The 72089-nt window shown below is 38.0% G+C and overlaps 1 pseudogene; it reads left to right on the forward strand.

The window, feature by feature from the left end:
• The first annotated feature begins 24522 nt into the window (after positions 1 to 24522).
• On the forward strand, positions 24523 to 33723 carry LOC132597525 (WD repeat domain phosphoinositide-interacting protein 3 pseudogene; annotated as a pseudogene).
• Positions 33724 to 72089: the final 38366 nt, after the last annotated feature.

The following is a 72089-nucleotide window of genomic DNA, read 5'->3' on the forward strand; positions in this document are numbered from 1 at the left end:
TATAATTCAATTCTTTTTTTATATTAATTTTTATTGGAGTATAGTTGCTTTACAATGTTATGTTAGTTTCTGCTGTACAGCAAAGTGAATCAGTTATACGTATACATACATCCACTTTTTTTAAATTTCCTTCCCATTTATGTCACCACATAGCATTGAGTAGAGTTCTCTGTGCCGTACAGTAGGTTCTCATTTGTTATCAGTTTTATACATAGTAGTGTATATATGTCAATCCCAGTCTCCCAGTTCATCCCACCCCTCCTTCCCCACCTTGGTAACCATAAGTTTGTTCTCCACATCTGTGACTCTATTTCTGCTTTGCAAATAAGTTCATCTGTACCATATAATTCAATTCTTCATCATTATAAAGCTAACTTGGATAATATTATGATATCAAGGAGTGGGAAATAAAGCCAGAGATGGAAATTCTACTTATTTCAAGTATAAAAAAACTAATGCAATAATTTGGCCTCAGTGTGGCATGTAGGGGTTCAAGGTCAGAGGCAGTAGATGATAAATGTTTACTGGGGGAATGCAAGTCACATAGGAATGAATTTACATTAACTCTAATTCCAGTTATGGAATGTTTGACCTGAAATGCCGCTCCTCTGATGAGAGTCAGTGCTTCTCCTTTGGTTAAGATGGAAGGAAATGAAACTCATTGAGTTACAAAGGTCCAGGAATAGCAGTGATCGCTCAAAATAAACATTAAATGCTAGTTCAAATATTTGTAGGTAACGGGGATTGAAATTGAAAGCACACTTGGTTAATTATCTAGGGTCTTAAATCCTGAGTTTTATCACACCTAATAAATGAGACTTGAATGAATTGAAAGTCTAATATGACAGCTCCTAAAATCTTACCTTCAAAACAATCGTCAATGTTAAACATCAGGGAAGTTAAATTGAGGCTTGGAGTTGCTTCTCCCTACATAGCTTTTCATAGTCTGACAATTTTCTCCCACTGAATTGACCTTGGTAAAAATTTATTTGCTCATAATTCTGGCTTCTTGATTTCCATATATTCTTTCATCAAGTATTTATTAAACATCTTTTATGTATCAGATAATGAGCTAGGTTCCTGGAATACAGAACTAAGGCCAGTTCCTGACCTTTGGGGAGTCAGAAGTCAGGGATGCATCTACATTAATAGGAAAATGTCCTTAATAGTGGCATAAACAGCTAATTATGGAGAAGAAGAGGGACTGGTGGAAGACTAGAGGGCCAGAGAATATAACTCTAGTGAAAAAAAGATTTAATGTGTATAACCTTTATCAATGAAAAAAATGATTAACACTGAAAGTCTCTTTTGATAATTTCAGGAACCATGTGAAATAGGTATTCATCTGCTTTTGCAAATGAAGAATCTGAGCCTGAAGGAAGATTAGCAACTTACTCAGGATTTTACAGGCAAGTGGGGACTCAAATGAGAAACCGGGTTTTATAACACTAGAATTCCAGGCCTTCCGCCTAACTACCCATGACCCATGACTATTCTAAGTAATAACATATCCAGGAGTAACATTTTAGGATACTTCAGAATCCTTATCCATTAGCTATGAACGTGGTCCTGCTGAAGGATATATCACCTGACTGATTGATTTGGTGTGTTTGGGTGATGTAATAATTTAGACAGGTCCCTCTCACCACCTTGCTTTTCTTTGTTTATCTCTCTGAAAGCTAGTCATTTGTTAAAAAATAACCACCTTCCAATACTCAGATAAAGATAGCTGAGTGCTTGGATTCCACTGCTAGAATTTTAAAGTAAGCTTAGTATGTTATTTAAGGTTTATTTATAAGGCATGCCTCTACCATGTACAAAATGGTACATTGGGGCTTGTGTGAAAAAACAACATTTCTGATAACCTAGTTGCCCGGGACTACCCCAAATGAACTAAATCAGAATCCCTGGTAGTTGGACCCAAGCATCAGTAGTTGTTAAACCTCCCCAGGTAATTTTAGTGTGCATATGGACAGGATGACTGACTCGAATGTAATGTAAAATGGCTACTGCAAAGACAACAGCTAATTGCTAGTCACTGCTTAGCCTAAGCCAAGCAACATGCTAAACTCTTCAATGGGATGGTCTCATTTTCACAACAATCCAATGAGGAGAGTGGTATTGTTACCCATTATCTCCATTTTTTTACATGAGAGAAATGAGGCTTTCTCAGGGGCTCGTTAGTGTGTCCAAGGTCAGTGGTGAACCCCAAATTTCTGATTCCAGATTCCAGGTCCTAGCCACTAGACTATACTGACTTCCTATAATAAAGCTAAAGAGAAGAGAGATGCTTTTGAGGACTCTTTTCTAAAAATTAAATTTGGAGACAGTTGGGGTAAATTTAGTTCAATACTTGAGCACATTATTCTTTGTCCAGTGAAGAAAAGAGAATGAGTAGAGAAAGATGAAAAATTATTTCCAAATGAATTAATATCCCTTGTTTTACTTCCTTTGAAATTGAGAGAAGTGTTTTGATGCAGACCTGTGGATTAAAAGATATACCTAAGCAGCCTGTGAGGTTAGCATAGCCCACAGCTAGTATCTGGAAGGAGGCCTCTGTAGCAGATACCAAGGCAGATACACAGGAGAGCATCTGGTGCCAGGAGAGGGGGCAGCATCTTGTAGAGCGTGGTGATGACATATTTAAGATCATTTAAAAATCAAAACGGAGTAACTATGGTTCAGGCATCCAAAATGGAGCTGGGTGGCCATTGTGGATGTGGTTTCAGACACATTCCTGCATCACTGAGAACTTGAATTTTTTCTGAACTGTATCAGACTCAAGAATACCACCAGCCAGTTTTCAAAACAATATCTGCTAGCAGCTGCTAGCTGCATCCTGTAGTTTCAAAGTTTCCTCTACCCTTTGCAACTATGTAACCATTTTAGAGGCCAACCAATCCTTGCTTAACAAGCAATCTTGCCAACTCCAATCCTAATTCTTGACAAATAATTTACATAACCTTGTAGGTGTTTTTGCCTTTATAAGCTTCCCTTATTTTGTAGTCTGATGGAACACAATTCAAGTGCTTCTTGAATCTGTGTCTCCCAGGCTGCAATCCTAACAAACTGCAATCAGGTCTCTCTTTCTGAAATTTTGGTTAATGATAGAGTAGGTGTATTCAATGGGGTTCTGGAATGTCAGAAAAGTATGAGACCTGAGTTGCAGAGCCATGCACATCTCCAAGTTTCATATGCTGAGGAATTATCAATGCATAAATGTAGACTGCCTGCTTAATGTTTGTTTTATATGAGGCCCTATAGCATATTGGTCACCATATATACATAGCATAGAACCTGAGCTAGGTTCAAATCTTGCCACTAAAATGGAGTATTAATATTAATATTATAGGGTTATTGTGAGAATTACAAAATACAGTGTGTGAAATATATGTTTGGTTTTAATCCCCATTTCTGACATGCAGTTCCTAAAACACTTGGAATTTCCTAAGTGGTAAGAACAATGAAGGTGTCTTTCATTAGGTTGATAAGGTGATTTTTGGAACTCCCCTAAAGACAGGAGCTGGTTGCCAGGAGAACTAATGTGTGATTAGTAATGTGTGATTAGAGTGTTGAAACTTTCAATCCCTCCCCCCCCCCGACCTCAAGGGAGGGGAGAAGGGCTAGAGATTGAGTCAATCAGCAATGGCCAGTGATTTGATCAGTCATGGCTGTGTAACGAAGCCTCCATAAAAACCCAACAGGAGGGGTTCTGGAGAGCTCCTGGGTTGGTGAATATCTGGAGATTTGGGGTGAGTGGCATGCTCCAAGAGGGCTTGGAAGCTCAGCACCATTTTCCCATACTTTGTCCTATGCATCATTTCCATCTGGCTGTTCCTGAGTTGTATCCTTTTATAAGAAACTGGTGCTCTAGTAAGTAAAATCTTTCTGTGAGTTCTGTGACCTGCTCTAGGAAGTTAATCAAAATCAAGAAAGTGGTCATGGGGACCTCTGATTTATAGCAGTCTGTCAGAATTACAGGTAACAACCTGGACTTGTGACTGACCTCTGAAGTTGGGTAGGAAAGGGGGGACATTCTTGTAGAAATGAGCCCTTGTTACCAAAACTGAACTTGAGTTCACTTGCCTGAAGTGCAGCAAAACCAATCTACTGTCATCAGGTTGTAGTGAAGGAAAGTACAGCATTTATTTGCACATTGCCAAGCAAGGAGACTGGACAGCTAATGCTCAGGAGATCCAAACTCCCTGATGACTTACATGCAAGGGTTTTTAAAGGCAACATCAGGGGCAAGTGTCACAGGGTACATGATCAGCACATGGACATTCTTCTGATTGGTTGGTGGTGAGGTAACAAGGTGATGTTTTGGGAATCTTAATCATCAATCTGGTTCCTACCAGTCTGGCATCTATGTGCTTATGGTTAGCAGTTTTTGTTTAGTGGGAGTCCTGGTTTCTGTAAAACAACTCAAGGATATGAATCATGTTATTATCTATATCCCTTTAGGAGGAACTAGGAGTCCGTGACTCTATTGTTCAAGCTATTATTACTTTTCTTGCTTAATTGCTTTTCCTTTGTTTCTGCATTTTTTCATGTCTCTAGTCGTTACCAGTTTGAGAAAGCCCTAGGATACTAAAGCTTTTTCTACAGATGAGAAGTGGGGACATGGAGAGTCTTGTACCTGGGAGGGCCCTGCAGGGTCCTGCTTGGTTTAACCCTTAACCTGTGAGACCTGATGCTCTCTCCATGTAGATAGTGTCAGAATTGAGTTGAATTGTAGGACACCCAGCTAGTGTTTAAGAATTGTTTATTGGTTGGTTTGGGGAAACCACCCCCCTCAAAGTGGAATTAGGTCCAGAACCCTTTTTATACTGTGTATCTGTAATATATAAGAATATAGTAATCTTAGATATTAGGCCTAAGATATAGTAAGTCTCAATATAGTTTGGTTGTTATTCCTTCTATTATTATTCCATTAAATGAAAAATCAACATAACTAATAATAATAGAATAATTTCCTGTATTTTAGTCAAACCCAGAATTTCTGAGAAAGGAGGGGAGAGATGTATCACTTGACAGTTTTCTTTGGAAAAAAATCAGGAAATTCAGGGAAAATTGCATGAGTATAGATACTACAACTAGACATAATAAGTGTGAGGAGCAGAGTTTAGCGGTTAAGAGAACAGGTGCTGAAGTCACATGATCTACCAGTTATTAGCTTTGTGAGCTTGAACAAATGACTTGATGTCTCTGAACTTCAAATGCATTATCTTTAAAGTGGGAGTAATAATATCAAATAATTTAGAATTAAATGCATTAGTATTTGTAAAGGTATGAGAACAGTGTCTAATATAGTTAGGATATAAGAGTGTATTGAACAAAATAAATATGATATAGAGATGCAAGCTTGTCAGTATGCTTCAAGGGAAGATGTGGTTAATTCTGAACTTTTGATAGAAGTGGCATTTTAGGTAGCCTTGCATATTATTACTGTAAGGTTTTTGCCTTGTACTACAGTGTTTGGTGAGTTAGGATGACCTTTTTGGATGTTTCCTATTGCCTATACTAGACGTAAGCCTAAATGACCTCCAATAAAAATGGTAAGGGACCTTGTCTCTATGACAAAGACAAGTCCAGAGCTAAATACATGATAGAAATAAACATAAGCCAACTAGAAATCATTTGCCATTTGACTGAAGAGGAGAGTATTTACCTTCCCCTGCCAACCAGTGCTCATGTCACTAACCCAGGCTCTTTCAGGACAGGAAAACTTGGCATTCTTATTCTTCCAGCTTTGTGGAAGGAAAGGAGATTCTACAGAGATACAGAGTCTCATGGCCCAGGTACTATGGTCGACTGTGTATCCTAATTCATTCTTAGGGAAACAGTGACAATGGGATACAGAGGGGAGCCTGAGCAGGCTGTAGAGCTCAACTTTCCTCTACTTTTGATTCTTGCTTTTTACTCGTCTTACCAGCTTAGTTCCAGTGGTTAGCTAGAGACATTGTTGAAACACTTAGGAGAGGAAAAAGATCAGTGGATTATCAGAAAACACCTTCTTACACCTTCATGTGGCTCCATTATTTTTAACAAGTCACATGCAGTCACACTGTTGGGAAGTCTGGGCAACTAATTTGGGCAATGCGAATGCAGTGACGAGGGCAAAACAGATGTGGGTCCTGCTCTCAGGGAGCGACTGAATAAATTAGACTTCATATTGTGCTGGAGTCAAATCAGAGAGGAGTTTCAAAAAACAAGACTGCTGCAGAAGAACAAAATTGTCTCAGTCGAAAAAGAGATTTCACCACATAATAAATAATAATGAATTAATAAAAACAAGATTAGCAAGATCACTTTACAAAGTCAGAGAGGAAATTTAAATTTTAATACAAATATAATTTTAAGTGAAGAAATATAACTTCTAATCAGATATGCTTGACAAAATTAAGTGTTTAAACTCTTACATTTAAAACATGCAATCAGACATTCATACTTCTCAGAAAGTCTTATTTTGTTGTAGTAATTATTGATAAATACAGAAAAGATCTCTTAACATTGACAAGAAACAAATCATGCACAATATCATCTTTCAAAAAGCAATTTTCCATCTGGCTAGCATCTTCATTTGTATTCCTGTGGTTGTAAGATGTATATATTCTTGTTCCTTCAATTTCCTGTCTTGCTGAAAAAGAAAATTTCAACAGAGTGTTTGTATTCAAGTACATGTGTCCATAAATATGATTTAACCCACATTTTTGCAACTAAGGTATGTCAATGTAATTAAAATTTCCTAATTTTTATTTCCACAAAGTTTATAGTCTGGCAGGGACCAGTTAGACTGGCAGACCATCCCCTTAGGCCATCATGAAAATCCCTTTAGATATTGTCCCCCAAAACCTCTAATATGGGTCAGTACAGGAATTAATTGAGTGACACCCCAAGAGCATACTCTATATTAGAATAAATTATCCAAGTTTCTATTTCCCCTTCTCCTACCTATTCACCAGACAAGCTTATACAAGGTGTGTCAGCTAATAGCAGAGCCCAAATAACACAAAGCCACCAATTTAAAATCCCCCAATTTTGCAACCAAATTTGTACATTTTAACAATATTAACCCTTCATGTTATTATATAAACCTCTTTTTACCACAGGGAAATTTGATAGCTGAAATGAAATCTTGTCTCCCTTTTTACAGATAAATTAAAGTCCTAGCTTATGTCTGAAAGCATTTTCTCTCTTGCATTTTCTTCTTATTTTACTGAGGTTCAGTCAAAGGAGAGCTCACTTAGATGTCTTGGCAGAAAAATAGGATTTCTTCTTCATTAGTAATGCCCTGATGAAGGCCTACATTCTCCTACTGGATGTAGTAGATGTCCAGACATGGATGTCTTCCAACTAGAAAACTTTCCTATGTTCTTGTGAAGTTCCAGAGGAACCACAAGACACATAGGAACATTATAGCACCAGTCCCACACTTTCTCCACAAATACTCAGGACCCATGTGGCATTGGAAGCCCCTAAAATCCAAGCAGATTCCCACAAATAAAAGCATTTTCCAAGAAAAAGCGATGTCTTTAAAACACAAAAGATGTTACAAGACAGAACTACATTCTATTACAAATAAAAGATAACTTCAAAGACTTTGTAATAACTGGTAGAACTGAAAAGGAAAAATAAAAAATTTTAAGAAAGAAAACTTTCTTGGATTATTTAGCTTCTCCAGAGTTTCCATCAAGTTCCTGAGTCTAGTGTCTGTGAATTTAACCCTCACATGTGAGAAATCTCTCACTTAGAGCTCATTGTAACACTCTACCTCTTATATTCTGAGGTGAACAATGGAACAAAAGAAGAAAATAATAACAACGACAAAAAACCCCTGCCCTGCATACATAAATTAGGAGAGGTTTATTAAAATATCCTTATCTTCTTAAATATATATATAAGTAATACTCAAAGACTTCTCTTTTTTGTTGCTTTTTATTTAGTCCATTTTATTTTTTTATTTAGTCCATTGATCTTAATTCGTATTTCCCCTTTAGACCAGAGTTCTTGGAATCCCAAGTTTTAATTGAGTGCGGTCTCTGATTAGGGCCGGAATTTCCACTCTCTTGTGAGCTGAGAATTTCAGACTTAAAACAAAGACTGGTATAGTTTATGGCCTTACATTTCCTACTTCCCCAAATTCTTGTTTCTCTCTCTCAAATTTTCCATTCTTAGAAGAACCACCATATTCCTTAGCCATTTGCTGGCATTTATGTTAGTATGTAACAATAGCTGCATCAGCAGCCCCCAACTCCTGAATTCCTTAGACCTTGGATGCTCCCTCCCAGGAAAGATTTCTTCCTGAGTTCACATTTGTCCCTGCTAGAGAAATAGACTTATGAACTAGAGATGGAATTCCTTTTGCTTTCCAAACCTGTACCTTTGGGCCCAGTGCAAGTATTTATATATACTCTTCCCCAAACGTACCTTCCGAAACCTTCTCTATCCAGTTGCAGCCGAAAGACTCCTTGCATCTTCAGTTTATTGTCTACAGAATGAAATCTGACTATACTGACTCTAGAAATCCATTTCTTTTTTACTTTGGTGTCTCTCAACACCCTTTTGAAAAGGCCAGTTGAGATTTTAACACTTCAACGTGCTTCTTAATTTGATCCATTTCTCCTTGACTGTGTCTAAAACTAACATATGCTGAGTTTGAATGTCTTCCTTCCTTTCTTTTACTATTTCCCACAGCTTATGTTTTAACTGCAAAATCAAAACCTCTTACAAGTGGATTTCCTTGCCCCTAAGTTTCTGATAGTTTTCTTATACAATGGAAACTCAGTTTTCTGTTGCCAGCCTTCTTACCTGCTGCTTGTAGTTATCCCTTAGTCTATTAGCAATTCTGATAGCAGAGTCACTGTGTTGTTTCCTTCTTAGCAATTGAATTTCTGATAAATGCATTTTTTTTTCACCTCAGTGCAAGGAGATAGTACAACTTTTATATACTAGTGATTCCCATTTCTCCTTATCTTTACAGATGAACTTCAGAAAAGAACTGTGCTAGAACTCATATTCAGGAACCTGGGTCCCCCCAAATCTATCCTATTATCAAGATTTAGTAATAAGTGAGTCCCTTAGAACTTGGCTGGAGATAGAGGGGAAAAACAAGACAAAAAGATCCTGGCATAAATACATCAATCTGAAAGTAAAAGATCTCTATACAGGGGTCCTGATAATTTTGAAGTGAATTTTCCATGATACTGGAAATGAATATGAACACCTAAACCACAATAAGCAGAAGAGTGGCAAAGAGTATGTGTTCATAAAAACCCATTTTTTCTCCTCCTGGGATCATAATAAAACTACCTTTGCTAGCCTCCTCTTCAGTTAATGAAGTCTGATCCTTGGGATATGAGTGAAAGTCACGTGTACCACATCCAGGCCTGGCTAATAAAAGCCTTCAGTATGACCCTCCACATGTGCTGCTTGTCTCTTGGCTTATCTGCCATCCAAAGACAGAGGATTCAGTTGAGGCCTTGAAGGCCCTAGGAACAGTGGGGCACACAATAGGAGGAGCCTGGGTTCCTGAGAGACTCTGTGGAGCAGAGCACCCACCCTTCTCCTCCATCCTATTTGATTTTGAGGGAGTGAAAAATAAAATTCTATTTTACTAGTCCACTGAGATGTGGAAATTGTTTTATCAGATAGCCTGCCCTGAATAATACAATAAAGTGAAAGTTAATATAAGAACTGTTTTCTGTGTGGAAAGGATGGATTTATTCAGCATTTTCTGACTCAAAACTCAAGTAGCAGTGTCCTGAAATCAAAGCCACTTTAAGATAAAGTGAGTCTCCAGAACTCTTTTTTTTTCTTTTATTTCCTTATTTATTAAAAAAACTACCTAGTCATAACTTAGAATTCTTTTTTTTTCTTGGAAGATTTTACCTTTACCTTTTTTCTTGTTTACTGTATATAGTTTATCTCATTTTAACTTTATTTTCTTGCTCTGCTGCACCTGTAGGAGTCACCCAATCAAAACTAAAGGTATAAAATTGAATATAATAAAATGATGAGAGCTCAGAAGCTAAAAATACTCTCCAAGCAAATATCTCTAAGAAGCTAATGGTTAAACTGGAGGTTCAGGTTTACTTGTCTCTCTGATAGTGTTCAAAGTGGTGAGGGGGTTGTAAAAATGTCAAAAAGTCACTGAATTAGAAAAGGATTATCAAATATTGCAATAGGAAAAGGAGCTTTTCCCTACTTAGGTCTTGTTCAGAAGATCTACTTTGGATCCAGACCAAAGAAGACTGTGGCTTAGCTCCCAAAGTTTAGAGTCACAGAAAAAAACAATAAAATTTTGTTTTTATTTTGGTACTTTACATCTCAACATTTTGCCCTTTATTTAATGGATATTCTCATTTGTTCCACCAAAAGATATCGAGTGTAAGTTATGTGTCTTTTAGGATGCCGAAGAGAAGTAGTAGGTATCCAAGTTTTTACTGGCTACCTGTTACCAAAAGTTTGAATAGAGCACTAATATGAATGGATAACAAAACTATGTGAAGGAATGCTTTACTATTTCCTGGGGCTTTGTCCTTAAGCTCTAATATGGAGCCTAAGTTGCAATGAGATTGACTAGAGTGCAGAACTCTGATGACCCCACAGGCTGAGATTAGGGAGGCTTAATTTTTCTCCTTTCAGATAGGCTTTACTCTCTTTCTAACATGTATCTCAGTATGCCTGAGTGGGTGGATACACGATGAACCTATTCTCTTGTGGTCCATGACTTAATGCAACCTCCCCACATATAAAGAACTAAGATGGAACCTGACATGACTCAGCTCAGAAGCAAATTACTTTATCTTCTTAACCCCAAAGGTTTACCCTCTGACACTGTAATCTAGTTAAAGAGAAGTTAATGGCCCCTCAACAGAACAACCTCTTCCTAGGAGTGGAATAAAGAAAAAAAGCAATAGTTTCCAAGTTAATTTACTTTTTGAATCAATAGACATAGTGCATAGTGATAGGAATCTTTTATCAAGTTGAGTAGCAAGGTTTTTGAGAAGAGGGGCAGATGTTGAGAGAAAAAATGACTTGAATGTTGGCAGGTAAATATTTTGATTTCATTTCCCCAAATGAAAAACTCTTCTAAACAATATTTTAATGCCACTGGATGAAATCAGGATAGAAGCTTGAAGAGGAACATAGATAAAACACAACACTTAGAACCAAAAGATCTGGGCTGCTGACTTTACTTTCCTGGGTTTTGTTTGATTTTGAGTATTTTAAAACTAATTTATAATCTTTGGTTTTCTAAGTGATCTTGCATATGTATATAGCTATGCTTTTGTGGATATCAAAGTAATTGGAGATCTTATTTCCAGTTGATGATATACTGGACATTATTTTCTACATTCTTAATAATATCCCACATTGCTCTAGTGGAGACTTCTGGCTATACTACATAGAATGTCACCAACAACCACAGGGAAGGAGTCCAATTTAAAATATATATATAAGATAAAAGTCTAGATGTCACAGGAATCCATGAATTATGTCTGTAGGTTTATTTTCAATCCAGGAAAATAATCAAGACTTTGAATTTCTAGATTATTCACTCACATTATACACACACACATACACACACAAATTTCAGATGCATGTGATCTGTTAAGAAAACAAAATAAATGTGAGACATCCAGCTGAATACCACACATTCAGACTCCTATTTCATAGCCTAAGTTGAAGTAACCATCTAGGAATTACATTTCCCAACCTTCCTTGCCTCTAGGTAGTGCCACGTGAATGAGTTTTCTGACCAATTAAAAGTGTGCAAAACTAATACAAGCCTATAAAAACCAACCAAATCCATTCTCCCCTCTCTCTTTCCTCATCATCTGATTGAATGTCGACCCTCAGGGCAACCTTGGAAGTCAAGTGCTGAATCTGAGTGATGGGTATTCGGCTGTTCATTGTAATATTTTTAAAACGTTTTCATTTTTTAACTTTGTTCTCACCTCCAGTTTGGACCCAGTTTGGGAAGGCTATCTTCAGTGGGAAAGTAGCCATGCTTCACTCCTTCTCTAGTTCCCTAACTTATATCTCTTCTCTCCCATATTGCTAACCACGGTTTCTGACATGTCTAAGATTCACGTAGACAGGACAGGATGGGTGAGGCAGATAGAACAGAAAATTTCTTCTTGACTAGTATTATTCCAAGCTGTTATCAAATTCTCTATATGGTAGGGGAATAAGGACTACCTTTTTCTTTTTTGAAGTGTTGCATGTGGTCTTTAGTGCCCTCTTATGCATAGTTTCCTTTCAGAGGAAGTCTCATCTCCCCTCCAACAGGTTTGGGGGCTATTTCTAAGACATTTATGGCAGTGCTCTCTTTAACAAACCATGTCTGGTCTGTTGAAACCTGGCCCTTAGGTCTAATGTCATTAGAAAGTATACCTCCTTCCTTACTGAATCCTCCCTTTCAATGTTATGGGTTACCTCAGGCAGCCTCTTGTATTTTAGATTTCGCAAGTGGGAGTCATACACAAGTCCACTATGTCCTCCAAATTGGTGGGGTCATTTATAAATCTCTCTCAGTGCTTACCTGATGCTACTATCACTAGGCTTCAGTTGATGTCTGAGTACCTTCCCCTTCTCCACAGGAGACAGGGACTCACAGCACACAGAGGAAAATTAGCTCCATTGAAAGTTTTTTCCAAATATACTTTACTTTTGGTTTTCCAATTCCTTTTCAATATCTTGACATAGGTGAGAAAAAAAGGGGTATATCTAACTTATGTTATATGTGGGGTGAAATACTGTATGCTGAGAGTGGGAACCAAAGGTATAAATTAAATTTACAAAAGAGTCAAGTAATTCACTAATTAGTGCTAGGAAAAGTGACTATCCGTATATTTTTGTTTTTAAGTTATTTTTTTGATGTGGACCATTTTAAAAGTCTTTATAGAATGTGTTACAATATTGCTTCTGTTTCTATGTTTTGGTTTTTTAGCCATGAGGCATGTGGGATCTTAGCACCCCCACCAGGGATCAAACCCATACCCCCTGCATTGGAAGGCGAAGTCTTAACCACTGGACCACCAGGGAGGTCCCACTATCCATATATTTTTTAAAATCTCTCTATAAAGTAATATTTTCCAGATGGATAAGGTGTGCAAAATTAAGTTATAAAACTTTTAGAAGAAAACATAGAAAAATGTCTTCATGACACTAGAGTGTGGAAGGATTTCTTAAATGTTTCAAAAATGACAAAAATAAATAAATTTAAAAGTATCATTATTAAAAATATCTGTATTTAGCAACCCACACCACTGGGAGAAGGCATTTTTAGTAAATATAATCAGTAAAGGATTAAATGGACACACACACTTAAATATATATTTCATAAATTAGTAAGAAATATAGAATAAAACAGTATTTAGAAAGAAGGAAGCAATAACAAATCTAAGAATGTAGAGAGAAGGGAGTTCTCATACATTATTGGTGAGACTATTAATTGAAACCATCTCTTTGGTAAACAAAGTTGAAGATGTGCATATTAGCAAGTCCCCATTTAGGTATATACTTTGGCTCTTTGCAGTCTTGTTTATTGTAGCTGAAAATAGGCCTCATCTTTATTATTTACTGATGGAGGTAGATTAATTAATTATTATGAACTGACATAATGGAGTCCCATACAACTTAAAATGAATAAACTGAATATAAATTAATCAACAAGGATAATTTCCGAAAACTAAAAATGTTTAGAGAAGAAAAAAAAGATGTGTTCTTATCTTCAATGCATGGTTTTCATCCTGGAGTACCTCTGCCACTCTATCCTTTCTCTCTCTTTTGAAGAGCCCCTATCATAGGATTTAGATATGTTTCAAAGAGTCTGTTTTCTGGATTCAACCATGCATAGACAGTTCTTGGGATTACAGTGATCTTGAAGGTATTTGAATCTGTGAAAATCTCTGCCTTTTAAAATGATGACTTTAATTTGTTCACTGAAGGAGTCTGTCCAGTGAGCTTTCTAGGCTCATCACAGCTTTTTGTCTTACTAACTTGCCTTTGCCAATTTATCTCTACTCCTTTCCTTAGGAATGGTCTCATTTCTCTTGCCCTAACTTCAGAGATGTCCTCTGCTTTTCAACCCTTTTTTCCTACTGAACATATTTGTTTTTATCAGCAAGCTTCTTGTGATTTGAGCACTAGCTATCTCATTACCTCTTTCCTATAATTATCTTAAGCCTCTTCCTTGGGAATTATTTCGAATCCTGTACCCCAGAAGGTTGAAGACAGAATAAACTAGAAGCATCAGATCTGTTGACTAAATAATTTCAGCTGCTCCTAATAATTCCCACATTGGATTACCCCTGTCTTTAAGAGAAGTAAGGTTTGGTCATCTTTCCCAGACACAATCCAATATGTCATCTGTCAGCTGGTAAACTGAGAAACTAGTAAACTAGTCTGCATTAAGATGAAAAGAAATGTGAGTTATTTTATATCTTACAATTATCAGAGTACATGCTTAGAAAAAGTACATAAGAAGCTTTTTCTGAAGATCTTAAATGCCTTCATAGTCAACGGAAAAAAATTGTTTAGATTTTGCATTTCTGAGTGTATTCACTAAAGAGTAGAAGTTTTCCTGATTTCTAAGAACCTATTTTGCAATTTGAGAAACTTCTTTAGATTGCACTGATTTGAGCTAAAAACTTCCTTAAGCCTTTAAGACCAGTTAAATAAGGTGAAAGGAGGCATCTGGTGACTTAATGAAACCAGACAATCAGTCTGAGTTGAAAAGACTTTTCTTTCCACTCTTCTCTTTAATGCTTTCCTCTTGATTTTTGAATAATGTCTTTTCCCAAATCAAATGTCTTCATGTTCAGAAAAACTGAAAACTTCCAGCAGATATTCAAATATTTGGTTTGCATAACTGCTAAACATTCCAAATTTTGGAAACATCTAGACAACTGTTCCTGGGTATCTTCTATTACTCCCAAATCAATGTCTATCCACATATATATGTTTTTGTGAACTTTTTTCTGTTTCTCTATTGTATGTCAACTCTTTTGTGAGATGACTGACAGTGTCAATATTCATACATTATTTCTGAGAAAATATAAGGGCACAATGATTGTGCTGTTTTCCAACAGGAACCTGGACAAATGAACATAGAAGCATGGTGCATAAGACAATCACTGTCCTTCTTATCCACTCATAGCCATAGGCTGTACAATGTTAATCATAAGAGCATAGTCATAACCTGAATTTTTAAGGACACAGAGCTTCCTGTAGCATTAAAATTAAAGTTTTGAGAAAAGATAACAATTACTTTGAATCTACCTTGATTATTTAATATTAGCAAATACAATAGTTAACAAATAATGAATTGTCCTTTACTAATAATCGCAGTGGAGTGGTTGGGAGCCTGGTAAAGCATGAGAATATATTATTTACTTACATATATTCTGACTTCTTCTCTAAGTAATTTATTGTGTTTTTATATGAGAATGTTTAGAAATATGCCATTAGCAAGTTGACTGCAGCTCTTCTCCAAATTATTTTTGTTCTGGGAACCAGACTGAAGGAAGAAATGCAATCTGGGCATACAACAAAGGGAAAAAATATATATAGTGTACTGTTTACTGATTTTTAAAACTTTAGTGGAAGTGACAATCATAACTTTTGCTCTCATTTCATTGGTCAAAGAAACTGATATAGATAAGGAAAATATCGATGGAATATGAAACATAATCCTCCTGCAGGGAGGGATACTGAAGGAAGAAGAAAAAATCCAACTCATCACACCCTTCATGAGCTTATTTTTATCAGTCTGTCAGCTAAAAGTACTTCCTAGTATCTTTCACAACTTGCTGTTTCCTAATGTGTTGTGTTTGCATGTGATCTGAAATTTTAAATCTGCCAGAATCCTTTGTTTTGATTTTCCTTCTGGCAATTTCCTACTCATTCTTTAAGAACTATAAGACCTGTAAAGGCCCTCTTAGCATCAAGAAACTATGTGGTATATTTAGAGTTACTTTTATTGAGAAATTTCTCATAGGTACATAACTCATTTCATTATAGCCACATCTGTATATGTCAATGAATATCCAGTGCTTGTGCAGTCACAGCCTCCAAAGTTGAAGCCTCCTGAGTTGGAAATAATACCACATTTGTTTTATTATAAGTAGTGCAGGGCAATTAAACAGACCGATAGAGAGATACCTGTCTTTGCTTCCATTTAAAGGCAGATATGTTTATTTCTTGAGTTCCCTAATGTGGGGAACAAACCCATCACCACACCTCATCAGGCAGCTTTCCTCACAGGCCATGTGGGCTGAGTATCAAAAGATCACTATGTAATTAGCATATTATTTGGTATATTGATATACTATTTGGCATATTCAAAACATATCACTTGGTATATTACTCTTTTTCTTACATGTAGTAATCCCCAAATGGTTTTTCTGTCTCCTTAATGTAATAGTTGCCCCTTATGTCCCATCTTTAGTTCAGCAGTCTTGTTCTTCCATGAAATTAGTTTGGTGGTCTCCAGACCGTCCTTCATCCCGTAGCAGAGAGACCACTGTAACTGCAATAAAGTTCTGCTGTTACAGAAGACTACAGGGCAAAGAGTTGGAGACACAAATGGAAATAACATTTTAAGATCAGAACACTCTTGCTCTTCTCCCATACTTCTGGGAATTTCTCAGGCTCTGTCTCTGGGGGCTTTAGTTAGCCCTAGAGTTTCATAAACCTGAGCCTATCTGAGGTTTATGAGGCTCTTGTGGTTTTTCTATATTGTAAGGAGCGGTGAGAACTAGTAGAACTGCCAGCTGCTAGTAAAACCCATAGCTTTTTTTTTTTTTTGGTTTTTCTTTTTTTTTTTTATAAAATCACATTAATTCTTTTTATATTTATTACATGTTAAAGTGATCATATTTAGGTTATATTGGGTTAAATAAAATATATTTTTAAATTAAAAATATAGGTTTAGGGTTTCCCTGGTGGCACAGTGGTGAGAGTCCTCCTGCCGATGCAGGGGACATGGGTTCGTGCCCCGGTCCGGGAGGATCCCACATGCTGCGGAGCGGCTGGGCCTGTGAGCCATGGCCGCTGAGCCTGCGCGTCCGGAGCCTGTGCTCCGCAATGGGAGAGGCCACAACAGTGAGAGGCCGCCTACCGCAAAAAAAAAAAAAAAAAAACATATATATATATATATATATATAGGTTTGTTGAATATATGATAAATGTGTTAAAGTATGAAATTTGAAAGCCTAAAGGAACTCTAGAAATGATCCAGTCTAGAGGATGCTAAACATTGCTGAACATCAGAATCACCCTGGCAGATTTTTAAATTATGGATGCTGGAGTCGAAGCTGCAGAGAAATTTTGTGGATCTGAAGTAGGGTGCAGATGACTCAGTCATCAGATCCAAGCCTCTCTTTACATTTTATCAGTCTCTTCTGTTATCTTCCCACAGTATTCAATTCAGGAAGCTACAGAGAGCAAGTGCATATAAATGTGATTGAATGACATCTAGTATACATTCAGAATCCATTTTTGGCTGACAGTACATCCCATGCTTGTTTTGTAAGAAGATAGACACCTAGGATATTCTTTCAGCATGTAACATTTAAGTCAGCTTCTTTGCTTTTGATGGGCATGTCTGATTCCTACCTACTGGTTCCCACCTAGGTTGCAGAGTTAGAGAGTAACCTGAATATCACCCCCTACCACCCCCACCAAGAAATAAAAATCTCTAAAAGGAGCTTCTGTTTAACCTGCTTAACTAAAAAATAATGCTCATGAATATCCTGGGATATTTCTCAACCCCTCATCCTAATAAAAAATTTTAATTTTCTAATTCAATGTAATAAATAATCTTGAGCACTACTATATGCCAGATACTCTGCTAGGTGATGGATTATGTGACCTTAATTGCACTGATGAGAGCATACAAGACCACAGCAGAAGACTGAGCTAGTTATTATCCTATCAGCATCCTTGCCCCTCACACTCAGCTTAATTATGTGCCCCTAACACGTTCAGGGATGCAACTTCAATGCTTCGGTACACTTTACTTGCAGAGCCTTTCTCTCTGTTAAGGTTGCATTGAACAAATACCACTTTTTACTCTGCCCTCTGATTTCTGCTTCTTTTCTTTGCTCAGGACGCAGTGTGCTTTTTCTCCCTCAGTTCTTCTTGTGAAATCTAAAACACTTTTAACTAATTTCTGGATTTTTTTGTCTTTTGAAAGTAGTTACATTCAATTCTCAAATAGTTACTTAGAAGAGAATACCACCACCTCCTTTGTAAAAAGAATATGAATTAAATTTAAAGTTTCTGCCACACAGATTCAAGTAGTCATGTTGCAAACACCACTGACAATCCAAAAGCAGTCTAGTTAATTCTTAGGTGCCATACTGACTGGTTCCAGGACAAACTTGTTTTTGTTCCATACCCTTGCCATTGTTGGTGTCTTGCCTTCACTGTTGGCCAGGAGGCATCATGCTTGATCTTATGTGAATTTGGTCAGTACTGTTTATTTTGTTGTCACATCAACATAATCAATGTATTACGTGTGTTGTTGGTACCAAGCATTTTGAATTTAATTGCTTTTCACGATGTCTTCAAAAAGATTGTTACAATTTACCAATTAAATAAAAAGTGTATGTATGCACGATGTCCTGGACACAGAACAGCATGATATATGACTATAGTCTAAGTGTAAAAAAAAAAATCTAAAAGTATTCTTTAAATGAGTAGCAAATAAATATTCTAAATGAAAAGAAAATCATGCCATAGTTTCATTGGTAGGAGATTTTTTTTCTCTTTTAGTGGTATATAAAATGATGTGTTTCACAGTCAGTTTTTTTTTTTAGAGGAGGCATTGTGCCTGGCAAAACATTACATTCCCAGCTTTACTTACTGCCTGACATGGCCAAGTGATTTAGTTCTACATATTGAGATATGACTACAAGTCATTGGGTTGAGATTTTGGAAAAAAAAAAAAAAAAAGAGAGAAAAATAACTCCTTTAAATGGGCAAACTTCACTGGCAGAGGCTGTCTTCCATCCTCCTCATTGGAATGAGGACTTGACACTGGAACTTGAGGACACTTCTTAAGATCATGTGACCTGGAATACATGATAAGGATGATAGAAATATAGGGGTAACCTGAGTATTTTATGAATTTATGGGACCAAGGTACCAGCCCTGGACTTCCTACCTGCAAACTCCCTGGTATATGGGAAAAATCAAATCTTGAATTTTTACTGTTTTTCAGGGATTTGTAACTCACACCTGATCACAAATTTTGTTGCTACACATAGATTCAAATGCATAACATGAAATTTATGAAACTTCAATAACACCCCAATGAAAGCATTTCTAAATAATTCAGTAAGAATCATTTTGCAGGATGTTTTATTTATATAAGTAATTCATATTCATTGTATTAGAATATGTAGATGAATAAAATGAAAATAAATTGTCATCATCTAAATTCCCAACATTAGATTACTAATTAACGTTTTCCAATGTAACTAATAAATATAAACAAATAAATATTAGATTCAAACTTTTACAAAGATATGTCAAAATATATATGCTGGAATCAAAGTGAAGAATTTAAGGGTGTTCATTGTACTATTGTTCCCATTTTTAAGTAGGTTTAAAAATTTTCAGGTTAGAGATTATGTATACACATGTATAGATGTATATGTATAAAACTTCTTCATATATTTTCCAGAACATTTGGTCGCCAAATACCATACTTGGAGAAACTTTGGCACTTCCTTCAATGCTTCTTTGGGCAAACTCAGGATTCCAGCACTGAGAACCAAATATTTGAGTCTCTATTTCACTGAGCCTAGTCCCATAACTATCTTTACCCAAAGAGTTGAAGAAATTCTTTTATTTATTCCCCTTCCCCCAACCTAGAAATAATATCCCTCAAACATACACTCACTGCCCAACTTAAAAACTGAAATGAAAATTCTGACAATGCAGAAGTGTGTTATATTATAGAACTAATTAGAATCCTTTGAATTTGAAAGAAAAAGGGAACCTGCTATATTGAAACAGAATTATCAGAAAATGCCTGCTCTGAAGTATATTCACATTTGGTAAGTGAAATAGCTTTCAATATGTTGTTCAGGAATCCCACAGCAGATCATTAATGAGCTAGTCCCCATAACTGATTACAAGTCCCTTCTAGCAAGGGATGTAATTAAAGTCTTAGATGTTTCGATTTTCATGAATAGCAGTTTGTCCTCCCTTGGTGCCTTTTATCCATGCTCAAGAGTTCTTTGCAATTATTAGCTCATTAGTCCTAGTGGATTTTTTAATTTAATTGTAAATTAGTAGACCCTACAGAGTTAAATATAAAACAAACAGAATGTTAATACCCTATTTCATGAATATATATACCAATGACTAAACATTTATTATCTCAACATATACATTAATAATACCAGCATTGACTTCAACTCTCCTCTAAAGCACAGTTCCTTGCTTCACACATATTACTACTCTGTGGAATTTATCCCAACCTGAAAGCTCCTTTTTTTCCTTTTTTTTATACACCATTCCAAAGTTTAGCTTTTTGTAGAATTTATTTTTTATTGGAGTACAGTTGCTTCACAATGTTGTGTTAGTTTCTGCTGTACAGTGAAGTGAATCAGCTGTATGTATACATATATCCCCTCCCTCTTGGACCTCCCTCCTGCACCACATCCCACCCGTCTGGGTCATCACAGAGCACCGAGCTGAGCTCCCTGTGCTATACAGCAGGTTCGCACTAGCTAGCTGTTTTACACATGGTAGTGTATTTATGTCAAACCTAATCTCTCAATTCATCCCCCCTTCCCCTTCCCTGCCCCATGTCCACACATCCATTCTCTATGTCTGCGTTTCTATTCCTGTCCTGCAAATAGGTTCTTCTGTACCATTTTTCTAGATTCCACCTATATGCATCAATATACGATATTTGTTTTTCTCTTTCTGACTTACCTCACTCTGTATGACAGACTCTAGGTCCATCCACATCTCTGCAAATTTCATTTCTTTTTATGGCTGAGTAATTGACATTTCATGGCCAAGAGGTACATGAAAAGATGCTCAACATCACTGATTATTAGAGAAATGCAAATCAAACCTACAATGAGGTGTCACCTCACATCGGTCAGAATGGCCATCATCAAAAAATCTACAAACAATAAATGCTTGTAAAACACGGTGTGGAGAAAAGGGAACCCTCTTGCACTGTTTGTAGAATTTCTATATATGCTCATGTCACTACTTTGGTATATTAGTATAGTAAAATCTCTCTCATACTTTATGGACAAACATTTTGATCAAATACTCTGATTACTGAAATATCATTGTAACTATTTTTCAAGGATCTTACATTGTCATTGCTTCCATTAACACCTTCAACCTGGGAAGGAAGTCATGGACGTTTCCAGTGTTTCTAAGGGCCTGAGAAACACTTGACCTTGTGCAGAAGAGAAAATATCAGGTGTAACTGAAAGACTAAAAGAGGACAGATATTTATCACATCGATAAATAGAGAAGTGAACTCTGTTCCCCCTGAAATTGATAGAAGATAGCGAACTGTATCATTGACAGCTGAAATTTATTCTACCCAATTTCCATTCATCCTCCAACTCTAACATTCCCCTGAGACTCACCCCCTCCCTCAGTCTGTTCCAGTGCTGTCATTCCATTCCTGGTATGGCGGGCCTGCATGTGACTCAAGCCTGGCCAGAGTATTGCTTTCACTTGACCGTGGTGATTGGCGCATGTGTTAGTTTCCTGGTACTGACATAGCAAAGTACCACAGACTCGGTGGCTTAAGCAATAGAAAGTTATTATCTTACAGTCTTACAGTTCCAAATGAAGGTGTCAACAGGGTTAGTTCCTTCTGGAAGCTGTGAAGGAGAATCGGTTCCATGCCTCTCAGCTGGCTTCTGGTGTTTTGCTGGCAATCTTTGGCATTTCTTGGGTTCTTCTGCATCATCCCAATCTCTGCCTTCACGTGGCATCTTCCTTGTGTGCCAGTGTATCTGCAAATTTCCCCTTTATAGGAAAATAGGACACCAGTCATTTGGATTAGGGACTTACTCTACTCCCATATGACCTCACCTTAACTAATTAAATCTGCAGTGACCCTATTTCCAAACAGGGTCGCGATCACACGTCCTGGGGGTGGGGGGAGGGGTTAGGACTTCAACATATGAATTTGAAGGGAACACAATTCAATCCATGAGTCCAATATAAATGCATAAGCTAATGAGACTCAGTGAAGTGCAATAAGAATTTCACTGTGAATCCTAAGAAATACTCTAAGACTTTTTCCTGCACAGAAGCATGAAGGGACAGGAGCTGCTGCAGTCACATTATAGCTGCTGGGTGGGAGTGAGGTTCTGCAGAAAATGTATCTAATGTTGTAGAAGCAAAGCCAAGAAATGAAGATAGAAACGTCTATTTGCTTCTTGTTGAACACTGGGTAAAACCATATCTGAAGTCAAATACCCCCTTAACTGTTCAGTTTTATGAATGAAAATATTCCCCCCTTTTTGTTAAACCTGTCTTAGTATCACTTTCTTCCCATCGCCACAGAAATAGAGTCGTAATTAATATGATTAAAGAGTGGGATTAGAGATGGGATATTCATGTGAACTGCAAAAAGAAGGGTGAGGGAATGAATAATTCCTTTCTGCTTTTCTGTTTTTGTATTCTTTTAGATCAAACTCAACTTGACGAGTTCCTGCACAGTAATATGTAATGCCTTGAAAGCATAAGTGAATCTAATTATTCTGTTTCTATGAAATATTGAATTCCTTCACATAACAGCAATACAGAAAGGCACAATTTCCTGTAACAACAAATCTCCCAGCAAAGAATCAAGGTACATGTTCCCAGATGCTGGGTCCATGCCTTGCTGGAAATAAAGAGACAATCAAGCTGAGGGCAAGAGGATTAGCACAGATCACAGGTCACATGCAGACAGTCAATGACATTGAAAAGTGGTCTTCCATCAGAGACAATGTCCAAACAGTGGAACTAGAAAGTTCGTGGGGGTGGGATGGGAACCTGACTTTCTAAGTGCATAGTGGTGATGATGGCATGTCAGGCAAAGTCACATCATCTCTTAGAAATATTTAGGAGCAGGGACGAAGGGGAGCAAGGCCTATCTTCCAGAAGCACAGCAGACAATAACAAGTCAGGCACATGTGCTGTGTCGGGTTCTTCCGCATGTATCATTCACCCTGAATCTTCCAAATACTTTAAGCACTCCACCACTTACTTTACTTGTATGCCCTAGGAACCCAAGGAGCCTACTTTCAGAGCACCAGTAGTCTTCTTATTGTCTCTAGTGGTGTTTGATAGTGAGGTGATTCTAGTCAGGGAGGAGACTTATGCCAAAATTATCATGGAGGTGCCTGGTACCCTAACTATAATTTCCATATCTTGTTCGTTTTCTAAGGGTGTACCATACACTTGAAGCTAAATTAGCTTCTCACTGGTTACAGGTGAAATACAAAGCAATGCTCAATAGGAACAGAAAGGAGAAAGCGTGAATGGGGGGTAAGAAATTAACAGTATAAGGAGCAAGGGAGATGATACTGTACAGAGACTGCCAATGTAACGGTATGTAAGGAGCATAACTTCATGCTGTTTTTGGTAATTTGGAGAACTCTGGAACTATTTCAATGCATAAATAAGGGTACTCAGCCTTGGAACCTCACACCTCTAAGCTGCAGGCTCACGGCAGAACAGTAGCCTCCCGATACATGCATGACTGTGTAGGACAACTTCTGTGCCTCGTCCTGGTCTTCCTGGCCCAAGTTTTAAGCCAGCTGTTGTAACAACCAGCTTCACACACATATGGAATCTGAGAGCACCTCAGCTTTGCTTGTCTGCATGCCTTCTGTTCTGTGCTCCAGGTCTTCTCTGACATTGTGGTATGGGATACTTGTAGCAACTGGGTGGCACTCACACTTGTGCAGACTGGAATGCCATAGAATAAGCATCTGATGGGGCAGTCCTTGACTACTGGGAGATGGGAGCTGGTACATGAATGGCTTTCTCTTTTTTCCTTCCAATGAGCAATTTGGAGGCACATTCTACATTGCTCCTCAGAAGATTCCAGCATAATCTAGCCCCAGCGCCCACAGCTGTGACCAACTCAAGAACACCCCTTGTACTGTTCTCTGGCATTACACCTCACCCTCTGCCACCACCAATTACCTGCATTCAAGTTCTTATCTCAGACTCTAATTTCTGGGTGGAACCCACACTACCAAAATGACCTTCTGGGTTCGCTGTATGTTTTACAGCTAGAATCCCATTGTGGTTCAAGGGACTTAACACTTATAAATTCCTAAATCTTTTTACAGTAGAGGATGCAAAAAAGAGTTGCTGATGTGCAAGAAGCAACAGGCCACAAAGCAAAGCTGGCAATTGAGAGTATCAAGCGTTGTGATTTGGGTTCATATTTTAAATCTTCAGTTTTCTCTATAATGTAGGTCCTGATCAGAAGCCACCCGGTTCTGAACTGGTATCATGGTTGCAATAGCTATGGATGGTAAAAGTTCCTGTCTTTGCCTTTTCCACAGTGGCCTCCAGAGTGAACTTTGTGAACTACATGTTAAGTCAGACCAATTCAAATTCTCTAAATTTGGTACTCGGCTTCACGTTTATGTAGATTTGCTTTTTGGAGTGTGTGGAAGAATGAGCGTGGGGATAGCAAGTGATGGTAGGAAGTACGTAACTATCTAAAATATTTTATTCCTAAACTTGATTACACATAAAAATAACCTGGAGAAAAAATTTTTTGAAAATATGAATTCTTGAGCTCCACCCCAAAGGTCCTGACTCCATTGATCTAGACAGAGTTCCTGAGATCTATATTCTTAAAAGCTTCCTAAGAGATTCTGATACATGGCCAAATTAGGGAAATAGTGATCTAAATAATTCATGAAGGATTTTAAGAGAATTTGTTACCTAAAACTATAAATTTTTCTACCACAGGGCTGGAAGCTTAGGCATTTTCTAAATCACATTTCCCTACTTTTTAGTGAGAAAAAGTATTAACTTCTTGATTTGGGAAAGGAGTTTAGAATTTAATTTTCAAAATAAAAGGTCTAATTTCATATGTTTTGATCTTTCTGAAAATTAACACTTAGAGGTAACTTTTTACATACTTTCATTTAGAGGCATCTATAGACAAGCTTAGTTTTAAAGAAATTATGTATAGGTGTAACCACATAATAGAAAGTGTACACAGTTAATTATAATACTTCATCAACTAATTAGCATTAACTAACTATACAATTAAGATTTTGATTGAAAAAGGCAATTAAGTTGAATATAATGTCAAAACAGAAATGCACCTGAAATATGGTGCAAACTGCAAATTATAGTACGTATGTTTCACCTTCACCTTCTTTTTGTTGCAATTCATGGGGATACCAATTATACTTAGACATATACGTGGACTTATAGAAATCGTCCTGTATCTTGAGACTGCTGAGTATGTGCTGAACCATTGATATAATTTATGAAACCATCTAATCTGAACTGCCTGAATGAGAAATTTGGATATCTCACTTGGCTATTATCTGATATTCAGAAAGTCTCAATAGAATATATTTAAAAAGATGTGAATATTTGACTAGTATTAAACTGCAATAAACTATAATAAGGGTCTTTGAGAAATTGGAGTCAAGCTAGCAGTTTAATAAGACATTTACTTTTCTGAAAGCCAACTTTATACTGAGTCTGATTTAAACCTTTGGATCCCTCCAAGAGCAGTGCTTCAAGTTCAGTCTCCTTTATCTAATCTTATTTTGCCTGTGACTGCTGCTTTTACATCTGAGAATCCCTTATTATGAGTCTTAGAAATAGAACATTTGATTATGAGTCATTAGTGGAGTTTAGGGCCCTCAAGGGAGTAGACAGTCTTGGATTTTGAGGTGCAGAAGCAAAGCATGGTCCAGAAAGCTTCTGTACTAATCACAGGGCATGTTGTAGGATACTCTAATACTGGTGTAAAGTAAAAGAAAAGGAGAAATTAAATCCATAGTAAAAGTGCCTCTGAAACAAAGGATGAATGATGACCATGCATTTTGGCCACTGTGGAAAAAGCAGGATTTTTGACAAGCCTTTTTTCCACCCTCCTTATTTTTATTTCCTTTTCCTTCTTTTCTCCTCCACCTCCCCTGCTTCCTGCTCCTCTTCATTCTTCATCTTTGTCTTCTTCTCCTTTGAATTAAGGGAAGGAAGGGGGTTTTCTATGCTTTGTACAGTGGGTCACTTTGGAATGCTCCTAAATGAGAAATTTGTCTTTCATTTTTCTTTGCAAGCTGCTTATGCTGTTGTGTCTAGACTCTAGATCATACTGCCAGTGAGAGCCAGTTAAGAACATCTATGTTAATATCAAGGCCACCAAGTGCACGATTATCAGACTGTGCTTATGCTTTAGCTATACGTAGAACTCTACAAACAGTGGCAGGCTGGTCAGACAAGCCCCTGGGGCTGGGGGTGAGGCTTCTGATTTAAAGTGTGTGCTGATTTCTGTGGTTTAAAGTACTCTCACAGTAGCTGATTTCAAGATATCAGCATGATGAATTGAATTTAGAGTTAGGGAAGAGAGCCACTTTGCACTCTGCTTGTTTTGTGAATCAGCTGTATCTTTTCTAAAGCCCAGAGTGAACTACTAGGTGATTGATGTGGGACAATTTAAGTTTAAATGTAAAGAGCATGTGTCACTATAGGAAAGAAAAGGGAAATTCTAATGTAAAAGTTGCTTGGGAAGCTTTTTATGAGAGTTAACTGAAACTAGGGGAGCTATAATAAGCTCCCTACTGAAAGAGCAGGGAAACTGGACTCAAATTTCCTGGGACTGTTATTTCTGGTCTCCAAGATTAGGCACTATCAGTGCCTTCTATTAACCAGTGTTCCTTTATGTATAACCAGTAGTTACCTGCTACATCATTTACTGTAGACTATTTTGCTGCCTTCTTTCTTCATGTTAAGGATTTATCTAGCTTTGGATGCCATCTGACTTATTGAGGAATAAATAGGGAGGTCTCCAGGTAATACATCAGTACCCAGATGTTCAGAGAGTTCATATCCATCTGGAAATATTTCAATGCTCATCTCAGTAAAAGTTGCCTAAGATTTTCCAAGCCCAGTAGCTGTCTATTTTCTCTACATTATACCAGACTTGAAGGGGCTACAGCTTCTAAAGTGGGACAGGGGAATGGGAAGCGTTCCCATTAGAATTAGAATCACAAAAATTTGGTCAAACTCATTTGTGATCACAAGTTAGGTTTTCTATTTAATAAGTTGATAATATTGATTATTTAGTCATAAACTCTTTTATATGAATATCCATTAGATGGATACCTTCATGAGAGCTAAAAGTAAGTTTTTTTCACCTAAACTTATGCTGCCCCTTATCACTGTTTCCCCTAGATATGATTCATTATATCATAGGACAATGGAAAATAGAATGCAATACCTCTTAACTATTTAAATGTGTCATGAGACCAAAAGCATATCTTAGGTGATTTGAAGTAGATTCATAATCTGAACAAAATAAATTAGTGCTGTGTTGATTTTAGTATCAGAAATCTTTTGGTTCAATGATGTTTCTAATTACTCAGCCATAAAAAGAAACGAAGTTGAACTATTTGTAGTGAGGTGGATAGATCTAGAGTCTGTCATACAGAGTGAAGTAAGTAAGAAAGAGAAAAGCAAATACCGTATGCTAACACATATATATGGAATAAAAAAAATGGTTCTGATGAACCTAGGGGCAGGACAGGAATAAAGATGCAGAGGTAGAGAATGGACTTGAGGACATGGGGAGGGGGAAGGGTAAGCTGGGATGAAGTGAGAGAGTAGCACTGACATATATACACTATCAAATGTAAAATAGATAACTAGTGGGAAGCAGCTGCGTCGCACGGGGAGATCAGCTCGGTGCTTTGTCACCACCTAGAGGGGTGGGATAGGGAGGGTGGGAGGGAGACACAAGAGGGAGGTGATACGGGCATATTTGTATACGTATAGCTGATTCACTTTGTTATACAGCAGAAACTAACACAACATTGTAAAGCAATTATACTCCAATAAAGATGATAAAAAAAAAAAGCCTGTATAGTAACATGAAAATATGTGTGTTAGAATATTATAAAAAATTATAAGAATCCAAATTATATGTAATTATTCACAGACCTATGCATAGACTGTAGAAAATACACTGTATTATTAATATATAGCAAAACTATGGATAGTTAATATTATTTTTTATTTTCTAAATTGTACATAATAGCAGTACATTACATAAAAATTTTAAAATAAATTTATAAATAATCACTCAGTTCATAATTAAAACAATTACCAAAAGAAAATCAAAATCTTTAAAAATTTTGGCTTTATCTCTATATGGGAAGAATATCTTAATTTCTTTTTATGCTCGTTAACTTTCAAATCCTAGATCAAGAATTTAAAGCCTGCCTTTAAAATTTCTCACAAAAAAAGATTTATAGAGTTTTAGAAGTGAACAGACACTACTCCCTGTGATTTTTATTCATCTTCCAAATAGAAACCTTCCAAACCTTTTTCGTCCGTGAGTCAAAGTTTCTAATGACTTAATTTTTCAGGAAAAGTAGGGCAAAGTTTGATGGTCAAAGGACATCTTCAGAAATCAAGTGAGGTCAGAGATCACTGAGCAGATCCATACCATCTGGGAGGTCAGAGCCAACAGAGACGGTTAAATCTTGAAAACGCAATTTACCAGAGGCTTTGAAAGTTCTCTGAGGGTCTCTTATTGCTTTAGGCATTTCAATTTTAATTTTATCCCAGGTTAAATGAAGTTATTGTTATTTTAAATTATAAAATATGTGCTTGTTTTGGAGGATACAAAATATGGGAAGAGAGAAAGATGAATAAAGACAACATTCTTGCCCCATGAAGGCAAAAATGGCTAACATTTGGTTGTGTTTCCTTTCAGTATTTTTCCATGAATATTTTTGCTCACAGGTAATATAAAAATATTACTGTATGCACAATTTAAGTTCCTATTTGGCTTCTTAACAGCCTAACATAAGAATTGTTCCACATTACTTCTGGAAACACTAAATAAGTTTAAATTGTTGGATCAAAAATAGGAAATTACACAGTAGAGTAAGGTGGGGACTGAGAGTCATGGGGTTCAATCCCCAACATGTCCGTGTTTGGAAGTACAAATATGGTACCAGTTTCTGTGGCTGGCAGGGAGGATGGAATAGGTGGACCAGAATGAGTTGGTGCAAACAAATCACCTAATAAGGGTGTTAAAATACAGGTTTCCTAACTCTAGATACAAATATTCTGATTCAGCAACCTTAAGGTAAGACTCAGGGTCCGCATTTTTAATAAGGACCTTGGGTGATTGTATTGCAGGAGATTCTGGGACCACCCATTGAAAATCAATGGATTAGATCACATTTTGTTTTCAAAAATTGTTATGGAGGAGTTGGAAAAGTCCATAGACAATAGAGGACATGCAGGAAAAATACTAAAGTTACCAGCACTGCCTCTCTTGAGTCCAGGAAACCCAGAATAAGTAGCTCCCTAGGCGTAGCTGGTCAAAGGGCTACAGCCACACTCCTCAAGGCCCACAGTCTTTTCCAAGCTGTGTCAAGCATTCTTTACTTTCATAGCATCCTTGCTTTTCCTGTCTCTTCCCTTCATGAATGCTTCCCGTGACCTTTCAAGTCTCAAGTTTAGTTAATGGTAGAGTTCATACTGGAATGTAGGTCTCTTGACTCTTTTCCAGGGATGTTCCTGCTTGCACCATCCTTCAAATCCTAAATTTCAGGGTTCCCAGGCAATATCTCTTTCAGGAAGCCTTTCCCAGTTCTTCAGTCTTTTCTGTGTTTCTACAGTAACTCCCCACACTCCTGTGAGCTTACTTCTTTCATTATGTTTATAATACAATTAGTTCACTTACCATCCTTCCCTACTAGACTGAGTTATCCTAGTGCCAAGCATAGTCCTTGGCACAGAATATATACACAATAATGTTTAATTAATTAACAAATTTTAAGGCATTTATGGTTAAAAGGACATAGCAAATCTACATGGTATGTTTTCCTCTCCTTGGTTAAGCTCTGTGTTTTTTCAGTTGCCAATATTTTGAAGTTTCATCTCTTGTTTAGGCAGCATTTATAGTAATTCATCTTTTCTGAAATAGCAGGAGTGTATCATTTCACTCTATTGTACATACATCTTGAGGTAGGATTTCTTTTTAAATTTATTGATTTCAATTGGTTGGCCCGATTTCCATCAGAGGTTTCATTTTAAGTTGTTATTTTATCCTCTGATCAGAATTACTACTCTGTAAAGGAAAGGAATAAAGTGTTCAAAGAAGATAGTTATGTCTATTGGCACTATATTAAAATGCAAATGCAAAGCAAACTGGAAGAAGTCAAGCTGCCAAATAATCTGGATCATTTCTGAGTCCAGGAGAAAAATTCAAATTACTCCTTTTGTCTATAGCAAGCCATTGCAAGCCTCTACATGCTTATTCTTTGAAAGAAAAACAAAACTAACTACAGAAGTGAACCGGAGGATATTCATTCTTCACGCTAGGTTACCCAATAAGAGCACCCACTGACACTTTCTAACATATTTTCAAAAATAAACTTTTATTTGAAAATATATTTATAATGCAAATTATTTCTGAATCATTTTGGGTTTCACGGAAACCCCAGCCCCACCTTCTTAGCCCCCAAACTGTCTCCAGATACCTTTCACACCTGTCAATAGACCTAAATATTGACCCTGTTTTGTTTACCTGTTGGCAGTCATTACCTTTGGGGATTCCCTTCACCTAAGACTCTCTGAGAGTTGTACAGAATCCGTCCAGCTCCTTGCTTTCTTGTAAAACTTGGACATAAGGCTGCATAATTGAAGAATTTCCTTGCTAACCCTCATCTCAATATGTTGTCTGACTCTCTGTTACCTTTCTAATTTTATCCCTTCCATTCTGCCTTTGCCTTACTCTGTTCTAGCTTCTTTGATCTCCTTGCTGGTCCAAAGCCACCGAACACTCCTGACCCAGGGCCATCATCCTGTCATCTTTGCTCGCAATGCTACTCCTTTTCCCCTGGAACTCAGCTTAGCCTACCTCCTCACTTCCTTTGGGGTCTTTATTCAAATGTCAGCTAAGCAAAGAGGCTGCATTCTCTATTTCTTCACTCTGCTTCATTATTTTTTTTCACAGCATTTATCACTCATTGACACATTAGGCTGTTTAAAGTCAGTTACTGTGAACCTGACTATGCTAACATGAGAACAATGACTGTTTTCTTTATGGCTCATGCACCAGCACCTAAAAAAGTGCCTGGCACATAATAGGTGCTTAAAAATATTTATTAAATAAATGAGTGATTACTATGGGGAAATAGTGAGGCAATTTTTGAAAAGGATAAGTGACAAAAGTTCTGAGGTTTTAAAAGAGCATTTAAAATAAAGTTCCTGATCTTTATACCTTAACTCCTTTGGAGATAGTTATTAGAACTAGTGATATTTATAGACTCAGTTTTCATTTCTGAGAGGAATCCCATCGTTGCTGTCTCCTTTTTCACACCCTTGACTTTAAAACAGAACTCCATTTTCTGTAGGAATGCAGGTTTGTGTCAAAAAATTATATATAAAAATGGCATCATAAGTACATTCTGTTCGTTTTTTTTTTTTAAGGTCTAGAATTTATTCCTTGTCCTTGTTTTCTCCAATCTTATAAATCTCTTTTCTTGGTTGTCATAAACTATCATATTTTACAATAAAAGTAAATATATGAAATTTAAAAGTAGTACATTACAAACTATTTGGAAAATTGGAAAGAGAAGAAAAATCCCTCTTAATTCTACTGTACCACAACAGCCATTGGTTATATTTTGATGATTCCCTTCTAGACTTTTTTCTACCCATATATATTTTTTTGAATTTTATTTATTTTTTATATAGCAGGTTCTTATTAGTTATCCATTTTATGCATATTAGTGTATTTATGTCAATCCCAATCTCCCACTTCATCATACCACCACCGCCCCACCACTTTTCCCCACATTCTGTTTTATAACTTCATGTTACATAAGACTAATACAAGAGTACCCATTTCTGTCAAAAAATAACCTTCACAGTGTAGCTTTGAAGGATAAAATAATTCTCTTGATAAATCCCCAATAATGAGACATTTAAGTTATGTCTAATTATTTTTTAGCTTCCTAAACTATACTGAGATGTTCATTTGTGTAGAGAAATCTGTAAATTCATCCATAGATACTTCTATTGGCTAACTTCTGGATGTAGAATTGTAATCTCAAAAAGCATGGCTATTTTTAAAGCTTTAGAAGTACACTCACAAATTCCCTTCCAGAAAGACTGTAGCAATTTACCAGCAGTGCGAGAGAGTGACTATTTATGGTGTCTGTGTTAGTTAGGGTTCTCCAGAGAAACAGAGCTAATAGGATATAAAAGGAGATTTATTATGAGGAATTGACTCGCACAATTATGGAGACTGAGAAGTCCCACAACCTGCCATGTATAAACTGGAAACCCAGGAAAGCCGGTGATGGGATTCCCTCTGAAACGAAGGCCTGAGAATGCGGGGAGCTCATGACATAAATCCCAGTTTGAGGGCAGAAAAAGAGATGAAATATCCCATCACAAACAATAGGCAGAAAACGGGGCAAATTCCTGCTTCTTCAGCCTTTTTGTTCTATTCAGGCCCTCACCGGATTAGGTGATGCCCACCCACATTAGGTAGGGCAATCTACTAAGTCAACGATTCAGATGCTAATTTTATCCAGAAACACTCTCACAGACACATCCAAATATAATGTTTAATCAAATATCTTGGCATCCCCTGATCCAGACAGGTTGACATATAGACTTAACTATCACAGATCCACCCCTTGTCAACTTGGCACTCATATCCATCTCTTTAAGCCATACTTAATTTCCATATAAAAACAGTAACAAGGTTATAATTCCACCTAACATGGTACAACTTGCATGCAACCGAAAGCCTAACCCTTTTGCCAGAAGAGGAGCTCTTGAAAAGGAACACGCTCATTAACCTAGACTTTTCCACAGAATTCAAGGAAGCCAAATTGAGGTGAGACAGAATTGTCCCTTTGGACCTCGTGATTAAGGTGTTTACATGCGCACACAACCCCTACCAGTTAGTTGCATGTCTTTAAAACCTACTATAACTCGAAAGGCCTTTGCGTTTTGTGTCCCAGTAGTAACAATCCCTTCTTGGACTTCCCAGACACGTACGTGAGTCAGGTGCAGCTTGTGGACCTGGCCAGCACCAGGATGCTGCCAGTGGACATCCCCGTACAGGAAGGTATCCGGAGCTGCACTGCTCTCGACCTGTAGGGAAAAAGAATTGCAATCTGAAAAAGGGACTCATGAGAATATTTGCTGCTTCTATCGGGGCATTGAATCCAGGAACTATGAAGAACATCTCAAGCAGTAAATATTTATCATAGCATGCTTCCCTCATCTGTGTATCTAGTGACCATGGCACAGTGTACATTTTTGCTGCCAAAGATCCAAAAGAATAAACAGTCTAGTTTGGCATCAGCCAGTTTCCTTCCAAAATACTTCATTTCCAAATGGAGTTTTCCCAAATTTCAGGTTCCCTCAGCTGATCACCCCATTGAAGTGCTGGGTGTGTCTCTCAGACCCCTCTGGGGCTAACACTGGCACACTGTGGACCTGTGGGTAAAAGGCAGGAAGGGATTGCCCCAATGACCTTTGGCCTCAAAGCCATATGAAGTCTTTTCCTTTCCTAAGGAAGGCTTTCCATTTATTAAGAGAATAATTACCCGGGCATAAGTAGATACTTAAGTGGCTTTGAACAACTTGTACCTGACTGTTGGTTTGTTATCTTTTCACAGTTCAACTGTGAAATTTAGCTCTAGCAGTTCCACTGCATCCTTTACATTTAAAATTTGAGGGAACTCCATATAAACTTAGGAGCTGGGTTGAGAAAAGGGTGAACAAATTGAAATTTGTTTTTGGCAACAGATTCCCTCCTTTTTACTGGGCCTACAGTGAAGAAATAAGCAAATTGACAAATGTTAGTTCTTACAGTGTAACAAGATTTAAATAGGATAATAATACCAGCAACTCACCTTAGAAATGGAGAAAAATTCCTTCTCCAGTCTGAACATGAAGAAAAAAGACACATTATGCTAGAAAACACAATGTGAACATTTCCCCTTGTGTAAATTAAATGTTGGGATTTTTCCGTGCCTGTAACATTGTTTGGTTATGTGTGCACACATGCTGCACGCCACCGTCCCCTGTTTCTGTGTTGGAGTTGTTAGAATCGATGCGAAACACCAGACCCCCTGCAGTGAGAGTCCAAGCATGTTGTAGTGTCACTGTGGGGAGTAGCCATCCTTCCTAGGGGGCTTGACTGGGTCTCTTAAACAGGAAGAGTCAGCTTTATTCAGGGTTAAGACTCAATTCTCTGTTATGTGTAGGGATCAAAGCAATGCATAGACTTTAAAAATTAGTCATTTAATTTAGAGTATATGAAGGAAAATATTCTACACCTCTTGCAACAAAGTGATACAGGAGAAAGTGTCCTCTGGTGATTTCTGTCAGTGTTGAGAATAATGCTTTAGTCTGTCATTTCTACTTATGCTTCCCGACATCTTTTTCTCTCCCCAACGTTTATAAGAGCTACACACTAATATTTTGAAAATGAAAGGCACATGACTTTTTTTTAACATTGAGTAACTACAATAAGTTATGGGCTCTATATTGTTAAGTACTATTTGAAGCATATATTTAGTTTTCTTAAATTCTTGATAAAGAAATTTAATTTTGTGTTTTTGATTTCAGGTTGCAAATATTTAGAATCAGTATAGCAGCAAATTCTCAGTTTTGCAACAAACATGATAAAGAGACTAAAAAGACTAAAGCGTGAACATAATATGGTAATTATGCACTTCGTGGTCTTGATCTTAACCCAGGTGTCCTTAATAGGCTCCCACTGGCAGCATGATATAGAGTCCAGATCAACAGCTTAACCAGCTTGCTAAAAAAAAAAAAAGAAAGCCCAAATTCCCCCATTGGGGGCATTCCTGAGCATCCTAAAGCATCTATAATACAAAGAAAATTCCCTTCCTCCCTTAATTCAAAAGAAGAAAATTGGGCTTCCCTGGTGGCGCAGTGGTTGAGAGTCCGCCTGCCGATGCAGGGAACACGGGTTCGTGCCCCGGTCCGGGAAGATCCCACATGCCGCGGAGCGGCTGGGCCCGTGAGCCATGGCCGCTGAGCCTGCGCGTCCAGAGCCTGTGCTCCGCAACGGGAGGGGCCACAACAGTGAAAGGCCCGCGTACCACAAAAAAAAAAAAAAGGAGATGAAGAAGACCAATACCCCAGTAGAAAACTGGTAATAAGACATAGAAAAGCAATTCACAGAATATGGTTGTCCAATAAGTATTATGAAACAAGCCTCACTTCACATGTAATAAGGAAAAATAATTATTAATTACATATTATGTTTTGCCTGTCAAGCTGTGCACTTCTTAGTGCAACTACAAATTAGTAAAAACTGCGCAAAAAGTAGTTTGGCAATAAGTGGCAAAAACTTTAAAAGTGTAACTTATACTTTGATCCAACATTTCTATTCTAAGATTCAGCCCTTAAAAAGTCACCAGAGCTGTGGAGATGTGAAAAGTGATTCGTGTACAAGAATGAACATTGCAGAGTTCTTAAACTATAGAAAATTAGAAGCAATGTTAATGCCCACTTGTAAGTTAATAGTTGCATAATTTATGAAATAACCTTATAGTGCAATATTATACAGCTATTAAAATATTGTTTTCAGAGGACATTGAATATTATAGGAAAACACTTATGGCATAATTTAAATGAATAGAAATAAGTGATAAATATATAATATTATATATGTGTATATGAAAGGAGTGTGTGAAATATTTATGATAGTTATTTCTAGGTCTTACCTTTATGAATAATTTTTATTTTCTCCTTTATACTTTGTCAGTGTTTTACTATAAACATACAATCCATTTTTAACAGAAAAGCACTGTTTTATTTTAACACCTAATAACTTCAAGGGAAAAAAATCTGTGAAACACTATTAATGCATTTCACTTCCAAAATATATTTCATTTTGATAAAGTTTTTGTTTTGTTTTCGATTCCAAACTTGTGCTTTAAATTTACCTTTGTGGAATAAAACTCTCAGTTTTAGGAAGTGACATTTTAGCACTTGTTATTCTATTGGAAAATTTTACCAGACTAACCCTCAGTTCAAACTAGTAGTGATTGATGGGTACATATGTTGAGTAACGCACACGGAGTTTTCACAGGAACAGAAACATTTGTAGAGATTGATAGAGCAATTCTTTTCAGACAATATACACTTTACTTTTCTAGACATTCACACTAAAACAAAAAAAGCAGTTTTCTTAGTTTGATCTTTTCACTTCTTCATTTGTTTTGTGCAGGCATGTCTTCTGAACTTTTTTTTTTTTTTTTTTGCGGTACGCGGGCCTCTCACTGTGGGGGCCTCTCCCGTTGCGGAGCACAGGCTCCGGACGCGCAGGCTCAGTGGCCATGGCTCACGGGCCCAGACGCTCTGCGGCATGGGGGATCTTCCCGGACCGGGGCACGATCCCGTGTCCCCTGCGTCGGCAGGCGGACTCTCCACCACTGCACCACCAGGGAAGCCCTCTTCTGAACTTTTGTGTCTGTAAAATAGTGCTCTGGATGAAGCAAACATAAAATTCATAAATAAAAAGTTCTTTGATTATATGCACAATCCTGAGGAAAGCATTTAATTACATCATATCTTAGATTTTACATTTTAGAAATTGGGATAATATTTGCATTATTACTATGGTTTTAAATTTTGTGTCTCAAAGAGGATTTGCATTCTCATTATGTCCAGGAGGCCTTGCAATTGTCCCACCACAACTACCAATCTGATTATGTGCTTCTCTTCTTAGGGATCTTCAAATTCTCCCCCTGGCATTCAGGATAGTTACAGAGACGTTAGCACTGCTTTGAAGGATTTACAACCTATTTCCTCTGCCCAAACTTCTGTCCCTTCTCGCTACTCCACCTCTACCACTCTTCAAGCTGTATTCCAGCTATCAAGATTTTCCAAAAGAGCTGGCTCTTTCCAAACTCTGTGTCTTAGTTGGCTTTTCCTTTTTCATCAAATATGTGTCCCTAGCTTTTCTGGCTAGCAAGAAAAGCTTCAGCCTGTATGATTCATCACAGGTGTAATTGTCTTAGTGAAACCTTGCCTGATAAATTAGTCCTTCCATCTTTATTCCCACAGCACCCTCCAGACAGCTTCCCTTGTACCATTTATTGATATTATGCTGTTATATACATATATAATTGTTAATTTATGGCTGTGCCTGCCACTGGACTGTGGGCTTTGTGATGATGGGAATGGTGTGTTTCCCATTGCTGGATGTGTTCAAGTCCAGTGCTGGAACCAAAGGATGAGGCAGGCTATAGTAGGAACCCAGCCTTGGGTGGGTGGTTTACCTTGATCACTGTGAGTCCCCTTTTAGTTCTAAGCATATGGAATTCCCATGCCCAACTCACCATTCTCAGTGGGGAAGGGGAAGGAGAAAATTGGGGCTAGGGGCTGGGCAGAGGGTGAAGTTCCTAGTAGCAGTATATCTTTTCCAATTTTAATCAGCACGGTTAATAAATACATTCCTTTCTCCTCACCATTTCTTGAGATCCCAGGGCTCTGATAAATGAAAAGCAGCTCTCCTGACTATAAAACATTTGAGGAAACTGGTGGGCTGATAATAACTAATGTTATTAAGCATTTGCTATGTGCCAGGCATTCTTCTAAGTGCTTTACATGTATTAATGCACTTAATCCTCACAATAACTCCATGAGTGAGGTATCATTAGTGTAGATGAGGAAAGGCAGGCATAGCTCATAAACCTTGCTTAAATATATATTATGAGTAAGTGGCATAGCTATGATTCACACCCAGACAATATGATCCAGGTCCCTACAGCTTTCTGCCAGCCACGGTCAAGGGTACATTGTCCTCAGAACTATTGCCACCTTCTCCAATTGTTAGCCTCTTAACACTTAGTTATGGGGCTCAAGGTAGCACTACCAGAACATAGCTGTTTTCTGAAGTAGTTACCTTCAAAGTCCAGGAAACAGCTTACCAAGTTCATGTCGCCTTGTTACCCTCTGCTCCTCTCATTCTTCTTACTCTTCTTACTCTCGTTACTCCACTTTTCTTTCCTTCACTCCCATTTACACACTGTAGCCAATTGATCTGAAAATATACAAATATGATCATGTTACTCCCCAGCAAAACAGTCCTTCAGTATCACTCACTGCTTTGGGGATGATGTCCAAACAGCTGAGCATAAAATGCAGAGCTTGGGGCTTCCCTGGTGGCACAGTGGTTAAGAATCCGCCTGCCAATGCAGGGGACACGGGTTGGAGCCCTGGTGCGGGAAGGTCCGACATGCTGTGGAGCAACTAAACCCGTGCGCCACAACTACTGAGCCTGCGCTCTAGAGCCCGCGAGCCACAACTACTGAACCCGCACACCACAACTACTGAGCCCACGCGCCTAGAGCCCACGCTCCACAACAAGAGAAACCACTGCAATGAGAGGCCCGCGCACCGCAACGAAGAGTAGCCCCCCCACTCGCCACAGCTAGAGAAAGCCCGCAGGCAACAATGAATACCCAACACAGCCAAAAATAAATAAATAAAATTAAAAGAAAAAAAAAGCCTTGCATGAGGTGGTCCCACTGTGCTAGTGTCAGAGCTGTGCTTGGTAGAAGCCAGAAGCAAAGTAGGGGATTAGGCCTTAAGGAGACCCTAAGGGCAGCTTCAAGATGTGAGGCTCAGCACATATATATGCCCTAAATGCCCCAGAACTTCTCCAAATCCACGGGGTTCTCTCACACATTACATATGTTGTTCCCTCCCTGACCTTTGCTCCTCTTCCAGATGAATTTGTATTTACTCTAAAGTACTGAGTAAGGCCAGACCACAAAAGGCTGGTCCAGGCTGAAGGAGTAACTGCTGAGACTTGGCTTAATTTGTTTCACGGGATTGGGCAGAGGAAGAAGTTAAACTGAGATGCAGTTGCAGCAAAGGCCTTAGCTGATGCCATGCTGTATACTTTTCCCGTGGTCACTGTAACAAATTACCATAAAATGGGTGGCTTAAAACAAAGCACATATTTTCTCTCCCATTCTGGAAGCCACAGACCTTAAATCGGTATCACTGAGCCAAAATCAAGGCGTCTGCAGGGCCACGCTCCTTCTGGAGGCTCTAGGGGAAAATCCACCCCTTGCCTCTTCACGTGGCTGCTGGCATTCTTTGGCTTGCAGCCACATCACTCCAACTTCTGCCTCTGTCTTCACATCACCTTCTCCTCACGTGATTACATTTAGGGCCCACCCTGCTAATGCAAGATCCTCTCTCAATCATTAAACCCTCTGGTTAACCACATCTGTGAAGACCTGGTTTCCATACAAAATAATATTTCCGGGTTCCAGGGATTAGGACTTGATATCTTTGTGGGGCTGTTTTTCAGCCTACCACATATGGAGATCTCTGGAACTCAGATTACCCACCAGAATTACCCTCCGTCAGAGGCAATGCAGTTAAACGTTTGCATACTTGAAATGATAAATCAGGCTGCCCCCGGCAATGGAGGCATTGGGACCCCTTTGGAGGAAGGTGATTTCCAGGGGACAAAACAGCTTTGAGCCTTCAACAGATAACACTGCTGGCAGCTAGGGTTGAGGGCTTTGGTCCTAAAGGGGTGATCTGGGTGGTGCATCACTACACCTCTTCAACCTACTACCTTTTTATGGCCTGTGACTGTGCCACTGTTGCTGATTTCTGGGATTTATTCCTTACTGTGTCATGAAGCTTTCTACTGCACTGGCCATGGCCTACCACAAGGGTATAATTTAAATAACACTTTGTCTGTAAACCTTCCTGTATCTTGCCTTTCTCCACCTTCTCCTCCTCTGCAGAATTAGTCTGTCTCTTTTCTGTGTTGCCATGTTACTTTATTCATACCTCTTCTGGTACTTATACCCATTGTGTAATGATTAATATTCACCAGTACATCTTCCCTTACTAGACTGTTAGCACCTTAAGGGTGGGGTACCTGATTTGTTCCTGTTTGTAATCGTCTCAGTATCTGGCAGACAGTAGGTGCTCATAAATGTTGAATGAATGAACCATTAAATGTAGCTTAAAGCAGCCTCTCTCTGTCTCTTCATCAGTTGGTGGAGCAGACAGAACAGCCAACTATGTGAACGAAAGCCATCAAGCATGTCTAATCCAAGTGATTGAGTGCATGTCAGGAGGCAGTAAAGTAAACAATATCTCAAGGGTCACAGCTGTTTCACTCTGCCTTTCAGCCAAGAAATGCCATGATTTACTTTCTGCTCTTGCCAAGGATGAAGAAATAAAGTCATAAACAAAGAGTGAAAGAGTGAGGAATTACTCAGTTTGGATGGACAGGTCAATCTGCTTGCCCACCTGTGGCCAAGCGAGCATGATCAAAGAATAATATACTTTCACCTTCTATCCCACTTCACAGTCTTTATTCTTTAACAAAAAGGAAGGGATATTCAATGAGAAATGTAGTTCCAATCCTGATAACGCTAACAAAGTTGGTTTTATACACAGATGACAGTGGGTATCCCCAACATTGTAGGGACTGTTCCAAAATTTCTGCCTCAGATATACCCCTTCTTGCCTCAGGTTGCTAAATTCTAAAAGCATCCCTATGTGTATCTATTTCACAGGGGCATTAGGAGGATTTAACAGATTAGGAATTAATGAATGTAGAAACTCCTACGATAGTACACATGGTGTGTACCTAATAAATGTGTTTCTTTTCTTTATTTTCCTGAAACAGTTTAAGTTCAACAACAAGTCATTTATTAATGTGGAAGGTTTGGAGGAACAAGGTCAATGTGGCAGTTAATATGTGTTTTATTTTGAAATTTTACATTTTTTGAAGTAACATAGGTACATAGTAAAAGTACTATGGTACATAGTAAAAGTAACATAGGTACATAGTAAAAGTAACATAGGTACATAGTAAAAGTACTTTTTTCTGTCCTCCTCCCCACAAACCTTTTGTTAGTGCATTTATTCTAAACAATATGCTGAAATCTATTTTTCTCAATATATCAGTTTTAAATAGTAGCTATAAACTTTGCCTATGAAAGATTAGGAATTTAATTTATTTATACTACTTCTTCCCTACTAATTTTATTTGTATTGCTACTTAGTTCTTCAATTGGTTTCACTTATAGCTCTAAGTAATATACGTAGAGAGATTTACATATAAATCTGTTTCTATTCTTGTCATCATGTAGATTGCTCCTTGATACCTACCATTTAAATAATAAAATTATAAATTTGCAGAACCTCATACCCAATGGTTTACAGGTAAACTGACTGATTGGTGGGGGAAGGAAGGCTGATTTGTAGCATTTTCCTATTTCTGTGACTGATTTCAAGCTACCAACCTGACTTTACATTCCCTTTTGTAATTATAATCATTTTCAATACTTCTTCTATGGCTTGACTTTTTAACAAAATCAGTAAGGTGCCCTTGCAAAATTATGATAATGGAAATGTTATTCAATATACAATCAAATACTGTGTTTTCCCATAGAGAAAGAAAAGTAATCTTGATAGGAAATAAGTAATCAAATAAACTAGAATTTTCAAGTTCCAATTGTATTTTAGAAAATAATTAAAACCCTCACTCTGAAGGAGAACATGGCTCTTCCAAAATTCAAAAAGAAAATACAAGGTTGCAGGAATAATAGATAACAGAAAATGGGTGCTAACATAGTTTTAATCACAGGAGCATGCTGTTTTGCAACACAATTGGAAGGATATCCAGCAGTTTTAGCATTATTAAGGGTTACCACCGAAAAGAGGACAGACAGAAAGTTATTTCCTAACCACATCAAATGACCCCAGAAAGGAAACAAGCAGGAATATGGACCTAGATTCCTAGCAGGGCTTTGAGTGATGTGAAACAAAGGGGAGATAGGTTTGTGATGTTTTATAAACATGTAAAATCACGCCTTCCTTCCTGAGAAATTATTAGCCACTGCAGACCTGTTGCTTCTCCAAATACGTGTAAATACTGAGATGCAAAATTGCCTATCTTCTTTGACTCATTTTACCTGCTGGTCTCCATCATTTGTTGGAACAATAGAAGTTTCTGTGATGATTAAAATTTTTTATTTCTTCACTTCTCAGTTTCATTCATTCAGAAGTAGTCACTAGTTACGTGTGGCTATTGAGCACTTGAAATGTGACTAGTACAACTAGAAAAGGAATACTTAACTTTATGTAATTTTAATTCCATGTAAAGCTAAAAGCCACATGTGGCTGGTGACCATACTGGTAGTACAATTCTTAAAGAAGCCATGGACTAAGGAAAGACAAAGATTTCTCCATTTCTCCACTGGAGAAATAGTTTGGCCTGGGAGTGAAATAATCTGCTCAGCTGCTGCTTAGAAAGTTCTTCTTGCCCTGGAGGGTCTGGGTCACACAGTGAGGAAGAAATAAGAGTCAGCAATTTGATGACATTAAAACAGTGCTACTGGAGACTAAATATTCTAAGCATAAAAATCAAATAGAGTCTTTCATTTCATTCTCTTCATTGCTCAAAATCACGATACATTTTTTGGTTCATATTTGGACTATGATGTTTTTGCATGTATTTCTGTAGTTATTTCTGGAGATTCTTAATGTTTTTTTTTTTTTTACCTGGTGGGCAGAAGAACTATATGCCTTTAAAAGCTTCCAATTGCTTTTTTAATGTTACATGTTTAATGGAATCCACTTTTCACAAAGACACTGTTCCCAGACCTTGTGAATTCCTCCACTAATTTAGGCCTCTTGCTTTCTTTACCTGCTGAGCAGCTAGCTGGCATCTTGAGTTTTCTTGTCATATTACTAAGTTAGTTCATTTATACATTCAATAAATATTTGCTGAACACCTACTAAATGCCAGATACTGTCATAAACACTGGGAAATCAGCGGTGAACAAAACCAAATCTCTGAACTCATAAAGTTTATATTTCAATAGGGGAAGAGAGCAGGTAAACAAATAAAACTAATATTCCAGGCAGTTAGTATAAAGAAGAGTAAGGGAGATAAAGGATGCCATGAGTGGAGACAGGTATGTGACTATTTTACACAGGTTGGTCATGGAAGCTTTTACAATAAGGTGGCAGTCAGAACAAAGGTCTAAAAGAAGAAAGAACAAAGTTGTGTGAATATTAGTTAAAGAACATACCAAGCAGTGGGAACAGCAAATGCAAATGTTCCCAGGTGTGGCTGCTCTTTGTTCATGGACAGGGTTGGTTAATCTGTCCTAATTTGTGGGAATGGGAGAGCACAGACGGAACACCTTAAAGAAGGTTCAGCTCTGGGGCAGGAACACCTTTATTAGAGATTCTAGTTTTTGCCTTTGTTTGGTTGAGATAGAAGGTCATGACTGCAGCCTGATTCCGTGTGTGTGTGTGTGTGTGTGTGTCTGTGTCTGTGTGTCTGTGTGTGTGTCTGTGTGTTAGGGATGGAGGTGTAAGACAACTCACCTGGCTATTGGGACAACAGATCCCTAATTGCTTAGACTTCTTCATCATGGCCCAATTGAGTTCTCTGTCCACAACTTCTTCAACTACAGATTTTCTTTATTTGTGTTGTGGACTATTTTCTTTCTCTGTTCTGATTTATCAAACAATCCAAACTTCTTAACATATTATAAAAATTCCTCAATATCTCTTATCACTGATGGCTCCATTCTCAGGCTGGGCCTGTATATAGATTATTCTTTACTTACTAACATTTTAATAGAATTTTGGAAGGAAAGTAAATCCATGTGCTTCCTTAAGCTTGAAGTCAGAATTCTGAGCTGATGTGGCTGGAGCATGAGGGAGAGCAGCCTGTATGGGACAGTCCTGAGTGGGCCACCACAGTGAGGAGAATACTGGAGAATCAACTTTTTACTGCTATGTTCTGAGAGCCCTAGTGTATGAAGATTACAGTGACTACACTATTACAGTTTTGTTGTATACTGTATGCTAAAAATCGATGTTGTAAGACTGCAAGTCAAGGGCCTCACAGACTGAGTGACTTAGGAAGGGTCCATAGGAGGGTGAGATATAGTTAAGGTCAGGGATGTAGACATCAGTATCAGTAATTCAGTGACATCAATATCAGCATGAAATGTATATGTCCCTTGAAATATATCTCAAATGAGAGAACAAGTTCTAAAGAGTCTTGGGTATGTCATTTTAAAAGATTATGTTTTAAAGTCTTCTATTCATTCTTCCAAAAATGGGAAAATCTTGAGGAGGGCTAGCCTAGTGGTTAAAATACAGACTCCAGAACCAGATTTGGGGGTAGGGGGGTGGTTGAAATCTATCTGTTAAATGCAACAGCTTGTTAAATAGGCAGTAGCCTGCAAGCCTGGAAGACTGGGAGCCAGAAGTGGTACCCAGGGATTGCAGCTCAATTAAATGAATGTGTCCTTATCATCATTAGATGGCAGTCCCAGTGCTGGTCCCTGAGACCAGAGAGACAGTAAATGTATTTTTCCTGTGTATAGGGAGCTTACAGCTAAATAGGGAGATGGCATAAAGACATGATTATTCTTGTCTGACTTTTCTAGATTAAATTCAAAATTAAAGATGTAATATTAAAAATCGCATCTTATAAATATAAGCTCACCATTAGAATATGAACTCTTTTATAGGTACATTAAACTGTGTTTTTAAATCACGTCAGAAGCTTTGTATCTCAGCAAGGTGCTAGCACATAATAGAAACTAAATGGAACTGGATTGAAATGCAGGAAACTATCAAAACAATTACTAACAAATTTGATAATAATGTGTAATGAAAATATTCTAAACACTAAAAGAGAGGAAGAAATTTAGAGACTTTCTAGTCTATCCTCCACACTTTTTATAAATAAAGAAACTGTGACCTGGAAACTTATCTGGGAAAGACCTAGAATTTAAGGCCAGATGCAAACTTTCAGTCAGAAGTTCTTTTTCACTGAAGTTACAAGATAAAAATCTCAGATAAGGCTCACACGGCCCACACAAAGGCACAGAAATCAATTTTATTATGTTACAGCACCCACCATAATAGCCAGTTATGCTTCTCTTGCCTTCTTTCACTTAAACAATTATTCATTCATTCAAAAATATAAAGAGAAGTATCAATTCCAGACTGTTCTAAATGCTGGAGATACAGCCCTTGCCTTCGTGGAGTTCATGATCTAGTAGGGAACACAGATAAAAACAATATAATATTATTGTTATATATAACAGTTATATTAGTATTACAATCATATGTAATATGTATAAATATATACAACTATGTACATATAAAATAATGATAGTCCTTTTTCAGGAGAGAAATGGAATGGAAGGCATGATCTCAGTTACAAGCTCACGTGAAACTAAAATTTCCCTGCTGTGGTAAACTTAGGCCTATTCAAAACTAGAGTGTGATTATTTCTGAAGACAGAGAGAGAAGGGAGCATTTCATTTTAAAATGAGTATTGATTTTTTTCTTACCAGAACAGAACATACACATTGTGAACAATACAGAAAATTATAAAGAGGAAAGAAAAAATATCTAGTAATCCCATCTCCCCACGTTAGTTACATAGATAACACTGTGGAATATTCCCTTAAAATCTTTCTCCTAATTATATGACATTATTTTTGGAAGATAAAATAATTTAAACCACTTGACATATTGCAGTATTTTAATAGAATACAGTTCTAATATTCAGAAGCTTTCTTATACTTTCTATTTCACATGAATAAATTGCCTATGCTTCTTTGGACTTGCTGAACAATAACCAGAAGCTACTTTCTCTCTCTTTCGAGTGCACTTCTGTCACTATTTTCCAACCACCTTTCTTCCCTTTTTCTCTCCCCTCTGAGACTGTGATGATCACATTATTCTGCATCTTGCAGTCTTTAGCTTCCGTGTTACCTCAGCTGAGTTGAAATTCTCTCCTAGTAGAAGGTTTATTCATAAAACAGTATTAAGAATAAGATAAATAATTGATATTTGAACTTGACCCAGTTGGTCTCTCCTCAGAATATTAAAACAATTAATGAGAACAAGGATGTAAAGAACTTTTAAATCTCAATTCTACAGAGATATAAAGCACCAGTTATTTAAATCTGGGATAAACTTATAATTTTTGTTCAAAGGACAGGTGAATATTCAGATCTACCTCAGTGGGATACTATCTTATGAAGAAATCCGGGTAGAAAAGGAAAAATATCAAGGACTTGGAAATTCTGATGTACACATAATAGGAGAATTCCAGGAAAGCTGCAATGCTTCAAATAAAAAGTTCTCATTAACTGAGTAAAACATTATTCATGATGTTGTGATTAGGATAACCTTAAGTGTAGCACTCCTTAGAGAACTTATCTTTAACAAAATCATAATGCAGCGTTGTTGTTAGCTAAAATTATCATATTCTTTATTTCTGTATGGGCTGTGTTTTTAGAACAGTGCTTAACAAAGTGTGTGTTCAACAAAGATTTATTGAACAAATGGCAGATAAGTGAATGAATATGGATTGGTCTTGGAAATGTTGGATTGTAAAATTTAATCTGTTGGAGGCAGAATTATACTGGGCAGTGAAGTTCAGTTACAGGTTTTAGCAATAAGGTGACCCTGATTGTCATTTAAAAGCATGGGAACAAAAGTCGGGAGCAATACTAAATGGTAAACTAAAATTGGGTGACCAGGATTCTGGGAGCAGGAGTAGAGCCAACTTCTACTTGGCTTGGAAAAATAAGACTGTAGGCTCCACGATGTTGAGGGCCACATCAAGTGGTTGCATTTTATTTCCAGTGAAAACACTGTTGCATTTCCAGCAGAGCACAATGCCAGGAACAGAGTAGCAGCTCAGAAATAATATTTGTGAGATGGTTGAATAATGAACTCTAACCCAGAAGGGTTGGCAAGCAGGCACATAAGAGTGTATGAATGTATTGGTATTTGCTCAGAAACATCAGTCACAAGACAGCAAGGAACAATTTTATATACCTAATGAGTAATTGTTGTTCCACCCATTTTCATAGGTTTAGTCATACATTCAACAGATTTCACCCTGGGGTATCTCAAATGGCCCACATATCTTCTCACAGAAGCTGACAGAATTGATTCTGGTTACTTGGGGAATATGGATAGATTTCACACAAAAGCAGAAATGGTGTATGGTCTATTTCTTAGCATAGATTCACCTTCTAAAAGTTCAAGATTTAGGAAGGAAATGAGAGGACCTTCAAGATGCCAGAGGAGTAAGATGTAGAGATCACCTTACTCCCCACAAATACATCAAAAATACGTCTACATGTGGAAAAACTCCTACAGAACACCTAATGAACGCTGGCAGAAGACTTCAGACTTCCTAAGAGGGTCTTGGTGCTCCGGCCGGATTTCAGGCCTGAGCCTCTGAGGTGGGAGAGCTGAGTTCAGGACACTACACCACCAGAGACCTCCCAGGCCCATGTAATATCAGTCGGCGAGAGCTGTCCCAGAGATCTCCGTCTCAACGCTAAGACCCAGCTCCACTCAACGACCAGCAAACTCCAGTGCTGGACACCCGATGCCAAACAGCTAGCAAGACAGGAACACAACCCCACCCTTTAGCAGAGAGGCTGCCTAAAATCATACTAAGTTCACAGACACCCCAAAAGACACCACTGAACGCGGTCCTGCCCACCAGAAAGGCAAGATCCAGCCTCATCCACCAGAACACAGGCACCAGTCCCCTCCACCAAGAAGCCTATACAACCCACTGAACCAACCTTACCCACTGGGGGCAGAAACCAAAAACAATGGGAACTATGAACCTGCAGCCAGCAAAAAGGAGACCCCAAACACAGTAAGTTAAGAAAAATGAGAAGACAGAGAAATACACAGCAGATGAAGGAACAAAGTAAAAACTCACCAGACCAAACAAAGGAAGAGGAAATAGGCAGTCTACCTGAAAAAGAATTGAGAGTAATGATAGTAAAGATGATCCAAAATCTTAGAAATAGAATGGAGGAAATACTAGAAATGTTTAACAAGGACCTAGAAGAACTAAAGAGCAAACAATGATGAACAGCACAATAAATGAAATTGAAAATTCTCTGGAAGGAATCAATAGCAGAATAACTGAGGCAGAAGAATGGATAAGTGACCTGGAAGATAAAATAGTGGAAATAACTACCACAGAGCAGAATAAAAAAAAAAGATGAAGAGAATTGAGGACTGTCTCAGAGACCTCTGGGACATTAAATGCACCAACATTCAAATTATAGGGGTCCCAGAAGAAGAAGAGAAAAAGGAACTGAAAAAATATTTGAAAAGATTATAGTTGAAGACTTCCCTAATGTGGGAAAGGAAATAGTCAATCAAGTACAAGAAGCACAGAGTCCCATACAGGATGAATCCAAAGAGAAACACGCCGAGACACATATTAATCAGACTATCAAAAATTAAATACAAAGAAAAAATATTAAAAGCAGCAAGGGAAAAACAAATAACATACAAGGGAAACCCCATAAGGTTAAGAGCTGATCTTTCAGCAGAAACTCTGCAAGCCAGAAGGGAGTGGCAGGACATAATTTAAGTGATGAAAGGGAAAAAACCTACAACCAAGATTATTCTACCCAGCAAGGATCTCATTCAGATTTGATGGAGAAATTAAAACCTTTAAGACAGGCAAAAGCTAAGAGAATTCAGCACCATCAAACCAGCTTTACAACAAATGCTATGGGAACTTCTCTTGGCAGGAAACACAAGAGAAGGAGAAGACCTACAAAAACAAACCCAAAACAATTAAGAAAATGGTAACAGGAACATACATATCAATAATTACCTTAAGTGTAAATGGATTAAATGCTCCAACCAAAAGACATAGACTGGCTAAATGGATACAAAAACAAGACCTGTATATACGCTGTCTACAAGAGACCCACTTCAGACCTAGGGACGCAAACAGACTGAAAGTGAGGGGATGGTAAAAGATATTCCATGCAAATGGAAATCAGAAGAAAGCTGGAGAAGCAATTCTCATATCAGACAAAATAGACTTTAAAATAAAAAGTATTACAAGAGGCAAAGAATGACACTACATACTGATCAAGGGATCAATCTAGGAAGAAGATATAACAATTGTAAATTTATGCACCTAACATAGGAGCACCTCAAAACATAAGGCAAATGCTAACAGACATAAAAGGGGAAATCAACAGTAACACAATCGTAGTATGGGACTTTAACACCCCGCTTTCACCAATGGACAGATCATCCAAAATAAAAATAAATAAATGCAAGCTTTAAATGATACATTAAACAAGATGGACTTAATTGATATTTATAGGACATTCCATCCAAAAACAACAGAATACACTTTCTTCTGAAGTGCTCATGGAACATTCTCCAGGATAGATCATATTTTGGGTCACAAATCAAGCCCTGGTAGATTTAAGAAAATTGAAATCATATCAAGTATCTTTTCTGACCACAATGCTATGAGACTAGATATCAATTACAGGAAAAAAACTGTAAAAAATAAGAACGCATGGAGGTTAAACAATACACTCCTAAGTAACCAAGAGATCACTGAAGAAATCAAAGAGGAAATCAAAAAATACCTAGAAACAAATGACAATGAAAACACGACGACCCAAAACCTATGGGATGCAGCAAAAGCAGTTCTAAGAGGGAAGTTTATAGCAATACCATTCTACCTCAAGAAACAAGAAACATCTCAAACAACCTAACTTTACACATAAAGCTATTAGAGAAAGAAGAACAAAAAAAACCCTAAGTTAGCAGAAGGAAAGAAATCTTAAAGATCAGATCAGAAATAAATGAAGGAAACAATAGCAAAGATCAATAAAACTAAAAGCTGGTTCTTTGAGAAGATAAAAGCAAAACTGATAAACCATTAGCCAGACTCATCAAGAAGAAAAGGGAGAAGACTCAAATCAGCAGAATTAGAAATGAAAAAGGAGAAGTAACAACTGACATTGCAGATATACAAAGGTTCATGAGAGATTACTACAAGCAACTTTATGCCAATAAAATGGACCACCTGGAAGAAATGGACAAATTCTTAGAAATGCACAACCTTCTGAGACTGAACCAGGAATAAATAGAAAATATAAACAGACCAATCACAAGCACTGAAATTGAAACTGTGATTAAAAATCTTCCAAAAAACAAATAGCCCAGGACCAGATGGCTTCACAGGCGAATTCTATCAAACATTTAGAGAAGAGCTAACACCTATCCTTCTCAAACTCTTCCAAAATATAACAGAGGGAGGAACACTCCCAAACTCATTCTATAAGGCCATCATCACCCTGATACCAAAACCAGACAAAGATGTCACAAAAAAAGAAAACTACAGACCAATATGACTGATGAACATAGGTGCAAAAATCCTCAACAAAATACAGGCAAACAGAATCCCACAACACATTAAAAGGATCATACACCATGATCAAGCGGGGTTTATCCCAAGGATAAATGCAAGGATTCTTCAATATGCACAAATCAATCAATGTGATACACCATATTAACAAACTGATGGAGGAAAACCATATGATCATCACAATAGATGCAGAAAAACCTTTTGACAAAATTCAACGCCCATTTATGATAAAAAAACCCTCCAGAAAGCAGGCATAGAGGGAACTTACCTCACCATAATAAAGGCCATATGTGACAAACCCACAGCCAACATCGTTCTCAATAGTGAAAAACTAAAACCATTTCCACTAAGTTCAGGGACAAGACAAGGTTGCCCACTCTCACCACTCTTATTCAACATAGTTTTGGAAGTTTTAGCCACAGCAATCAGAGAAGAAAAGGAAATAAAAGGAATCCAAATCAGAAAAGAATAAGTAAAGCTGTGACTGTTTGCAGATGACATGATACTATACATAGAGAATCCTAAAGATGCTACCAGAAAATGACTAGAGCTAATCAATGAATTTGGTAAAGTAGCAGAATACAAAATTCATGCACAGAAATCTCTTACATTCTTATACACTAATGATGAGAAATCTGAAAGATAACTTAAGGAAATACTCCCATTTACCATTGCAATAAAAAGAATAAAATACCTGGGAATAAACCTACCTAAGGAGACAAAAGACCTGTATGCAGAAAACTGTAAAACACTGATGAAAGAAATTAAAGACAATACAAACAGATGGAGAGATATACCATGTCCTTGGATTCGAAGAATCAACATTGTGAAAATGATTAAACTACCCAAAGCAATCTACAGATTCAATGCAATCCCCTTCAAACTCCCACTGGCATTTTTCACAGAACTAGAACAAAAAATTTCACAATTTGTATGGAAACAGAAAAGACCCCGAATAGCCAAAGCAATCTTGAGTTAGAAAAACAGAGCTGTAGGAATCAGGCTCCCTGACTTCAGACTATTCTACAAAGCTACAGTAATCAAGAGAGTATGGTACTGGCACAAAAACAGAAATATAGATCAATGGAACAGGATAGAAAGCCCAGAGATAAACCCATGCACATTGGTCACCTTATCTTTGATAACCGAGGCAGGAATGTACAGTGGAGAAAGGACAGCCTCTTCAATAAGTGGTGCTGGGAAAACTGGACAGCTACATGTAAAAGAATGAAATTAGAACACTCTCTAACACCATACACAAAAATAAACTCAAAATGGATTAAAGGCCTAAATGTAAGGCCAGACACTATCAAACTCTTAGAGGAAAACATAGGCAGAACACTCTATGACATAAATCACAGCAAGATCCTTTTTGGCCCAGCTCCTAGAGAAATGGAAATAAAAACAAAAATAAACAAATGGGATCTAATGAAACTTAAAAGCTTTTGCACAGCAAAGGAAACCATAAAGAAGAGGAAAAGACAACCCTCAGCATGGGAGAAAATATTTGCAAATGAAGCAACTGACAAAGGGTTAATCTCCAAAATTTACAAGCAGGTCATACAGCTCAATATCAAAAAAACAAACAACCCAATCCAAAAATTGGCAGAAGACCTAAATAGACATTTCTCCAAAGAAGATATACAGATTGCCAACAAACACATGAAAGGATGCTCAACATCACTAATCATTAGAGAAGTGCAAATCAAAACTACAATGAGGTATCACCTCACACCAGTCAGAATGGCCATCCCCCAAAAATGTAGAAACAGTAAATGATGGAGAGGGTGTGGAGAAAAGGGAACCCTTTTGCACTGTTGGTGAGAATCTAAATTGATAAAGCCACTATGAGAACAGTATGGAGGTTCCTTAAAAAACTAAAAATAGAACTACCATATGACCCATCAATCCCACTACTGGGCATATACCCTGAGAAAACCATAGTTCAAAACGAGTCATGTACCACAATGTTCATTGCAGCTCTGTTTACAATAGCCAGGACATGGAAGCAACCTGTGTCCATCGACAGATGAATGGATAAAGAAGATGTGGCACATATATACAATGGAATATTATTCGGCCGTAAAAAGAAGTGAAATTGAGTTATTTGTAGTGAGGTGGATGGACCTAGAGTCTGTTATACAGAGTGAAGTAAGTCAGAAAGAGAAAAACAAATGCCATATGCTAACACATATATATGGAATCTAAAAAAAAAAAAAAAACATGGTTCTAATGAACCTAGGGGCAGGAGAGGAATAAAGATGCAGACATAGAGAATGGACTTGAGGACACAGGGAAGTGGAAGGGCAAGCTGGGACGAAGTCAGAGAGTAGCATTGACATATATACACTACCAAATGTAAAATAGATAGCTAGTGGGAAGCAGCTGCATAGCACATGGGAGATCAGCTCTGTGCTGTGTGACCACCTAGACGGGTGGGATAGGGAGGGCAGGAGGAAGACGCAAGAGGGAGGGGATATGGGGATATATGTATACATATAGCTGATTCACTTTGTTATACAACAGAAACTGACACAATATTGTAAAGCAATTATACTCCAATAAAGATGTTAAAAAATTTTAAAATAAAAAATTTTTAAAATTTAAAAATTAAAACTAAATGAATAAAAAAAGGTAATGGTATAAGAAGTATTTGGTTTTTCCCTTTTTATTTTCTCTTACCTCTGTAGCATTGAACAATGGGCTCCAGGGATACTACAAATTGGTATTACTTTCACTTTATTAATTAGTTTTAACAAAAATCTATTTGGTGTTACATCCCATTTGTTAGTTTGGAAAAGTAGAATTTAATTTATTAAGTCCATGCTTTTCAAACTTTATGTGCCTTAGAATCAAAAAATCTTGTTAAAATGCAGATTCTCGTTCAGCAGGCTGTTGGTGGGGCCTGGGAGTATGCATTCCTAACAAGCTCCCAGGTGGTGCTTTGCAGCTGGTCCACCTACCTTCCTTTAAGAAACAAATAATTAAGAGACACAATCAAGGTCACAGAGCTAAAAATGGTGGGACCAAGATTTGAACTAAGCTCTTCTTACTGTAACTCTGAGACCAGGGAGAATCAAGTTAGTACTTTATTTTCCCCAAAGATAAGAGAACAAAGATTAGTGAGAATCTATCACTTTCTAGACAGTGTCTCACACGCTGTGGGTAGGAGAGAGAATCCTAATTACTCTGATAGGAATCAGGAGACTGTAATAGGAAACCTACTCTTCTCCCCTTGAGATGGCTTCCAGTAGAACTCCTCCTGGATTTCACTTTCTGTTATCAATAACCCGCTCTTGCCAAAGTTGGCAGTGATCTCCTTGATTATAAAAACATAGGACAGTTTTACTTAACAGCTCAGAAGTATTTGACACTGAGAACCATTCCTTTCTCCTCTCTCTTGCTGTCCATCCTAGTGCTTCATTTGTGTTCTACCTCTTTGGTGGCCTCTTCCCATCCTCCTATGTGGGCTCCTTTCTTCTGCTACTCCTTCATTCTTGCACCTCCTGAATATTGGTTCTTGGATCCAGCCCCCATTTCATTTGGCCCTCTTTCTCTATGTGATCAATGTTTAACCCTCTTAGGGAATTCAGCTTTCACCTGCAAGTTTTAACCTCCAGATTATATCTTTATCTTAGATGTCTATACTCTTCATGTCATATACAAGTACTTATTAAATCTCTACTTTTGTAACACACAGACACCTCAAATTCCAAAACCAAACTGAATTAACTCATCATTTTTCCTTAAATTATTTTTTTTCCATTGGGTCATATATTTGGTAAATCCATCCACCTGGCTTCCCTCCCACATTTAATCTATCTAATCTTATAGACTGACCCTCCTAAATGGCTCTCAAAATAACTCTCATCTCTCCACCCTCACTGCCTCTGCCTTATTTCAGCTTCCTGATATTTCTCTCCTTGATCACTGACAAACCCTCCTAACTCCCTGCCTTAATTCCTTCTAATCAATTTCCCATCAATAACCATTCTAGAATACTAATATGACTGTGTCACTGTCTTGCTTAAACAACTCCCCTTGTTTTCAGTATAGTTGGTAAGTTCCCAAAGTAACATAAAAGATTCAGGATTCCCTTTTCTACCTTTCCTGCATCATGGTCCATCACTGATCTCCTTCTTCTTATGAGCAAGGCTATAAGCATCCTGGCCTACTTTTCCTTTCTCCATATGGCATGCTTTGTCATAGATCTGTGCCTTTCTACTATCAATCTTTTCAGAGCTCCTAGAACACCAAATGGCATTTGCCAAGCTTAACTTCTACACTTCCTCTAAGGTATCGCCCCTTCAAGGAAAGCTTCCATAATTCTTTCAGGCTGGGTATCTATCTCTTGTATGTACTAACACAGCACCTATGTTTATATCTTAGCACTGGCAACACTGTATTATTTATTTATCTGAGTCCTTTTAGATTATGAGCCATTTGAGGACAGTGAATGTCTTAACGTCTGAATTACCAGCACCATGGACAGTGCCTAGGAAAGCCTGGAAACTCAGTCAGCAATTGCTGATGAGTGTTGTTAGGGAAGGGCCACTTTCTTTTTATATATATATATTTTAATTTTATTTATTTATTTTAACATCTTTATTGGATTATAACTGCTTTACAATGGTGTGTTCGTTTCTGCTTTATATCAAAGTGAATCAGTTATACATGTACATATATACCATGTCTCTTCCCTCTTGTGTCTCCCTCCCTCCCATCCTCCCTATCCCACCCCTCTAGGTGGTCACAAAGCACCGAACTGATCTCCCTGTGCTATGTGGCTGCTTCCCACTAGCTAGCTATTTTACTTTTGGTAGTGTATATATGTCCATGGGGAAGGGCCACTTTCTTGATGAATTAGTCAAGGGTGTCCTTTCAATGTCCCTGCCATTTTACAGGGACCATAGATTATAAATCCATAGATTATGGATTTAATTTCTATGAACAGTGCATAACCAGACACATCTGTTAAGAACATTCTATAGTTAAGTACCTTCGTCCTAGCAAATATCATTTCATCATTTACCAAGAGGTCTAATTGTCATGCTGACAAGGAAATTAGACTGGGTCACCTGTCATCTTTGCTTTCACCCAATAGCATACTGTTGGTAAAGGGAGTGAATGGATCTCAGACCAGTTGCTTTAACTCTTTTCTCTCTAACTTTATGTTAAGATGGGGTGATTCTCTACTCATAATAGAAAGACAAAATTAAATGCCTTAAATGGAGACATAAATGGAGGTGGTGTTCCTGTGAATTGGTGCTTATTCTTATTTTCCAGAATCTTTTTGGTTAATGTATTTTTACTTTTTGTAACATAAGCAAAATAGTTCAAATTATAAAATTATCACCTGATCATCTTAAAAGATTCAAGCAATATAAAACATTCAGAGGAGCAATATCACAAATTACATACTCCCACATTCCAGTGATAAAGAATTAAAATTTTGATGTATACCTTTCCAAAATAAATGAGATCACATTATGTATGCTATTATGTAATTTTCTTTTTTGAAATTAATTATATCATTCATTTATTTTATAACATGTATCCAAACATGTTGTCAAAATCAAAATTATTGTCATGAAAAAATGTTTTATTTCTCTCCAAGAGATTTCAAAGTGCACAGTGGTAGAGTAGAATACTAATTACTAAAATCTATGTTATTTTAAGGCATTATCAAAATTTGGAAATCACCAGCCTTATGTTTTTCATATTTTTAGAACAAAACATTTTAATTATGTGAAGAGTTTTGTAGAAAATAAATGTGTTGTTCAGTATGCTAGCCATTTGCCACACATGTGGCTACTTAAATTTAAATTAATTAAAATGATATAAAATTAATAATTGAGTTCCGCAGTTGCACTAGCCATGTTTCAAGTGTCAGTAGCCACATATTGCTAATGGCTATAGCATTAGACAGCATGGGCATAAAACATTTCCATCATCACAGAAATTTCTGTTGGGGAGTGTTTGTGTAGAGTTCTAATAAATGTGTCACAGTTTAACAAACAATTTGTTGAGCACCAAGTATGTGTCAGATGTTATGTTAGGCACTTTTCCCTTTTCCCGTATGTTATTTAATACTCACAAAAAAGGCTGTGGGAAAGATACTGTTATCCAACTTTTCAGGTCTGCCCCCCGCCAAAAAAAGGAGTCTCATGGAAGGCAACTGATTTGATTGAAAGGGTTGGAAATCAGTTGTAATCTGTCTAACACCACAACATTAGTAGCTGGTCAGTTGGGGCATTGATACATAGGCTGATGATTTCCCCTGTCAGAATAGCAAGGAAACCCAGCCCTTTGCATTCCATGTTGTGAATCAGGAATTTGAGGACATGCATCTCCATCAACTTCATTCTTCTCTGTGGCCACATCCCCTCTAATTGACCTGGACTGTTGGCCTGTGATCCTCAACCACTTCCTTAAGGTCTTAAAATGCAAGCTTCTTGACATTACTTAAAAAACCCATCACAATCTTTTCTGAACCTAACTCTCCTGCATTATCTTTTCCCACTCTCTACTTCCCAGCCTGGGTGACAGCCATGGCAATTAATAATTCCCAAAGGGTCATGTTGCCCATGTCTTCACATATATTGTTCACTTGGCCCAAAAGCCTCTTTTACTCTTTTCAACCTGTTTAACCATTGATGATATTTATTACTCAGTGCAAGTCCTGCCTCTCCCAGGATGCTTTACCTTAACCATGGACTATAACTTAGGAGTCCGCCAGCATGTTCGTAAGTGCCCTGTTCTTAGCTCTTCCATAAATCACACTTACCACAGTATAATCATTGGTTAACTGTGTGTCTCTCCATTGACTATAATCTCCTTAAGAGCTAGCCCATTTCTTTTTTTTTTTTTTTCTTTTTTTTTTTGTGGTACACAGGCCTCTCACTGTTGTGGCCTCTACCGCTGCGGAGCACAGGCTCCGGATGCGCAGGCTCAGCGGCCATGGCTCACGGGCCCAGCCGATCCGCGGCACTTGGGATCCTCCTGGACGGGGGCACGAACCCGCGTCCCCTGCATCAGCAGGTGGACTCTCAACCACTGCGCCACCATGGAAGCCCTAGCCCATTTCTTAATCTGCCACAATACCAGATATTAAGTATAAATGTTTAACTCCAACTAATGGGACAACTTGTTTTCCAGATAAAAGAATATATTTTCCGGGCTTCCCTGGTGGCGCAGTGGTTGGGAGTCCGCCTGCCGATGCAGGGGACACGGGTTCGTGCCCCGGTCCGGGAAGATCCCACATGCCGCGGAGCGGCTGGGCCCGTGAGCCATGGCCGCTGAGCCTGCGCGTCCGGAGCCTGTGCTCCGCAAGGGGAGAGGCCACAGCAGTGAGAGGCCCGCGTAACGCAAAAAAAAAAAAAAGAATATATTTTCCAAAGATAGGGAAGTAGAAGGAGAGAGAATTCTCTCTCAGCAAAATTGACTTCAAAGGATCTGTGTCTCCATCTTTTATTCACATCCCATCTTCTCGAAAAACAGGTCAGGAGAGTCACCTGTCTTTGATGGCCCTGATACCAAATGGTCTCTAGGAATACCTTGGCTGCTTGCTTCAGATTGTGAGGAGAAAGAGGACAGGCCCCATAAAGAAGAGCCTGTGGCTACCCAATATGGGGGCAGCACACTTGTCTGATAACCTTGTCCCCCTCTAAGGCTGGAAGTGAACCTCTTTTCATGTGCTTGCAAGGGAGGCTTCTTCCTCCCATCTCCCAACTCCCAGCCACACTGTCTGAATCATCCGAGATGATCGCCTCCCGACTCCTTCATTAACTCTCCTCTGTGCCAAACAGAGCTGGCTTGCTGTGGCACCTGCCATAATGTGTCACAAGCTGACAGGCAATCACTTCGTGGAGGGTACTGCTCTGCTACAGAGCACACATCAGACTGACACACTGCCTCTCCTTGATGGGGAAGAGCAATTTTACATCCTTAGGTAGAAGAAACTGGTATAAAATGTCAGGCTCCCATAGCAATATGACGTGCATAGGGACATTATAAACACAGGAGTGTTTATAACTGTTATTCACCCTCCTGGCCTTGGGATGTGTGACACATGGTTATGACAATCACTTGCCCTCAGCTCAAGCATATGGATTCATTTATCGCTGCATTTATTCATTCACGTATTCAACAAATTTAGGGGATACTTTCTAAGATCCGGGTACTTGCAGGAGGTGCCAAAGGGACCCAGGGGTAAACGAAACATGGTCCCTGCCATTAAGAACATCTCATTTAAGCAGGAGACACAGGCATATGAACGAGATTCAAATGCACTGAGAACAGGGCTTGTAAGAGAGTCAGACATGATGTATGTCAGGCAGAGCACGATGGAAGGAGCCATTCATGAAGCCCAAGGGAATCAGGAAAGGTTTCACAGGGGAAACAAAATAGGAGCTGATTTTTGAAGGACAGTGACATTCTCATGGCCTGGGTGGGGACGAACTGGCAACAGCGTGTGCAGAGGAGGTAAGTGTAAAGGGGCACGGGCCTCACTGCCCTGTAGCTGGAGCATGAGCTAAGCAAGTGAGAGTCACAGGAGATGGCATTCAGCAGGTGAGCATAGTGTGCAAGCCTCTGACTTTCTCAGGTTGGCAATGTACAGTCGTCAGCTATTTAGGCAGGGCTGGGCACAATCAGAGATTGTAAGGTGTGTGCTTCCCAACACTGTGGAATCAGGAGCAATAATAAACTTTTGTATCTTCCCCTTGTATGTTTTTATCTTCCTCTGTCTGTGTTTTCATAATGGCTAAAACACACACAAAAAGGCCTGATGGTTTATGTTTGTGGGTAGCATGGAAAGAAGGGATCCTGGGAGACTGAGTCTCACTCTGCAGGGTAAAGCAGCATAATAAAAAAAGGAAGGAAAGCTGAGAATCTTGGGGTAAGTAGAGTAAGGAAAAGAGAGGGACCAGAGACACAAATCTGGGACAGAGAAGTGGTCAAGTGGCCTTGGAGCTAATTGTCTGATCCCTCTCCCGGGGAAGGTTGATCTGGTGTCAAGGGACTATTGCGGGACAAGGGTCCGGAGGGCACGCACACATAGAGAAAAGTAGAAAACATCCTGAATAGCAGACTTACCTGTGCAGGTGGAGGTTGGTGCTTTGCTGATTGTGCATTTGCTTAGACATGTATGTCCAGTGAAATTTGTTTATGGGGATATAGAGGCAGATGAGAAAGATATTTAGCAATAAGCTGGTCACTTGGGTCTTCCTTTTATCCTCCAAAGGATATGACTAACCCTAAAAGGCAAGGATACTGACTAAGATTACACCAGGTACTCAGCAGAAAAGGCGTTGAGATTAGACATGAACTAAGTTTAAATCTTAGCTCGACTGCCATGTCTCTGTCTCCCCATTTTTAAAATAGGCATGAAAATACCTTTCAGCATGATTGAAAGGACTAGCTGAAATAATGTACGTAGAATGCTCAGCCTGCTGCCAGGCATTCAAAAATGAAGCTATTCCTTTACACAGTTAGTATATTGTCTATGTAGCATAGTACTGGGCACTCAAGAAACTTAAAAATATCCCTTGGCATGACTTCTCTTGGTTTGCAAGTGCACTGGAAGTTTAATCTTTTGCAAGTATAAGGCACATTAAGAGTTACCACCGGTTAGTATTGAAGGAGATAGTCATTTGTCAGTAATATTGACCCAAGGAAAACCAGTCAGGTGTAAGGAAGCATCACTTTGAAATAATGTGACAAATGAGTCTCCATCATTTGAATGAGGAGACAGTAATTGGGTCAGTGGATCTTGTGGGACCGCTCTGACACATAGTTAAATAGTCACTGCAGTCCTAATAAGCAGGGCTCCTTCGTCGTCCGTAGGAGCTAGGGGCTGGGAGTGTGGGTCCACAGTAAGAGTGGAGGTGTATGATTTGTGTGCCTCGGCATCAAAGCCCGAGGTAGAAGGACTACTTGAGAAATAAATGTGAAGATTTGAAACATGCAGTAAATAGGTGTCAGTGTCCCAACAAAAATATTAGTACATTTTTGAATATTTCTTTGAATATGTGTGTCACTCATTTGTTAGAATTATTCACTGATAAGCCTTAAATGTTCATCTCTGAAGGCCAGCAAAATTTATTTAAATTTAACCAAGAGCAGGCGAAATGTTGACATGCTTCTATTCTTCCTTTGGCATTCAAGCTTATGTTTAATTCAGTGTTTCATAATTTGCAATGAAATAAACTTCATGCTCTGAAAAATTTAACAAATATGAAGCAAAGGGAGTATATGTTAAGTATATAATAACATCATGAGCTGCTTAAAAAATTGTTTATGTGTCATGAACTTACACTTGTGTATTAAAAAGGGAGATAGAACTGAATATTAATATTAGATGCTATAAGAAACAAAAATTTGTATTCAATTTCCAGATCACCATATACAAATTGGAGTTTCTCTGCCTGCCCAACATTGTTCTAGAGACTGTGTGGATGGCACAACCTCCAATCTACTGGTTTCCCTGCTTCCAGCCTTTCTCACCTGTAATCCCTCCAAAGTTATATGAGAATTGCCTTTCGGAGTATGTAATTTCAACCTTCAACTTTAGTTTCTATGGTCCCCCTTTATCTCTCCCTCCCTCCGTCCCTCCCTCCCTCCCTCCCTCCCTCCTTCCTTCCTTCCTTCCTTCCTTCCTTCCTTCCTTCTCTCTCTCTCTTTACTTTCTATGGTCTTTTTAGTTTTAGTTCTGGTTTGAGTTTGAGTTTTTTATGGTCCTTTAGTTGCTATAGTTTTTAGTTTTTATGATCTCTTTAGTTTCTATGCTCCCCCTTTATCTCTCCCTCCTCTTTAGTTTCTATGGTCTTTTTAGTTTTAGTTCTGGTTTGAGTTTGCGTTTTTTATGGTCCTTTAGTTGCTATAGTTTTTATGGTCTCTTTAGTTTCTATGCTCCCCCTTTATCCCTCCCTCCCTCCATCCCTCTTCTTTCTCTCTCTCTCCCCCCTCCTCTTTCCCTCCTCTCTCCTCGCCTCCCCCCTCCCCTGGGGCAGCAGGAAGCTATGAACTCTCTGAGAAGCAGTTGCCATAGCTGTGGTGGCCTCCACCACCCCCACTAGGGATTTGTTAACACATCTCCTCTCTGCTTCTCACAGTCCTAGGAACTTCCTGTAGTTCCTAATCTCTGTATTATCTCATGTTCCTTTTTTCTTTCTCAACTCTTCGAACACTTCTGAAACAAGTACCCTTTAGTAAAGTACATCTATTCAAAATAAATGGTGTAATTGGACCCTGATTGACTCTAGGTGCTGCTAACCCCTTGAATATAGGTGGGGTCAGAGTAACAGTAGCAACACAAAATTTGTTCTTCCCATCATCTCCTCACACAGAGCTGAGCCAGCTGCAACATTCCTCTCCCTCAAGTATAATGAAGGATCCATAGGAAGAGCTCCCGTGTGCCAATTCGGTTGAGCAGAGCCTCTGCGTTGCCAAGATTCTTGGGCGTCTGCCATCTCCTATCATGCATCAGTCTCCATCATTGCTCTGCTACCTTCCTGGGCACTGCCACTGGTGCCAAAGCACTGCCGCATGCTCCTCTCCACACTTCATCTTACCTTTCCACCTGGGACCCAAAGCAGCATTATTTGTGTCAGTGGAAATCAGACTCCTCATAAAAATAACTCCATCAACTCTGCTCTAAAAGCCCCATATGGTTTAGAAATAACAAAAAGATGCCAGCACATGGTGGCTTCAGCATGATAGAATTTTATTTCTGTTGATGTATATTCTTGAAGTGAGCAGCCCAGGACTCTGTTCCCTCCTGGTTTATGGACTAGCTCTGCCATCCTCAAAACACGGCTTCTCTCTCCGTTTCCAAGATGGCTACCCCATCACTGCCATTTCCCAGACAGAGGAAAAAGAAAGAGAATATACAGGACAAAGGATTTGCTTAAGGAGATGATTGGAAGTTGTTATAGACACCACTTCTGGATACATCCCAGTAGCTGGAACTAATTACAACAGAGGCTGGGAAATTTGTCTCCAATTAGATAGCCAAATGCCCAGTTAAAACTCTGGGGTTCAGGGTACCACATTGCAGGTGTGTGGGTTGTGGTCTGAACAAGAGTGCCCTGCTGAGAGGTGAGGGGAGCTGATACACAACCCATGCTCTGCTCACCAAGCCATGAGCCCCAGTCCACCTTCTTTTCACAAAAGTTTCTCTGCTTGTCAAGCCATATGTCCACAGGGCTGTCCCTGCCCAAGGGGGACCTTTTTCTAATTAGTACAGGGTGACAGTTTTGACTATGGCAGTCCTGGGGATTCGTTATGAAATACGTAAGCAGTCTTACATATATATATAGAAACAGTAGGGTTTATATCTAGTCAATGGGGCGGAGGAAGGTGAGAAGAAGTTAGGAATATACACCATCCTTTGGCCTTCAGTGTTTTCTCCCTCCTTATGAACACAGTACAAAAATCTTACTGCTTCAACCCAAAATAGAAGCTCTGATAAAAATTACCTCTTGCAAATTGACTACCCCTCATATCTTCCCCACTATTTCATTTACTTCCTTTACCCTCAGAAGTCTAGGCATAGTTATTATTATTTATATGTTACATATAAGGAAACTGGGGCTCAGAGATGTTAGGTAACTTGCCCAAGGTCACACAGCTAGTAAGCAATTAGATATGAATTTTGTCCCAGGTCTATCTGACTCCAAATCCATTGCTTATTTTATTGTATCACACTGCCTATTAAGTGACAAGCACTGGTACCTTGTGATAAAAAATGAACTATTTGTAATATGAAACTTTTTAATAGAGAAGTTCCAGGGAATAGGACATCACCAGGGCCACACTGTCATTGTGGTTTACACTTCCCATTAACTCTTTCCAATAAACATTTCATTTAAATTTAATAAAGTAGTTAATAAAGCCATAAAGGTTAATTACTAGTTAAGGGAAAATATGACTTCACATTGGTGAACATGTGAAAAATGAATCAACTTCGTTTAGCCATAACCCAGGATTATACAGGCAATAAAGCATGATTATGGATTTAACATGTTAATTCCCAGTGGATTTAATAGAGGTGCTATGAGATACATGACCAATCGCTAACCCATCTGACAAGCCTCAGACAGCACTAATCAAGATTAAATCACTTGACCCACATGTGGATGCAATATATCTTTCAAGATGAAATGACTGTAATTTTTCATCATGAAGTTATTATAAATGCCTGGGGATTCGACGAAGTGAAGAGAAGGGAAAAGTGGGGGACACAATCTGTGATCTCCAATCTGACACTTCATTTTGGTAGCTACTTTAGAAGAAAATAACCTTTTATTTTTTCATAAATTTAAGATCCTCTCCAGTTATTGCTGACTCTAATGACTCATGATTTATCTGTAATTTGTAGAACAAATCAATGCATCCACATCCCATACATTTTTTTTAATGGAACCTTACATTTTTTTAACCTTTTTTTCCTTGCCTTTCCAAAAATAAGCTATTGGCAGCCAGCCCTTTGTGGCACTGATATTCTGTAGTTCAACAACTGTTTCATCAGTGAGAGTTTAATTCTTAAGAAACAGAATCCTGAATATTGATAACACTGTATTTTATTTATCATGGTTTGAACCACCTGGTAACCATAAAAGAAAAGTTCTTATTACTTGAAGAACAAGGATCTGAAAATGATGGACCGTGGGCTAAATCTGGCCCACCAACTATTTTTGTAAATAAAGTTTTATTGGTACATAGTCATACCCTTTCATGTATGTATCATCTTTGGCTGCTTTCATGCTACAGTGGCAGAGGTAACTAGTGACAGAGACCATGTTCTCATAAAGGCTAAACTATTTACTATCTGGCTGAGTACAGGAACAGTTTGCTGGCTCTTAATCAAGACTTTCATTTTTTTCTGAATTCTAATTTAACTAAAACATGGTTATTTTTACAGCCTTCTATTTCTCCCATTCATATTATTCATTTTGGACTTTGATTTCCAATTTTCCAAAGTCTCACGTCAACACTGCTCCCTACCTCACCTCATAGTGATGAGAATTAAATATGGGAGTGTGTACTCTAATATACAATAGATACTCGAAATATGAATTCATTGCCCCTACTCCATGATATTGTTGTTGCTGTTGTTTTAACAGGAGAAGGTACAGTGTGATGGTTAAAAGCATGGGCACTGGCTCCACCCTGCTTGGGGTAAGAGCCCAGCTTTGCCACTCTAACCTTTGGGCAAATGACCCTGGGCAAGTTTCTTAATTCCTCTATGCCTCGGTTTCTTTATCTGTAAAATGGGATCATAATAATATACCTGCCAAGAGTTCTTGGTAAGATTAAAAGAGGTAACACAAACAGTATGTTGAGACCAGTGCTTGGCATGCAGCACACACTATACCTGTGTTAGCCGCTGCCACTGCCGTCATCATCTTCATCAAAAGAGCTTAGATCATATTGGAAAGAATCACCCCATTTCCTACTGGTTAAACAAATGGATTTACTTTAGGTAAGTGTGAGGTATAAACCAGCTAATATATATGAAGGCTGCTGGCATTGTCCCTGGCACATTGTATGTGCTCAATAATTGATCCTTTCCTCTGCCTCTCTGTTCCCTTTATGGTGGCGTGACCCCCCATATGTCTCCTATTTCACGATTATTCACACCCTAATCCCCAGTCATGCTCATCACATCACAACTGCTCATTTGCCTTCCTCTATTCTCGGCTTCTTCAGTTCTTACTGTGGGCCAATTCTTGTGTCCAGACCAACCTGTGTCCTCTTAAATGCCAAGTCTTTTAGTAATAATGGTGATACTAAATAATAGTTACTTGCAAATATATACACATATATTTATATAGCTCTATGTGCCAGGCACTGTTTTAAGCATTTTACATATATTGTCTCCTTATAACAACCCTTTGAGGTGGTTACTATTATTATCCTCATTTAGAGATGAGGAAATTGAGGAATGGATGTTTTAAAGAACTTGCCATAGGTCATACAGCTAGTAAACGTAGAACAAGTATTTGCATCCAGACAGCCTGATTCTGGAGGTTATGCTTTTTGCCACTATGCTGTACTGCTCCTTTAAATACTTTTAAAATTCTCTCATTAAATTTGTGTTTCCTAAAGCTTTCTATGTTTGACCTGAGCTTGATTCTAAAGGACTTCATAAACATACTCTGCTAATTCATTTCTGCCCGAGAATTTATGTTCATGTATGTTGTGTATGTAGAATGGTCTGTTTCTTACACATAATATGTAAAAGTTATATATTCCCTATGTATTTCCAAAGAGGAACTCATTCAAGTGATTATAAACAATGAATAATTACTTAAATTCATTAATTAGATTGTGTTTCCACTACCTCAATTTTTTTGCTTGACCTAAAATCTTGTTTATTATAGTTATAGCTGTTGACTAGTATATGATAGCAGACTTGTATTTTAGATAACAATCATAATTTCTAGTTGGAGTTCAGTCCCACAATTGTTATTTTAAAGAAGTGTTTCTCAAAATAATGTGAATATGAATCACTGGGGTTAATATTAAGATTCAGATTCAGGTTGGAGCTTGAGATTCTGAATTTCTATCAAGCAGTAAGTGTCATTTTGATATAGTACATAGAAAATTTCAGATTAACACATCGGTGATTATCTAAGGGCATCCTTCAGAATCTTTTTGGGATTTACCTTGCTTGGGCACAGCCCACTGACTTTTAGGTTATAATACAGAAAAGTGTTTGGAATGGATTACATTGGATTTCGTGGCAGGGACCCTACTTGAATCCCTGTTTCCTCATGATGGCTCTCACAACTGATATTCTGTTCAACTTATATCTAAAACTTTGTCCTGTATCCTTCATCGTTCATTCATTCATTCAGCATTCAATAAGCACCTAGTATGTGCCAGCCTAGTCCTTGTCTTAAAGAAGCTCTCATTCTTGAGCCCGGAGAAGGGGAGGGTAGAGTCGGACATGTAAAATAAAAAGTCAAAATAAGTATTTTTGGTGTTACGATAGAAGTTTGTATGAGGGCACAAAGAAAGTAATTATTTGCTTCTAACAGCTCGACATTTGTGAAAATGTCAGGTAAGGTTTCAAAGAGGTGTCCCTTGAATAGAGTCTAGAAAGAAGAGTTTTCTAAGCAACAGTGGAGAAAAGAACACTCCAAGCTAAGAAGTCAGCATGAAGATGGACAATGGCCTGGCCTGATTGAGGAACCAGCCTTCTGCTGGTATCATTGCGTCATGGGTCTTTGAATCATTTGGGAGAAAAAAAGCAAAGAACTTGCTGCAGTTGACAGTAGAGACTGAAAAAGCATTAAAGGGTTAAGCAAGGGAGTGATTGATCATTGCCTTGTATCAGCAGTTAAGCTGCTGCATCTGTTCCTTGCTTGTTTTAACATCCAGGCACTATATTTATGCTGAAGTATACAGCACCTTAGTCTTCTGAGTAACCTGATAAATAAGTGTATATGCGGAACCTTCATATTTCAAAATGTTGTTGTATAGTATTTGGTATGTAAAATAACATTTATAACATATTTGCTATGAAGTCTAACAAAAAAGGTACCTGCTAACTCCCTAAGCAGCTTTACAACTGAACATTACTGAAACTTTTGAAGCTACCTGTGGTCAGATATTTTATGACGTACATTAATACATGATGTATCAATGAGACAAAAGTGCACATGACAGTAATGCCAAACAATGTCCTAAAATTTTCTTTCAGTCACTTGATAATGTGATAAAATTTATCATTACGTAGCTATACAATACTTCTAGTAGTTCACTAGTCACTTTGAAGTGACTATTTAACTTAACTAATAAACCTGAAATATGATACCAATAAACTTATTTACAAAACAGGAACAGACTCACAGACATAGAGAACAGAAGTGGTTGCCAAAATGGTGGAGGGTGGGGTGGGGGGAGGGGTGAATCAGGAGTTTGGGATTAGCAGATACAAACTATTTTATATATATATATATATATATATATATATGTATGTATAACTGAATCACTTTGCTGTAAAGTAGAAATTAACAGAACATTGTAAGTCAACTGTACTTCAATAAGATAAATTTTTAAAAAATTAAATCCCAAAATCAAAGATTTATAGAATATTAGAAATTGAAAGAAATCTAAATACTCTAGCAGAGTGTTGCCAAATCCCAATTATATTATAGGCTAAGAAACAATTTAAAATCCACCGTAAATCCCAATAATATGGTTTTTAAAAGACTAGGTGAGTGTGAAGGATGAGTCCAGTCAAAACCACTGACATGAAGCACTATGAGAAGATTCAGATGTAAGGCAGTGCCATTGTTTTACAGAATATTAGATCAATGACTCAAAAGCGATTGCAACAATTTCATTTAACTGAGGTAAAAACTGAATTGCAGAGACATTAACTCACTTAGCCAAGATTATATAGTTCAATACTACTAGACCAATTAGACGAAATGCGTTTATTGAACAGCTACTATATGTATGGAAGACACTGAAATAAGTGTTGTGAAGGGAACCTATTTGTCTAAGGCAGGGAAGATACAATCTGTTCTATGGGTAAGAAATGATGTGTGCAGATATAAAGATGTATGTATGTGTTTGTGTGTTTTGTCTTTCAGGACAAAAGGATATAGGAATGGACTGGGGCCAGAGGGTCCTTATATATAAGAGTAGATAATTTGGACTTTATCCTCTATGCAATGGGGAACGAATGGAGAATTTTAGGCAGGGAAATTACTCAGATATTAGAAATATTAGAAATATACAATATAAATAAATAATTGTATAAATAAAAATTGTATAAATAATATACAATTTTATAAAATATACAAATATACTGGGAAACCAGTTGGGAGGATATACTAATAGTTCCAGTGAGCATAGACAGAAGGCCTTTCCTAAGCAGTAGTTGTGGTTATTAATAAATATACATTAGCTAAAATATTCATGATAGAAAGCTATAAGCATTAATAACCCATTTTTTAAAAAACTATTCATATCTGACAATGACTCTCAAATATCTTCAGAAGCCTCATTTCCCCCTACCTGCCTCTCAGTGTCAGTCAAAAGAGCACTAGAGGGCTTCCCTGGTGGCACAGTGGTTGAGAGTCCACCTGCCGATGCAGGGGACACGGGTTCGTGCCCCGGTCCGGGAAGATCCCCCATGCCGCGGAGCGGCTGGGCCCGTGAGCCATGGCCACTGAGCCTGCGCGTCCGGAGCCTGTGATCCGCAACAGGAGAGGCCACAACAGTGAGAGGCCCGCATACCGCAAAAAAAAAACACTAGAGTCAAGGACAGAGAAAAACTGGCCCCAGGCTTCAGAGTTTCCGCTGACGCCCCTGCCATAGAAGATACTGGGTGAACTGAAGCATGTGTACTGAAAATCATTCAACTGCCTCCTCCCAGCTGGCTGAGATGAACCCCATTAGCATCAAAAGGAAGATTCAGGGTGATAGGCTCTTGGTCCTATAAATAACTAGAAATGACCCCTTAGTGCCTCACCCTGCGTGGTTATATGAGTATTTCGCATTTTGAATGAATAAGGGCTCTCAGTAGCAGAGAAGACTAGGTGATTGAGGGCCGTAGGTACATTTGAGTTAGACTTGAAAAGCCCAGGCAACCATGACAAGCTATATAAACCCTAAGCATGGGCAGTTAGACCTACAGTTTGGCTCTCAGCTCTGTTCATTGTTATGATATAATCTCTTTGTAACTTGTTTTTCTCATTTGAAAACACAGGCATAATTAAACTAAATTTAATCACTTATTGTTAAGGTAAAATTACAGTGTTGTTGAGTGTGTTCACTGCAGGGTGTGAAAGATAGGTGATTGAAAAAGACAGCAAAAACAAAATATTAAGCAAAAAAGTTAAGCAGTGTCAAGTTGGGTTTAAGATCAGTCACTCCGGAATTAGGGCTGTCTGGGTTTGAATTCAGACTGCAATACTTACTGTCTTTGTGCTCTTTGGCAAGTAACATCATTAAGCCTCAGTTTCCTTCATCTTTTTTTTTTTTTTAACATTTTTATTGGAGTATAATTGCTTTACAGTGGTGTGTTAGTTTCTGCTTTATAACAAAGTGAATCAGTTATACATATACATATATCACCATATCTCTTCCCTCTTATGTCTCCCTCCCTCCCACCCTCCCTATCTCACCCTTCTAGCTGCTCACAAAGCAGCGAGCTGATCTCCCTGTGCTATGCGATTACTTCGCACTAGCTATCTATTTAACATTTGGTAGTGTATATATGTCCATAAATACACTACCACTCTCTCACTTTGTCCCAGCTTACCCTTCCGCCTCCCCATGTCCTCAAGTCCATTCTCTAGTAGGTCTGCGTCTTTATTCCCATCTTGCCTCTAGATTCTTCATGACCATTTTTTTTTTTTAGATTCTACATATATGTGTTAGCATACGGTATTTGTTTTTCTCTTTCTGACTCACTTCACTCTGTATGACAGACTCTAGGTCCATCCACCTCACTACAAATAACTCAATTTCATTTCTTTTTATGGCTGAGTAATATTCCATTGTATATATGTGCCATATCTTCTTTATCCATTCATCTATCGATAGACACTTAGGTTGCTTCCATGTCCTAGCTATTGTAAATAGAACTGCAATGAACATTCTGGTACATGACTCTTTTGAATTATGGTTTTCTCAGTGTATACGCCCAGTAGTGGGATTGCTGGGTCATATGGTAGTTCTGTTTTTAGTTTTTTAAGGAACCTCCATACTGTTCTCCATAGTGGCTGTATCAGTTTACATTCCCACCAACAGTGTATGAGGGTTCCCTTTTCTCCACACACTCTCCAGCATTTATTGTTTGTAGATTTTTTGATGATTGCCATTCTTACCAGTGTGAAATGATATCTTACTGTAGTTTTGATTTGCATTTCTCTAATGATTAATGATGTTGAGCATTCTTTCATGTGTTTGTTATATATCTTCTTTGGAGAAATGTCTATTTATGTCTTCTGCCCATTTATGGATTGGGTTGTTTGTTTTTTGATATTGAGCTGCATAAGCTACTTGTAAATTTTGGTGATTAATCCTTTGTCAATTGCTTCATTTGCAAATATTTCCTCCCATGATGAGGGTTGTCTTTTCGTCTTCTTTATGGTTTCCTTTGTTGTGCAAAAGCTTTGAAGTTTCATTAGGTCCCATTTGTTTATTTTTGTTTTATTTCCATTTCTCTAGGAGCTGGATCAAAAAGGATCTTGCTGTGATTTATGTCATAGAGTGTTCTGCCTATGTTTTCCTCTAAGAGTTTGATAGTGTCTGGCCTTATATTTAGGCCTTTAATCCATTTTGAGTTTATTTTTGTGTATGGTGTTAGGGAGTGTTCTAATTTCATTCTTTTACAGGTAGCTGTCCAGTTTTCCCAGCACCACTTATTGAAGAGGCTGTCTTTTCTCCATTGTATATTCTTGCCTTCTTTATCAAAGATAAGGTGACCATACGTGCATGGGTTTATCTCTGGGCTTTCTATCCTGTTCCATTGATCTATATTTCTGTTTTTGTGCCAGTACCATACTGTCTTGATTACTGTAGCTTTGTAGTATAGTCTGAAGTCCAGGAGTCTGATTCCTCCTGTTCCGTTTTTCTTTCTCAAGATTGCTTTGGCTATTCGGGGTCTTTTCTGTTTCCATACAAATTGTGAAATTTTTTGTTCTAGTTCTGTGAAAAATGCCAGTGGTAGTTTGAAGGGGATTGCATTGAATCTGTAGATTGCTTTGGGTAGTTTAATCATTTTCACAATGTTGATTCTTCGAATCCAAGGACATGGTATATCTCTCCATCCGTTTGTATTGTCTTTAATTTCTTTCATCAGTGTCTTATAGTTTTATGCATAAAGGTCTTTTGTCTCCTCAGGTAGGTTTATTCCCAGGTATTTTATTCTTTTTATTGCAATGGTAAATGGGAGTATTTCCTTAAGTTATCTTTCAGATTTCTCATCATTAGTGTATAAGAATGTAAGAGATTTCTGTGCATGAATTTTGTATTCTGCTACTTTACCAAATTCATTGATTAGCTCTAGTCATTTTCTGGTAGCATCTTTAGGATATTCTATGTATAGTATCATGTCATCTGCAAACAGTCACAGCTTTACTTATTCTTTTCTGATTTGGATTCCTTTTATTTCCTTTTCTTCTCTGATTGCTGTGGCTAAAACTTCCAAAACTATGTTGAATAAGAGTGGTGAGAGTGGGCAACCTTGTCTTCTTCCTGATCTTAGTGGAAATGGTTTCAGTTTTTCACCATTGAGGAAGATGTTGGCTGTGGGTTTGTCACATATGGCCTTTACTATGGTGAGGTAAGTTCCCTCTATGCCTACTTTCTGGAGGGTTTTTGTCATAAATGGGTGTTGCATTGTGTCAAAAGCTTTCTCTGCATCTATTGAGATGATCATATGGTTTTCTCTTTCAATTTGTTAATATGGTGTATCACATTGATTGATTTGCGTATATTGAAGAATCCTTGCATTTCTGGGATAAACCCCACTTGATCATGGTGTATGATCCTTTTAATATGCTGTTGGATTCTG

The sequence above is a fragment of the Globicephala melas genome, chromosome 6 (assembly GCF_963455315.2).
Source record: "Globicephala melas chromosome 6, mGloMel1.2, whole genome shotgun sequence".
Classification (NCBI taxonomy): domain Eukaryota; kingdom Metazoa; phylum Chordata; class Mammalia; order Artiodactyla; family Delphinidae; genus Globicephala; species Globicephala melas.